Source organism: Orycteropus afer, unplaced genomic scaffold (assembly GCF_000298275.1).
Source record: "Orycteropus afer afer isolate SDZICR_OR568_19922 unplaced genomic scaffold, OryAfe1.0 scaffold00028, whole genome shotgun sequence".
In the NCBI taxonomy this organism is placed as follows: Eukaryota; Metazoa; Chordata; class Mammalia; order Tubulidentata; family Orycteropodidae; genus Orycteropus; species Orycteropus afer.
Genome location: NW_006921615.1, coordinates 6,624,343 through 6,687,667, shown reverse-complemented (window position 1 = coordinate 6,687,667; position 63,325 = coordinate 6,624,343). Strand labels below are relative to the sequence as shown.

General features: G+C 40.0%; 2 protein-coding genes across 2 annotated transcripts in view; both read right to left on the bottom strand.

Annotated features, from left to right (window-relative positions):
- Nucleotides 1-3,310: 3,310 nt before the first annotated feature.
- On the bottom strand, nucleotides 3,311-36,874 carry PHYH (phytanoyl-CoA 2-hydroxylase). The gene is made up of 9 exons (XM_007935473.1): nucleotides 36,812-36,874; nucleotides 31,272-31,330; nucleotides 26,224-26,334; nucleotides 25,238-25,406; nucleotides 20,884-20,965; nucleotides 19,077-19,258; nucleotides 11,906-12,055; nucleotides 7,761-7,895; nucleotides 3,311-3,364 (listed from the first exon to the last, which is right to left on the bottom strand). Exons 1-9 carry the CDS (start codon nucleotides 36,872-36,874, stop codon nucleotides 3,311-3,313), a joined length of 1,005 nt encoding a protein of 334 aa, XP_007933664.1.
- An 18,172-nt stretch (nucleotides 36,875-55,046) lies between these two features.
- The window catches only part of SEPHS1 (selenophosphate synthetase 1), a 20,174-nt gene continuing 11,895 nt past the window's right edge, over nucleotides 55,047-63,325 (bottom strand). The window contains exons 7-8 of the mRNA XM_007935418.2: nucleotides 56,963-57,175; nucleotides 55,047-55,261 (exon numbers count right to left, since the gene is read on the bottom strand). Coding sequence (XP_007933609.1) covers nucleotides 55,047-55,261; nucleotides 56,963-57,175 — 428 coding nt within the window. The remainder of the gene's footprint in view (nucleotides 55,262-56,962; nucleotides 57,176-63,325) is intronic.

The window sequence follows — 63,325 nt, the reverse complement described above, 5'->3', positions numbered from 1 at the left end:
TATATATTGGATTATACAGTGAATTATTAAAGGATTAACATTAAACTTATGGCCTGGTAGCAATCAGAAGGCAAAATAAATTACTAGTATTTCACTTTTTGTATTACTTTCAAAATTTCAGCACCATTTCTTATTTGAATAATTATACAAATCAACTTTCCTTCCATCTCCATCCATATGCCCTTGAAGTTTATCTTCCATATTTTCTTTAATGAGAACTTAATGTTAGAAAATCTAACAAGATAGTGTCATTTCTACATAGGCTTGCTTCCATTTGTAGCTAGAATCCTTCCAACTTCTATGGAACCATTCATCTTGCCTGCTGTTGAGTCTTACCCAACTCATAGTGACCCATCCTTGGGTTTCCGAGGCGATATCACTACGGAATAAGATTGCCCAACCTTCCTTCTGAGGAGTGGCTGGTGGGGTTACAAGTGTGAAAAGTCATGATTTCAGGCAATCAGAGTAAAGGAAAAAATAGCAGTATGCACTGTACGTGGGTATTAGAGTTTAGTTGAGGGGACACTAATTCAGGCTGGACTGGCTTGATAAGAAAAGATTTTACGTAGTACACAGATTGGAGCTGCTTTGAATTACATAGGGCAGTATTACTCAAGGTGGCTGTGGTAGTTCAGTTGGTGTGTTAACTTGGCTGGGCCTGGTTGAATGGCTGGCCAGCTGGATGTAGTATTCCCCATGATGAGACTGGTAATCAACTCCATGGTGGAATCTACTGTGAGCAGCTGAGTAGCTGCCTTAGGGAATGTGGTCCACTTCCTGTATATAAGGAGAAGCCTTGGGGAATGGTCTCTAGCTTATGGCACGCTTGGACCCTGCATGTAGCCGTTTCATTGTTCAGCAGCCTGCCATGCTCTACTGACCTTGGGACTTAAAATGGACTTGAATTAATGGTCTGCTGTGTGGTTTGGTAACATCGGGACTGTGCCATTTTATTTTTCGACCTTGGGCTTGTAAGCCTCAGCAGCCAGTAGCCGCCTGAGTGAAGAGATGCCTCTAGCTTCAGTGGGCCGGGAACAAGAGGCAGAGCTGAAGCCCAACGTCGAGGGCCTTTCACACAGCCCCTAGAGCCTGGCACTTTGAACTTGGACTTAAAGCCTCCAAACTATGAGAGAATAAGCTCCTGTTTGTTAAGGCCATCCCATTTGTGGTATATTCTTGTCAAAGCGGTACTAGGTAACGAGAACAGCAGCTTTTGGAAATGTTACCGTATTTTGTTGAGTCAGTTACAAGCTTCTCAAGCTAAGGTACTTTAATGTATGGATTAAAAAAGGGCACTCCAAGCACATATGAGCAAAAGCTACTGATTTCCCTAACCTGTCACCAAAATTCATAGAAGGGATCCTTTTTAACTTGTTTTATTGTGCATTTTTGAGTAATTTATATATTCCTCTCAGGTAAGTCTCTGGTGAAGTGAACTTAACCCAAGATAAATTCCCTTCTTCTCCCAGGAGTCCCTTGGTGGAGCAAACAGTTAAGCCCTCAACTACTAGTGGAAAGATTGGTCATTTGAGCCCACCCAGAAGCACCTAGGAAGACAGGCCTGGTGATTTGCGTCTGAAAGGTCACGGCCTTGAAAACCCTATGGAGCAGTTCTGCTGTGCACACATGGGGCCACTGTGAGTGAGAATCGACTTGATAGGACCCAACAACTGCAGTCTGACAAGTCAGGCTTTTCCTCATCCCTGCCCAGGTCATGTGATAGTCCTCGCCCATCTCTTCATCTTTTCCACTGCCATGGCCCCCACCTTCCACGGGGCAGAGTCCTCGGGGTCAAAATGAGTAGTCCCAGGTCATCCTGATACTGTTTTCCTATAACATCTAGTCCTATTACATGGGGTGAGTGTTGGGACATTTGTTGCTTTTAGTGACTACCAAGTTGATTGTCAGTCATGGCAACGCCACAGGTGTAGGTTAGAGCTGCTCCATGGGGTTTTCAAGGATGTGACCTTCCAGAAACAGGTCACCAGGACTGTCTTCCTAAGCACCTGTGGTTTGAACCACCAACTTACTGGCTAGTAGTTGAGCGCTTAACTGTTTGCACCACCCAGAGACTTACTGAATATTTGTTAGATCAATTAATGTACTACATGGACACAGAGAAGATCTGAAATGAATGTTTCCTGATTGGCTAGCATGGCTTTCACTTAAAAACTGCACATGGTATAAGAACAGCTGTGGTTTGTTATTTCTACTGGTTTATTTTTTCAAATGTATTTTAAATTTGGAACTGTTTTGAAATTTGTTCTGGAAAAAAATAATCCTCCATACATGCTGCTTCCCAGCATTCCTTATTTACATTTTATTTCCAATCACTGCATAACCCAGTTTCCTTAGGCTCTGATCATGACCCTCTTGCCCTGTTTCCAGCTAGAACTGAGCTTTAATTGCGTCATCACAAAGGAACAGAAAAAAAAAAAAAAAAGGTGAAAGCAGACTTAGGAAAACTTGGGCAGAGCAGAATGAAAGAGAGACTCTGTCATGTCTCTCTTATTAAAGCCCTAACTAGATTTTTTTTTTTTCAAATATGGAATATGTCTCCTTACTGACTTCAGCTGGCACAGAAACAGGGTGCTAAATTGGAAAAAATTCACCAAGTGCATGTTCACTCTGCTTGAGTAAAGAGCTAGTTGAATGAAAGATTTCTTTTTTTTTTTTAAATTGTAGTTTGGATGAAAGTTTACAGAGCAAATTAGTTTCCCATTCAGTAATTATTCACATTTTGTTTCATGACATTAGTTGCAGTCTCCTCAATGTAACAACAATCTTCCCACTTTCTCCCTGGGTTCCCAGAAAGAAACTGATTCCACACTGTTAAATCAATCAGTTTGTCACCTTTATTTGCTGTAACCCTAACTTAGCTTTCTTTAAAATAGTATTTCACTCTTACTGTGTTTACGTCAAGAAGCCCCAGTGGTGCAGTGGGTAACAGGTTAACTGTTGACCAAAAGGTCAGAGGTTCAAATCCACTAGTCACTCCATGGCAGAAAGATGTGGCAGTCTGCTTCTACAAAGATTACAGCTTTGGAAATCCTATGGGGCAGTTCTATCCTATAGGGTTGCTATGAATTGCAATCGACTAGACAGTAATGGTTTTGGGTTTGGTTGGTTCACATCTGTCAAAGCAATATCACTGCACCACTAAATTACCCATATGCAACTGAGTACTTGATACACACTTTTTGATGTTAACAAGTGATAGAAAAGATTATATCATCTCTTTAAGAAAGCATTTTCTTTAGATACTGTGTTACTTTGGTTCCTTTCAAAAGTGCAGCAGCAAAAGACTTTTTCAAAGAGTGACTCTCTCTCCTTTCACAAGCCGGCCTCGAAACCGCCAAACATCCTGGAAATAATATCAAACAAAACAAATTTATGGAACACTTTTATTTGCATAATCACTATAAGACAAAAGGGATAATGGGGGAAATACATACATATGTGTGTGTGTGTGTTTATAAAAAACCAAACTCACTGCCGTAGAGTTAGATCCAACTCATAGCAACCCCTCTTTGGGTTTCCGAGGCAGTATCACTACAGAAGTAGATTGCCCAACCTTCCTTCAGAGGAGTGGCTGGTGGATTTGAACCAGTCAAATGCTTTAGGTACTATGCCACCAGAGCTTATATATAGATATAGATATAGATAGATATTATGCCCATAATAGTCATAGTGAATAAAGCATATTCTGAGACTCCAATTAATTTATTTACCAACATCTAAAATAGTGTTAAATGAACTAAGTTAGTGGTTCCCCAAATTGACAGTGCTGTTTCATTTGGCACACTTGTCAATGACTGGTAATGTAACTAGGTAGGTGCTATGTTTGCTCATAATGCAAACATTTTTCTTTCCATACCTGCCTGGTCTATTTTGAGTGTCCAACTCATTGTCACCATGAGTCAGAAATGGCTCAATGGCCAACTCCTGATTAAATCATAATAATGAAAATAGTTGTCATGGATTTCTGGTTTGTTTATTCGTTTGTTTTTATTTCTTAAAAAACATACAGATTTTTCTCATTTATTTCTTGTTTCTTGTTTATTTTTGAGTAAATAGCTATGAATGGTGGGAAAATGATTTGGAAATTAGATTGGACTCTGAAATCTAGAACTGCCCCTTACATAAGTTAGCCCAACCTCTCGGATGCTATTTTCTCATTAATAAGATGGAGTTGTAATGACTGCTTCATTAGGTTTTAGTGAAGAAAATAAGAAATTAGATATGACAGCGCTTTTGTACCTTACAAAGAATTATATGGGAGAAGTTAGTATGTTACTCTAAGTAAACCTCATCAATTATAACTACAGAGTAACTAAAATAGACATGAGAGGCAATTAATTTACCATAACCTTGACAAGCCTGAAACATAATGCATAAAGTTTTTGTGCCTTAAATTTAAGGGTGTTAGATAGAAGCCTCAAGGGACAAAATATGTTAACCATGTAAAGCAGCTTATGCACTAGACAAAGACGAAGGACAAGAACGTTCTAGGAGGTGCAAATGCAAAAAATCAGAACACTTGGGTATGGGATAGAGCCTTAGATTCTAAAGGGAGAAGGGGGTCTCTGGGTGGTACAAACAGTAAAGGCTCGGCTACAGACCAAAAGGTTGCAATTTGAATCCATGCAGAGGCACCTCGGAAGAAAAGTTTGACAATCTACTTCCGAAAAATCAGCCATTCAAAACTCCATGGAGAACAATTTCACCCTAACACCATGGTGTCATTATGAGTCTTAATCGGGTTGATGGCAACTGGGTTGTTTTTTGTTTTTGTTTTTGTTTTTTGCCTAAAGAGAGAAGGAGTGAAAGGAGAAGCAAGATTGTTGAGCTGGAGAGGTGTTTCAGAAGATGACTCCCAGCAACATGGGCTTTATCATGGGTGTGCCAAGTTTGGGGAGGTACTTCACAACCCAGGGTCAGCCTCACATTCAGGAGGCTCTATCACTTGAATAGGAAATGTGTGCATTTATGATTATCTCATATGAATCAAAATAATATAGGATCAGCTTCTTGGTTCACAAGCCAAAATGTACTATTTCTACAAGTCAAGGTGTTCTTATTTATTTTTGTTGAGAATATACACAGCAAAACACACACCAGATCAACAGTTTCTACATGTATCATTTAGTGACATTGATTACGTTCCCATCTTCCTTTCCTGACTTGTTCCTCACTCATTAACATAAATTTAGAGCCCACTGAGGTTCTTGTCTAATCTTTGCAGTTGCAGTTGTCAATTTGATCCCATGTAGATAGGTCTTAAAAGAGTATAATGTTCAAAGCAGACAATTTTTACTAGTTAAGCTAAATTACTGTTTGGTTTTAAGAAGACTTCAGGGGATATTTTTGGTTTAAGGTTTAAAGGTTATCTCAGGGCAATAGTTTCAGGGGTTCATCTAACCTTCATGGCTCCAGGAAGTCTGCAGTCCATGAAAATTTTAAATTCTGTCCTACATTTCCCCCCTTTTGATCAAGGTTTTCTGTTGAATCTTTGATCAAAATGCTCAGTAATGGTAGCTGGGCACCATCCAGTTCTTCTGGTCTCATGGCAAAGGAGGTAGTCATTTATGGAGGCAGTCAGCCACACATTCCAAGTGTTCCTAGTGTTCCTTCTTCCATTCATAGTATTTCTATTATAGCAGCACTAAATAACTCAGACAACTGTTGTGATCAGAGAAAGTACTTTCTATGATTTCAGTCTTTTAATTAAATTTATCAAGACTTGCTTTGTGTGCTAGCATGTGGTCTATCCTGGAGAATGATCCATGTGCACTGGGACAGAATGTATATTGTGCTGTTTTAGGGTCAAGTGTTCTATCTATGTTTGTTAAGTCTAGTTGGTTTACAGTGCCATTCAAGTCTGTTTCCTTGTTGATCTTCTTTCAAGATGTCTGTCCAATATTGATAGTGGTGTATTGAAGTCTCCAACTACTAGTGTGATACGATCTATTTCTCCCTTTAATTCTATCAGTGTTTCATTTATATATTTAGGTGCCCTGATGATAAGTGCATATATACTTATGGTTGTTAAATCTTCTTGATTAATTGACCCTTTTATCACTACATAATGTCCATCTTTATGTCTTCCAACAGATTTTATCTTAAACTCTACTTTGTCTGTTATTAAGATTGTCACTCTGGCTCTCTTTTGGTTTTTATTTGCATGGACTATTTTTTCCATGCTTTCACTTCCAACCTGTCTGTGTCCTTGGGTTTAAGGTGTGACTCTTGTAAAAAGCACATAGCTGGATCATGTTTTTTTAATCCATTCTGCCACTCTCTGCCTTTTGACTGGAGCATTTAGTCCATTAACATTTAGTACAATTACTGATAAGTGACTTACTTCTGCCATTCTGTTACAGGCAAAACACAGGTTATGAACAACTGACTTATGCCTGTAGCTATGTAAAGCCTATTTTATTAAAAAAATTCAAGGTACACACAATGGTTCCTAATAACAGGCAATATTTTGTGATGTGTATCAAAACATTATTATTATTATTATTACTGTATTATCATGTTAAAGATGTTTTAGTGTCTCTGGAAGTGTTTCCTCACTGTTTTTTATTCATAGAAAGGTACACTACAACTAAGATAAACATTTAAACTGTACCTAACAGTTCTACATACAAATTTGACTTAAAGACAGACTTAGGAACAGAACTCATTCATAATCTGAGGACCGCTTGTATTTGTTTTTTGTGTCTTAAGACTTCTTTGTCTTTGCCCTTTACTACTACTTGGTTTTGTGTTTTGTTGGTTTATTGTAGTGAGCCTTTTTGGTTCCCTTCTTCTTTTCTTTTGTGTACTTTTTTTTAAAATATGTATTTTCATAGTTGTTAACATAAACAAGTGAATACGTTCATTTTCTTGATTAATCATCTGTCTATTGATCAGCAGCAGCATTCATAGAATATATATGAGTTACATTCAAATATTTTACTGGGTATTAATTAGGAAAGCATAAGAAATGCTGCTTCCTGCCCCCATCAGTGAGCATTAATGATCTTTAATCTCTGCTACATACAATCTATGCCTCTTTATAAAACTCCAAATACAAACTTACCAAACCAAAACTTGTTCACCAGGAAGTCTTAGTGGATTTCCTAATGCATAAATACTGGTGGTGCTGGGATTAAAGCACTAACTTCTAATCAAAAGGTTGGCAGTTTGAACCCACAAGCCACTCCATGGGAGAAAGATAAGGCAATCTGTTTCCATAAAGATTTACAGCCTTGGAAACACTAGGGGGTAGTTCTACTCTGTCTATACTGTTGCTATGAGTTGAAATCAAGTTGTTAGCAGTGGGTTTTTTTTGTTGTTATTTTGTTTTGTTTTATGTATGAACAAAAGGAGGTTACGTTTGATAACTTTTCACTTTCTTTCTTGTACTTTCAGCTAGCGTTTTGCCCTTCATTTCCTCTCATCTACATGTTTTCTATTTATTTTCTTATCTGTCCTGTTTCCAGACAGCGCTGTCTGTGTTCCTTGAGACAGCCCTCAGATACACAGAAGGAACATAAAGCCATCAAGTTCCCTGTACCAGGGAAGCAGATACAAACTGAAATCCACTCTCATGCTTAGTGAGTTTTAGCAACTTTCTGAAATGAGCTCTACACCCAAGACAATAATCACTTTCTACTTTCAAATTAAATTAGATATGAGAATAATTATCACACAGTTGCAGAAAAGATGCTCATCAACTGAGATCTCTATTTGTTCATTTTATACAAACATACCTGTATGGTTATGAAATCAATATCTCTAAATCGTTTTTTTGCTATTTCTAGAACTTCCTTCTCGATGTTTTCTTGAGTCGTGCCCTTCACATCAATGTAGTAGCAACTGGCACTGGCAAAATGGCAGGAAATTGCCTGTGAAAACTGAACCAGTTAATACTGGGGAAAAACAATCCCATTAATACCAACAATCTACCAAAGAGTCTTCATGTGAAAAGGCAATTATTTAACTCAATAAGTGACTTCTAAATTGAAAGTCTGTTCCATTGTGTCCTAAATCACTCTCTGTAATTCAGCCACCTTTTTTCCAGCTAAAGGATAACTGAGAAATTATAAGCAATTTTAACTAGGTGTGATATTGATTTTCAAAAGATATATTCAGAAGAAAAAAAAAAACTTGACGGTATATTCAGGGCAGAGAGATAACTGTTGTTGTTGTTGTTGTTATGTGCTGTTGAGTCGGACCTGACTCATAGCGACCCCTCCTTGGGTTTCCGAGGCAGTATCACTATGGAAGTAGATTGCCCCATCTTCCTTCCAAGGAGTGACTGGTGGGTTTGAACCGCCAGCCTTCTGGTTAGCAGTCACGTGCCTTAGGCACTACGCTACCAGAGCTCCCAGAGAGATAACTAAGAGGTCCTTATTTTCTTAGCATTTGATTCTTCTAATGAGCAGACAGCTCAAAGTCCTCAAAAGAAAAGTACTCCATGGTTGTCCATCATTTTCTTAGTCACAAAATAACTACCCAGTCAGATTAATGATGGGTTATTATTTCAAAGGAGATAGAATTTGAACATCTCAAAATACCTTGAGAAAGAAAATAATAGACACAACTCCTCTCAAGTCAAAAGGGACATTTAAAGCCCAATACCACTAAAATATAGTACATATTATTTCCTTCTGGGGTAAGTCATAACTTACTTGGCTCTTCCTATTCTTGAAAAAGGTATAAACACATCTATATTACAAGGCAGGAGCTCTGGTGTCGTAGTGCCTAAGGCATCTGACTGCTAACCAGAAGGCTGGCGGTTCAAACCCACCAGCCACTCCTCGGAGGGAAGGTTGGGCAATCTACTTCCATAGTGATACCACCTCAGAAACCCAAGGGGGGTTGCTATGAGTTGGATCCAACTCAATGACAGTGTGTTTGGTTTTTGGTTTTGGTATATTACAAAGCAAGGATTAAAATTTACCTTCCTAGCAATAAAAATTTTTATTGTGATTTAGGTGAAAGTTGACAGAGCAAATTCACTTTCCATATAGCAGTTCACAATACGCTTTGTCTCATGACATTGACTAAAATTTGCCATAATGCAACAGCTCCCCTCCCACTTTTTTAAATAAAAAAGTATATTAAAACTCACAAAAGCATTTTATTGCATTGTGCTCCCAACCCACCCCTCCCCATAGTCCTCTGCACCATGGTTCTGAGGTCCTAAAAGTGCAGGGTTTGATCCTGTCTTTAAAATTTTGGTATTCTGTGCCTCATGGATTTCTTGCATTAATTTTGATTTTTTAATATTGCATTAAAATACTATTTATCCTATGACTGAGTTTTCTGGCACCTCCGTAAATTTTGCACCTGACTCAAGTACCTCACAAGTCCAATTTTGCCTAACCCTTGCTTCAGTTACAAATTTAGGGCAGCACCAAAAAACTCAAGACCTCTCTTGCCTCACCCTAATCCTGGCCTGGGGAGCCTGGTATAAAGGTGAAGGAATGGAAAATAAAATATGGCACTTTACCCTGGGACTTGGGGAGATATCACGGATGGTGGCATAGTCTAAGGCATTTGACTGCTAACCAGAAGGCTGGCAGTTCAAACCCACCAGCTACTCCATGGAAGGAAGACTGGGCATTCTACTTCTGTAGAGATACCACCTCCGAAACCCAAGGAAGGATTGCTATGAGTTGAATTGATTCATGGGCAGTGAGTTTGTTTTTTGTTTTTTTTTGTTTTTTTTTTTTTGATTTGGTGTGGCAAACAGGAAAGCCTCACTAAGTCCCAAAGGAGCCCTCAATATTTAGTATTGGCAATGGTCTTGTTGTGTTGTTAGGTGCCATTGAGTTAGCTCTGACTCATACTGACCCCATGTACAACAGAACGAAACACTGCCCCGTCCTGTCCCAGCCCCATAATAGTGCTTAAGCACTTGACTGCTAACCAGAAGGCTGGCGGTTCAATACCCACCAGCCGCTCCTCGGAAGGAAGGTTGGGCAATCTACTTCTGAAGCGATAACGCCTTGGAAACCCAAGGAGGGGTCGCTATGAGTTGGGTCCAACTCGACGGCACATAACAACAACAACAATATATACCTGAGCCCATCATTGCAGCCACGTGTCAATCCATCTTGTTGACCCTCCACTTTACCAAGCATGATATACTTCTCCAGGGAATGGTCCCTTCTGACAACATGACCAAAGTAGGTAAGACGAAGTCTGGCCATTCTTGCTTCCAAAGAGCATTCTGGCTGCACTTCTTCCAGCATGGATTTGTTCATTCTTCTGGTAGTCCATGGTACTTTCAGTATTTTTTGCCAACACCACAACTCAAAAGCATCAACTCTTCTTTGGTCTTCCTTAGTCATTGTCCGGCTTTCACACGCATATGCACCAAACCAAAAACCAAACTCATTGCCATCAAGTCGATTTCAACTCATAGAGACCCCCATTTGGTTTCCAAGGTGGTAAATCTTTACAGAAGTAGACTGCCTGGTCTTCCTTCCTTGGAGTGGCTGGTGGGTATGAACTGCCAGCCTTCTGGTTAGCAGTCAAATGCCTTAGGCACTGCATCACCAGACCTCCTATAAGGCTTTTGAAAATACTATGGCTTAGGTTAGGTGAACCTTAGTCTTCAAAGAGATGTCTTTGCTCTTCAATACTTAAAAGAGGTCTTTTGCAGCAGATTTTCCCATTGTAATACATCATCTGATGTCTTGACTGCTGCTTCCATTGGTGTTGACTGTGGATCCAAGTAATATGAAATCTTCAACAACTTCAATCTTTTCTCCATTTATTGTGATACTGCTTATTGGTCCTGCTGTTGTGGGGATTTTCGTTTTATGTTGAGGTGTAATCCACACTGCAGACTGTAGTCTTTAATCATCACCAGTAAGTGCTTAAAGTCATCTTCACTTTCAGTAAGAAAAGTTGTGTCATCTGCATATCACAGGTTGTTAATAAGTCTGTCCAATCCTGATGCTGCATTCTTCTTCATATAGTCCATCTTCTGGGACGATTTGTTCAGCATACACATTGAATAAGTATGGTAAAAGAATACCAGCTAGACGCACTCCCTTCCTGATTGTAAACCATGCAGTATTCCCTTTTTCTGTTTAAACAACTGCCTCCTGGTTTATGGACAGGTTCCTCATGAGCAGAATTAGGTGTTCTGGAATTCCCATTCTTTTCAATGTTATCCATAATTTTTATGGTCCACACAGTCAAATACTTTTGAGTAGTTAATAAAGCACTAGTAAACATCTTTCTGGTATTCTTTGCTTTCAGCCAAGATCTATCTGACATCAGCAATGATATCCCTTATTGTTACCATGGGGAGATGTGAGCCCAAAGTACTGTCAGATCTTCTGAATTTAAGAGAAGTAAGACATCTGGATATTTATAACAAGTTTAATTTTAAACTGTAAGTAAGAAAAATTTTAAATTTGAAACACTCTGAGGCTAAAGGGTGAAAAAACATGACTATATGTAAAATTGGATTTCTGGGCTTCCAATCCATAAAATTTACTTGGATCAATAATGTTTCTTCACAGTAGCAAAGATAATATAAAGTTTCCTCTTACACTTACTATGACCTATATAAACTCCAACCCTTATTATTTAATATTTCAGCTGTTATTTTTGCCTTAGAAAGCACTGGCTGTCAGCTACTAAGTTTATTTATTTATTTATTTATTTGGAAGCAATTCCAGCAATGTCCACAACTCGGAATCAATAGGATTCTGAGGTCACCTGGTTCTTATCAATAAGAGCAAGGGAAAAAAAAAAAAAAAACAGGTAGGCAAATATATTTCCTGGTAAATAAAATGGACTAATAGCCAGTTTAGTTTACATTTTAATATATTTTATCTTTTTGAATCTAACCCCATTCATCTTTGAAAAGTACAGCAAAATTTTAGCATACCTTACGGTATCCTTGGGTTTTGTTCTGACCAGATCCGTGGATGAGCAGAGGATGAAAGAAAACGGTGTCTCCCTTCTCCATCACAAGGTGCATTCGGGCATTGTTTTTGTCATAGTCCTTGATCCCATGGTACATTTTATTAACTCCCCCCTAGAATACATAATAGTCTGTATTTGAGGGAGCACAAGAATTACAAACTTTATCAGTGACCCATCAGGGAAAACCAGGATTTTCTAAGTTATTCCAGAGAAATAGATACTTAAGTCAGATTCTTTTTAAAAACACACAGAAGTCTGGTTTTAAATATCCACATGTTGATAATAAAATCATTGATTTTGGGGGACCAAATGAAAAGTGTGGAATCTCTGCCCACCCTTCATTGCTGAATGATAAATGAAAATCCAGATCAGGGCTTTGCATTATCTGGGAGTGTGGGAGACTCTGTTCATGGTGTGCATCCCAAGCCTGGATATGTCATTACCCTTTCCCAGTATGATATTCCCTTCATCTAGACCTTGGTACAAATCACTCCTCTTGTATTACTCTGGAGGATGCCTGAGAAGCTAATTATTTTCCCCAACAGGGGAGAGAAAATGCTCAATTTTTCTGAGTTCAAAAGCCATTTCTGTTACAGCCAGGGTAAAGAAAGACAAATAGTCAATGATAACATTGTGTTCAATAATAGCTTAAATGCTAACCAGAAGGCTGGCGGTTCAAACCCATCAGCCACTCCACAAATGGAAGATTGGGTGATCTATTTCCATAGTGATACTGCCTTGGAAGCCCAAGGAGAGGTCGCTATGAGTCGGATCTAACTTGACGGCAGTGAGTCTGGTTTTTTTGGTTTATCTGCAAAGTTAGTTACTGTTTTAGGTAATGGCTTATGTCTTTAAAAAAAAGTTAGGGGTTGTTCTCCCCCCATTCTCCTTCCTAAGACTAACCCAAACTCCTTTGGCAAATGACTCCTTCACTATTGGCTAGTTTGTTGGGACTCTGAAGGATGCCCTCTCTCCTGGCCAGGGTGGATATGTGACCCAGGTGAGGTCAATCAGACCTGCAGCTGCTGCTACTTGGAATCCGAGCAGAATGTCAGTGACTGAATTTCACTAGGGTTTGACTGCCCAGGATTGGTGCCCCACTCCAGACTGTTCCTATCAAGCAATGACTCCTGCTCTAGTGCCCTCCAGAATTAGCCCACCTTCCTAGCAACTCTGCAAGCAACCAAAGCCCTATTCCCTTTGATTTACGTTACCCAGAGCCCACTGCTATTGCCTCCACCATATCTTACCTAAGCCCTAACTTAATTGATGGAGTTCTCAATTATGGATTTTCTATCAGGATCCAGATTCAAATATTTTGACTTAGTACTATCGCTTCCTACAGAACCACAAATCATTCTTTTTACTTCGACAACAGGTGCTCTTTCCATTCTAATCATTATCATAGGATTTCAGGACTTTATCATCTTATACCTAAAATACCAATTGCCTCCTCTCTGGTTTCTCCATTTCTGGATTCCTACACCTTCAATATATCCTGTAGTAGACTGCGGGATTATCATTCTTTAAGAACCAATTAGATCTCAAGACTTCCAGTAAAATGGCAGAATAGGCAGACAAGCCACACAGACCCTCTTCAACAAAGAAAAGAGAAACCAATTGACAGACATACAGAAGATGATCCTGGAGCCCTGAGCTTTGAAAGGAAGTATACAGAAGTGGATTAGACACCAACTAGTGGAAAAACCTGAATGAAAACAGTGAGTATGGAGATAGAGCTACGGACTGTCAGCTATTCTGATGGGACCAACAGTCTGAATATATCCAAGTGGTACTAAGACCTGAGAATTAACCTAAGATCAGCCCTGGTCACCAAGGGCTGCAGGGACAACTGCCTGGTGGCCTATAACTAGGAAGGGAGACAACAAGAAGGGAAATAACCTGAGCTCTGGACTTTCGGCTATCTGGAGGGCACAGCGATTTTGATTGTTTTCAAGCGGTGGCCATTTTGGATATTTAAAGTGACTGAAGTCACAGCCATTTTGAAAGTTTGCAAGCAGCAGCCATTTGGAATATTTAAAGTGACTAAGGGCACAGCCATTTTGAATGTTTCAAGTGGTGGACATTTTGGACATTTAAAGTGACCAAAGGCACAGCCATTTTGCATGTTTACAAGCAGTGGCCATATTGGATTTTAAAGTGACAGCATTCTCATTCAGATTCCAGGGACCTAAGAATAGGCTTCATTTGCCATGGCAGGGATACAGGAGGCTAACAATGGGAAAGGAGACAGGTGTTGAGTGTATAAATGCTGCCAACTAGTGAATAGAGGAGCACAGTACCCTGCTTACATAGACACCATCCAAACAAAACAAAGAAAATGAAAATTGTGGGCAAGTCACTCCAACATACAATCACCAATTAAATATAAACAAAAAAAGTCACAATGTCTCAGAGATAACACAGCATCACAGTCCACACAAAGAAGTAAGATAAAGCAAGAGAAGCAACAGACCAAGATACAGACCCAAAACACATCCCTGAGGAAGAAGCAGCATTGGAATTCCCAGATTAGGAATTCAAAAGAATTATATTTAGGTACCTTCAACGGATTGAGAGAGAGAGAAGGAAAACACTGACAAAATTGAAGAAAACACAGAGAAAACTCTAGAAAATTTTTAAAAGACAATACAAGAACAAAATGACAAAATAAATGGAAAATTAGAAATGATATAAAATCTACACAAAGTAATCCAAAAGATTAATACTAAATTTTCAGAAATAGATAACACATTGAACAGGCAAAGGAGTAGAATTGAATCAGTGGAAGACAGAATTAGTGAGATTGAAGACAAATACCTGAATACTTCTCTGGAAAGGGATCAATCAGAAAAAAGATAAAAACAAAATGAAGAAAGCCTAAGTTTCATGTAGGATACCATCAAAAGGAATAACCTACATGTCATCAGAATTCCAGAACAAGAAGAGACAAATAAAACCACAGAGAAAATTGTCGAAGATTTGTTGGAAGAGAATTTACCTGGTATGATGAAAGTTGAGAATATATCCATTCAAGAAGTCCAACAAACCCCAAACAGGATAGACCCCAAAAGAAAATTACCAAGACATTATCATCATCAACTCACCAAAACCAAAGACAAAGAAAGAATCCTGAAAGCAGCACAGGAAAAACAAAAAGTTACCTACAAGGGCCAACTAATAAGACTAAGCTCAGATTTCTCAGCAGAAACCATGCAGGCAACAAGACAACAGGATGATATATATATAACTCTGAAAGAGAAAAATTTCCAAACAAGAATTATATCCCCAACAAAACTGTCCCTCAAATATGATGGTAAAAGTAGGACATTTCCAGATAAGCAGAGATTAAAGTAATTTGTTAAAACCAGATCAATCTTACAAGAGATGCTAAAGGGAGTCCTTTGGACAGAGAACCAACAACAGCAAACAACAACTGACCAGTAACACACATGATGACATAACCCAGAAACAAACCAGTTATAGAAGCATCCAAAGTAAATAAGCCTACAAGATTGTACACAGGGAACCAGAGACATCAATTAACAAATGAAAACAACTAAAAACCAAAAAGAGGGGAAAACTGTATACTTACAGAACTTCTAAATAGTAGGAAAGTCAAGACAAGACAGCACAATAGAATGGACTGTTCTAAACAGAAATTTATAAATCACAGGGTAACCTCAAAGAAAAATGATAAACCTTCACATTAAAATAAAAAAGAGAACCAGCACAAATATTTAGCAAATACTAAAACAATACAATGAAGGAAATGATAACATGATTCATAAACAAAACGAGCTTATCACAGAAAATTACATGCAACAAAGAAATCAGACATACCATGAAAAAGCACATAACAAAATGACAGCAACAAATTCGTACTTGTTGATAATTACTTATCTGACAAGGGACTTATCTCTAAAATTTATAGAAAACTCTCAACACCTCAACAACAAAAAGATTAATGATCCAGTTAAATGGGCGGAAGACATGAATAGACACTTCACCAAAGAGGATATTCAGGCAGCCAACAAACACGTGAATAAATACTCACAATCATTAGCCATAAGAGAGACATGCAAATCAAAACAACAATGAGATACCATCTCACCCCAGCACTAATGGCAGAGTTCAGCAAGACAGAAAATAACAAATGCTGTCGAGGATGTGGAGAAAGTGGGATTGGGAAATGATAAAACCACTGTGGAAAACAACAGTATGGTGATTCCTTAAAAAGCTGGAATTAGAAATACCATTAGACCCAGCAATCCCATTATTAGGTATATATCCTAAAGAAGTGAGAGCCAGGACAAGAACAGATATATGCACACCCATGTTCATATTCAGCACTATTTACAATAGCAAAAAGATGGAAACAACCTATTTGCCCATCAACAGAAGAATGGATAAACAACCTATGGTACATACACACAATGGAATACAATGCAACACTAAAGAATAATGTAGAATCTGCAAAACACTGCATAACGTGGATGAACTTGGAGGACATTATCCTGAGTGAAATAAGTGAATCACAGAAGGAGAACTATAGCTTCTTCTCTGCCTCTGCTCCGCAAAAGGAGCTCCTAGTCCAGCCCACGTGGACTGAGAGCTTCTGGATCTAACCTGCTTCTTACACTGGCTCATGCTCACCCTTGACTCCAAGGTCTCCTTCCCATAGCTTTTACTCTGCCCTTCGAGACTTGCTTTAAACTCTAGCCTCCACAGAGCCTTTGCTGATCTCTCCAGCTAGGAGGGGATCTAGTCTTCTTCTTCACTTCAAGAGCTACCAGCATGTAAAACACATCTGATATTGAAACATTTATGTCCTAACTTTGCAGTGAGGCTTTACAATCTCATATCCTATGCAACACCCACTAAAATTCCCCACAAAGGTTGGCTCCCAAACACTTGCTGGAAGACCAAATATAATTATTTTATCTGACATCTTTTTTTTTTAATTTTTATTGTGATTTGGGTGAAAGTTTACAGAGCCAATTCATCTTCCGTACAGCAGTTCACATATAGTGTTTCATGACATTAACTGCACAATGCAACAGCTCTCTTCCCACTTCCTCCCCACAGTCACCTCCTCCCTGTGTCCTTCCCTGCCATGCACTCCTGGCCCCCAAGCTATCTCCCTATGCATACACAGCCTTTCTGTTCTCCCATGAGTGATCTCTCCAAGGAGTGTATCTACCTAATGTAAATATTCAGCTCATGTACCTATCCTTTGGCTGGAAGTCACAGGAATAAGCTCAGTTCCAGACCTGAAGGGCAGCTGGGGGCCATAGTCTCAGGGGCTCCACAAGGCTCTATTAGACCAGCAAACCTGGTACCTTTTTTTATTTTTATGATTTTGAGTTTTGTTCTACATTGTTCTCCCACTCTATCCAGGATCTCCTACACAGATCCCCCTCCGAGTGGTTGACAGTGATAGCCAGGCACCATCTAGTTCTCCTGGTCTCATAGTCATATGGGCTGAGGATCACATGGTGTACCAGTCCCTTGGACTAATTGTTTCCATGCAGCTTTGGTTTTTTTCATTCTTCTTTGCTCTGGACAAGGAGAGACCCATCGTTGCATGCAGATGGCCACTTGCAAGCTTTTAAAATCCCAGTCACTACTCACCACAGTAGGATGTGTAACAACTTTTTGTGTAGTATGTTATGCCAACTGAGTTTGATGTCCCCTGCAACTATGGTTCCGAACCCACAGGTCCAACTACTCGCTTCCCAGGTAGCTGGCTGTGGCTAAGAAGTGACTACAACCTTGTCCCTTGTCAGCTCTATTATATATACTTGGAAATTCTTACAGAACATATAAATACACTTGTAGAAACATTGTCTGCCAACCCTTTATATGGTCATGGGCACACTCCCCCCTGCACAGACATACTTAATGGTTCAGCCTGTCCATCCATCTATCCACCTGTAGATCAAGGTTTGCCATCACTGACAACATAGTACCTACCGTACATGGAAAAGGGTTCATCTTTGTTGTCTATACCTCCCATGCATCTCTCTGTGTCTTCTTCCTCAATGCCACCATGTTGATCACTCACATTTAGTACATTGTCCTTCCCTTCATCCAAATCAATACTTGTCTCTACCTCTCTAACAGTGTTCCCTGCCCTCCCTTCCCACCTCTGGTACCCAACAAAGAAGGTTTCCTTCCATATAGAAACCTTTCCTTGACTTTTTACAGTAACGGACTAATATAATATTTGTCCTTCTGTGACTGACTTATTTCACTCAGCATTATATCCTGCAAGTTCATCCATGTTATGCGGTATTCTGAAGATTCTATGTTATTATTTAGGATTGCATAATATTTCATTGCATGTATGTACCATAGTTTGGTTATCCATTCTTCTGTTGATAGGCACCTAGGTTGTTTCCATCTTTGGCTATTGTAAATAGTGCTGTGATGAACATGGGTGTGCATATATCTGTTCTTATCCTGGCTCTCACTTCTTTTGGACATATACCTAGTAGTGGAATGGCTGGGTCAAATGGTACTTCCAATTCCAACTTTTTAAGGAATCACCATACTGTTTTCCACAGTGGTTGTATCATTTGACAGTCCCACGAGTACAGTATGAGAGTCCCAATCTCTCCACATCCTTCCCAGCATTTGTTATTTTCTGCCTTGTTGAACTTTGCTACTAGTGCTGGGGCAAGGTGGTATCCCATTGTTGTTTTGATTTGCATCTCTCTAATGGCTAATGAGGAGCTCTGCTAGCATAGTGGCTAAAGCACTTGACTGCTAACCAGAAGGCTGGCGGTTCAAACCCACCAGCCACTCCTCGGAAGGAAGGTTGGGCGATCCTACTTCCATAGTGATACTGCCTCGGAAACCCAAGGAGGGGTCGCTATGAGTCAGGGCTGACTCGACGGCACATAACGACAACAACAACAATGGCTAATGATCATGAACATTTCTTCATGTTTGTTGGCTGCCTGAATATCCTGTTTGGTGTATCTGACATCTTTTAACTTTCTCTGATCCTAATTCCAAATCACAGAACATTGTTTTACTAATAGAAATGCCATCTTAAGTGAAAAGCTCTTTATGTATACGGATGTGGAATGAAAATAATAAAAGGACTCAGTGCTGGGCAGACCTACCTCCCACTGGGGGTAGTCGTGTTGCATCAGGGGTCCCTTGTGTGTGCCTGGAAGCACAACAAGACAGCCATTGCTCCGGTCAATATGCTCCATAGCTGTCCAAGCACACACAATGGTATTGCTGGGCCGGAAGGGGAAATAGTGCAGGTCCTGGTGCAAGGGATGGCGGGATGTCTTCTTGCCTGAAATGGAGCCTGCTGTTAAAAGATGCTGAAGGAATGACATATGGTGTATTTCCAAAATCCCAAACCAAACCCTTTGGCTCTTGAGTCAGTTCTGATTCATGGCGATCCCATGTATTACACAGCACACAACAACAACAGTAGCCTCTTGGGATCCCTTGGTGGTGCAAACTGTTACCTGCTTGGCTGCTGACTGAAAGACTGGAGGTTCAAGGCCACCCAGAGGAGATATGCTTCTGAAAAATCAGCCATTGAAAACCCTGTGGAGCACAGTTCTACTCTGACACACACAGGGTCACCATTGATCACATTCTACTCTACAACAATTGGTACTAGTCAGCAGAGCAGCTTTCTAAGTGGCTGAGGTAAAAAAGAAAAAAAAAAAAAAAGGTGGTTAAGAGGTTTTTTCCATAGAACTATAGGCATCCTGTGTAGAATCACAGGATTGATTTGGATATGTACTTTTAAGTAAGTCTTAAAAATAGCTTATGTGGTATTAATGTGGAAGAGTAACAGTGATTTCAGACATTATCTGTGTGGCTGTTGCTAAATGTTCAGGCAACTGGCTTCTCAAACACGCAGTTGAAACCATGACCATGATTACACTTCCCCTTGGTTTTCCTCTCTGAACTTGGTTCCTGGGGGCCAGCTGCTCTCTCCAGGGAAGCCACCCAGGGAGGGGAAGATTCGGTCATGCCAAGCCACAGGCCAATCACATAAACTTCTCCCACCCATCAAGAGGAAGAAAAAGTAGAAAAAGGTAAGGGGCTCTCTAATGGCTGATTTATTGCTGCTAGTATAGCAGGACTTATCAAGAGCCACAGGCAGTAGAATCTCTCAGGATGTTTATGAAAATGCAATTTCCTGAGCTTTCCTTTCTGAATCAGTCTCTCTGATTGATTAAAAATCTGCATTTTCCCAACTACATGAAACTTTAAGAACCACTATAGTATGTGGTTTTAATAATAGGTTTAATTTTGTAAATAATAATAATTACTTTAAATCATGAATTTAAAAAACCACACTATCATGGGTACAAATAATTATATAAAACTTCCAAAAAAAAAAAACCAAACTCACTGCGGTGGAGTCGGATCCGACCCACTGCGACCCCTCCTTGGGTTTCCGAAGCAGTATCACTATGGAAGTAGACTGCTCAACCTTCCTTCTGAGGAATGGCCGGTGGGTATATATACAGCTTAGAGATGTTGAGTAACAGGAGCTTATGATATATGAGGCGTCCCCAGGTGGTACAAACGGTTAATGCACTTGGCTATTAATCAAAATGTTGGAGGTTGCACAGTTCTCTGACGCACATGGGGTCACCATGAATTAGAATCAACTTGATGGCTACTGGTTACTGGTTATGAATAGCAATGTTTACACTGCATTTTTTGAGAAGCCAGTTGCCTGAACATTTAGCAATAACCCTACAGATCACATCTGCAATCACCATTACTCTTCCACATTGTCAACACATAAGCTGTTGTAAGACTCAGATGAAAGTTCACACCCAAAGTTTGACAGATAGACACACAGCTGGGGTGAGAACATCAGCCTTATATGCTTTATAAGGTTGTTAAACAGGTTTTTCTTTCTCTGTTTAATAAGTAAGAGCCCTTTACCAGAATCTGGAGGCTTGTTTATCAGCATTGTGTGCATGGCCATAATATTGGGTCCAGTGAAGCACTCCACATATTTCAGAATCTGAGGGGAAAAAAAAAAAAGTAAAAACCTCAAAGTAAATCAGAGGCATAGGTAAGTAGCACAGTCTTAAAGTTCAACTATCCATACAAGAACCAAAATGGCGATAGTTTCTAAACAATTGGCAATTCACAATATTGCAAGCAACAACTAGAAACCATTAGAAAGCAAATAGTGTCATTTGTTGTTGTTTGTTGTTGTTTTGCCGTCGAGTCGGCCCCGACTCATAGCGACCCCTCCTTGGGTTTCCGAGGCAGTATCTGGTGAGCATTAGAGCAGTCTTAGTTAAACAGGCTTCTTTGAGCCAGCTGGACACCTAACCATATTTTCTACAAGGAAGATGTGCTTTTCTATGTGATGTGAACTGGGAAAGACCAGAACAGCTCTTCAAACAAAGAGACAGAGATCTGACCACTGAGAAGGCTGTTTCCTCCTCCTTCATGGAGACCTCTTGTAGGAGAAGACCATGGAAGGGCCCAACACTATTTGCAGCTATCAGCAGCAGCCCAGAAGACAGCAGAACAGCAGCTTAGAGGACACTTCACCATCAGTGTAGCCATTCACTCAGCAGCTGTTTACTGAGGTCTGATTCCTGAGTGGTGCAGACAGTTAATGCTGGTAACCAACAGGTTGGAGGTTCAAGTCCACCCAGAGGTGCCTGGGAAGGGCCTGGCCATCTACTTGTGAAAAATTAGCCACTGAAAACCCTATGAAGCACAATTCTTCTCTGACACACATGGGTTGCCATAAGTCTGAATCAACCCGATGGTTTTTATGAATCAAGCAGAGTGATAGAAAGTGGGGATGAAACAGTAAAGGAGATAGGCAAGTCCCTGCCCTCATGAACTTTATAGTCTTCTAGGAAGAAAAATGTTAAACTTATCCATAACATGGATAATTGTGGTTTAGACACATGCTCTGAGGAAGAATGAGTTGCAATGAGTGCATGTGACAGAAGAGGGCTGACTTAGTCATGGGGTTTGGGAGTTGGGGTGACCCCTCACACTTCTAACCCAGCTCCAGAAAGAGTAGAAAGCAGGAAAGTTTCAAAATGGAATACTTACCATATGCCAGGGGCTTTATACAACAGCCCACTGAAACTTCACAATAACCGTATTTTCACTCAAATAATATACGTGTTAAATGTTGGGTTGTTTTTTTTTTTTTTTTGTCAACTGCATCCTCTTCCTACCAGGTATTTTCATAAGCATGCTATGCTTATTATTGCCATTATATGCACAATTAATTGCCCCATTAAATATGCAAATAAACCTGAGGCTAATAACTTACTCAAGTTGCCAGAGTCAGTTAAATGAAAAAGTATTCAAACTCAGATTCTGCCCAACTGGAAAAAACAAGGCACATTCTACTTCCTATTTGGTACTTTGTACATAAGGAATATTGGCTGTTTGCATTTGAGGCATTTGAAATGTTACAAAAATCCTACAAATAGTTAGGCCTCATCTTTTTTTTTTTTTAAATAAAGTCTGTCATTTCTTTGGCATTCACCTAGACTAGTACATCCTAAGCCTGTCATTGAAGAACATCTTCACAATTTCGGCCTTACTTTGTATCACTATTTAGTCAATAATTCATTTAATTTAACTTATTTTACTTAGTCTGACCCTAATTATTAACATTCTTGGAATCAAGGGTTTTATGTGCTGGTTATTTTTTCCTAATACACATTAAAATAAATACCTATTAAAATCATGTGCACCTCCCGAAAGTATTGCATGAACCACCAGATACATGGTCAACACGTTAGAAATGTAGAAAATCTGAAAGTCATGATAGTGCTTTGTCTGCTCCAAGTCCTGGAGACCAATCTGTAGCCTCTGACTTCCAGATTTTCATCCACCATCCAGCCGTACAACTCCCATTTCAATCATAGGACTTGAGGCTGGAAAGCATGGATGGTCCAAAAGGCCACTTGCCCTCTGATACCCTCCCTAGGAACTGGTCATCATAAGTGGCTTAACTGCACATTCTTTCTACACTGAGTTAAATTTTGTAACAGCATCTGCTTATAATTTCTACTGTACTATACATAAAGTTTTCTTTAAAACCATTCTAAACAAATGATTAATAAATTACAGTACATTCATACAATGGAATACTATGCAGGTGTTTAAAAGGCAAACAAAAGAGCCACAGCCACGGCTATGGGGAGATGTCCACTGTAAGTGACATCTGTATGTTCCTGTGGTAGATACCCAAAGGGGTATACAAATATTCTTGCCTAGACACCTAAGGCATTTGACTGCTAACCAGAGGCTAGTGGTTCAAACCCATCAGCCATTCCTTGGAAGGAAGGTTGGGCAACCTACTTCCGTAGCGATACCTCTGAAACCCAAGGAGGGGTTGCCATGAGTCGAAATTGACTCGACGGCAGTGAGTGGTTTGGTTTTAGACTCATGTCTAACTCTACATAAATACACAAGAAGTTTAACATAAGTAGGGTTGGGGTGGAGATAGACTTTACTTTTCAATTTATGCTCTTTTGTACTGCTTGGGTTTTTTCATAAATATGAGTTACTTTGAAAGAATAAAACTTTTAAAAAACTGTTTAAATTTACACTGTTAGATAGATAGAGATAAATATTGATTTGGGTGAAGAGAAGAGCAATGTACCAAATGTGAGTGATCATTACAGTGGCACTGAGGAAGAGAAAGACATAGAGAGGTACGTGGGAGGTACAGACAACAGATGAACCCTTTTGCACATATAGTATGGCGTTGTCAGTGAAGGCAAACATGGGTATATTGGTAGCTAAATGGGTAGACAGGCTAAACTAGTAGGTATCTCTATGAAGCAGGGAGTGTACCCAAGAACATGTACAGGGTTGGCAGACAATGGTCCTATAAGTTTATGTGTATGATCTGAATTCCCAGGTGTATAGTAGAGCTGACAAGGGGCAAGGTTGTAGTCAGTGCTTGGTTACAGCCAGCTACCCAGAGGGACCTAGTAGTTGAACCTGTGGGCTCAGGACCATAGTCGCAGGGGACATCAAGCTCAATTGGCATAACAGAGTACACAAAACATTGTTCCACCTCCTACTTTGGCAAGTAGCAACTGGGGTCTTAAAAGCTTGCAAGCTGCCATCTAGATGCAACGATGGATCTCTCCTCGTCCAGAGCAAAGAAGAATGAAGAAAAACAAAAGTTCATGGAAACAATTAGTCCTAGAGACTGGTACACCATCCGATATTCAGCCTATATGACTATGAGACCAGAAGAACTAGATGGTGCCTGGCTACCAATGTCAACCACTTGGAAGGGGATCTGTGAAGGAGATCCTGGATAGACAGGGAGAACAATGTGGAACAAAACTCAAAATCATTTGGAGAAAAATAAAAGGGGGGGGGACCAGGTTTGCTGGTCCAATAGAGCCTGGTGGAACCACTGAGACTATGGCCCCTAGCTGCCCTTCAGGTCTGCAGTTGAACCCACGGCTGTGGCTTCCAGCCAACAATAGACAGGTATATGAGTTGAACATTTCCCTGAGGTAGATATACTCCTTGGAGAGAACAATCATGGGAGAAAAAGGGCTGCTTATGCACAGGGAGACAGCTCAGGGGGCAGGAGTGCATGGAGGGATGGACACAGGGAAGAGGTAACTATAGGGGGGACATGGGAGGGGAGCTGTTGCATTGTAGTAAACTGTGGTCACTGTCATGAGACAAAGTGTATGTGAACTGCTGTACGGAAAGTGAATTTGCTCTTTAAATTTTCACCCAAATCACAATTAAAAAAAAAAAAAAAACTGTTTAAAAAGAAGATCACTCCTCTTCTGACCAGATTCACAAAGTGAAAAAAATAAATAAATGGGTTTACAAAGATACAGCCTCAGCAATTCCACTTCTCTGGATACATCCATATCAGGTACTAGGAGGACGCTCACTAACACAGAATCCCTCCTTTTTCTCAATGAAGGATAATTAACAAACCTAGAGCTGGGTTCCTCAATCTTGACACTATTGACATTTTGAGCTGGCTGATTCTTTGTTGTTTGGGGTGAGAGGGTTGTTCTGCACACTGTAGCATGTTTAGCAGCATTCCTGGCCTCGACCCACAACATGTCACTAGCAGTCTGGACACAGGGAATCTCCAGACATTGTCTACCATCCCCTGGGGGACAAAATCAATGTGACTGAGAACCACTGCTCTAGAGCTTTATGCAGAAAGGAGTAAAGAAAAGCAGCAGATTCTAGAGGCAGGCGAGGCTGGCAGACTGGCTGTTAAGCAGAAACAAAACACAGGAAGGTCTTTAACCTGGGGGAGAGTGCAGTATCGGAAGAGTTCCTCATCTTCTTGGAAATCTTGGACCTTTGAAACCACTTTTTCATTTGGAACATATTCTGATTTTTCAATGGCCACATCTCTCATTACCGTTATTCCTATTGGTTGCACCTCCTTTTTGCAGATTCTTTGGAACTCATCCCTAGAAAATTAATTTGCAAATGATGTCAGTACTGCTGACTACAAGCGTTTGCCTGGCCCTGCTCTGTGGAAGGATTCGCTGACTTCAGGGTTGTTTCTCTGCACAGTCTGCCTCCAGTCTTCGGCAGAAATTGTTTTGATGGGAAGGAAGAGAAAATGGCCAACTCTGAAGTCCTGGCCTCCTAACCGTCAGGCTGGAGTTCACTACCAGAATTAAAATAATCCTTAGCATAAGACACAAGTGAGGAGATATTTGTCATCTGGTTACATCATCATGATAATAGTAACAGTAAACACTTCCGTAGCATTTACCATGTACATAGTGTTCTACATACATTATTTAGTCATAATAACAAGGAACTCTGGTGGTACAGTGCCTAAGGCATTTTCACTGCTAACCACAAGGTTGGCAGTTCAAATCCACCAGCCGCTTTGCAAAAGGAAAGTGAGGCAATCTACTTCTGTGGAGATTCACTGCCTTGGAAACCCAATGGGGGTCACCATGAGTTGGGATTGACTCGATGGCAGTGGGTTTGACTTTGTTTTTTTAACAACAATGCTAGCATTTAAGTACTGTACTATTATTACCCCGATTTTACAGATGAGAACACAGAGGCATGGTAATGTAAGTAACTCATCCCAGGGCACACAATATTAAATGGTGGAGCTATATAATACAGTAGTGTGCCTCAAGAGCCCATGTTCTTACCAATTCCTAGCAATTAAATCTTTACAGGCAAATTTCAATATACACAAGCTAACATAATTTGTTTTCCCATTACATACATATTTTGTAAAATAATAAATTGGTATTATACCTAAAGCGTTGAATATCAGCATCAGACACCAGATTTTTAATGACAAGAAACCCATTTTCTTCATAAAATTGTCTCTGTTCCAGGCTTAGGACATTATTATCCAGAGTATACCTAAAGGAGAAAAAAAGAAATCTCCACATAATTCCAATTTTTAAATCCCAGCCTTACATTATATATCTAAAACTTGAAAAATGTTTATACTATTCAACCCAGCATTTGTATTTCTTTTTTGGGGGGGCAGTAGGGAAGGAAGAAGTAAAACTGTATTTCTAGATGATGTAATTATATACCAGAAAATCTTAATGAATCTACACAACTGCTAGAACTAGTAAGTTCAGAGACATCAGCGGATACTAGATCAGTATGTAAAAATCAATTGTATTTATATATACTACCTACAAACAATTGAAAAATGCAATTTAAAAAACACTGTTTTAACAGAACATCAAAAACACAGGGATATGTTTAGTAAAATATGTGAAAGACCTGTATACTTAGAGAAACGACAAAACATTTTTTTCCCAGTGTTTCAGCAGTCATTTATTCCTTTTATAAAAATATTGTTGTAGTTAGTTATTAACAACAACAAACTGTTTTAGCCAAAAGGTTAAATTTCTGCTCATTTATTTTTTTGAACCTTGAAACACCTCAGGCCAGAGCTATCATTATTACCCAATTACAATGATTCTTTGAATTACATGGTTTCATTTGCACACGCTGTTGTTTTCATTGCTACTGGTGTGTTTTTTTGTTTTTTGGGGGGGCACTGTTCCCTCTCCTCTCCTACTACCCCTGGTAACCAACAAAGAACACTTCCTTCCATATATGAATCTTTATTTGACCTTTTACAATAATGAACTAATACAGTATTTGTCCTCCTGTGATTGACTTATTTCACTCAGCATAATGTCCTCCAAGTTCATCTACGTGATGCAGTGTTTTTGCAGATTCTACATTATTCTTTAGGGTTGCATAGTTTTCCATTGTGTGTATGTACCACAGTTTGCTTATCCATTCTTCTGCTGATAGGCACCTAGGTTGTTTCCGTCTTTTTGCTGTTGTAAATAGTGTTGCAGTGAACATGAGTGTGCATATATCTGTCCTTGTCCTGGCTCTTATTTCTTTAGGATATATTCCTAGTAATAGGACTGCTGGATCAAATGATATTTCTAATTCCAACTTTTTAAGGAATTGTCATAATGCTTTTCATTGTGGGTTGTATTATTTTACAGCCCCACCAGCAGTGTTTGAGAGTCCCATTCTCTCTGCATCCTCACAAATAACAATAGCACTTGTTATTTTCTGTCTTGTTGAACTTTGCTACTAGTGCTAGGGCAAGATGGTATCTCATTTTTTGATTTGCATCTCTCTAATGGCTAATGATTGTGAGCATTTCTTCACATGTTTGTTGGCCGCCTGAATATCCTCCTTGGTGAAGTGTCTATTCACGTCTGCTGCCCATCTTTTAATTGGATTACTTGTCTTTCTGTTATTGAGGTGTTAGAGTATTCTATAAATTCTAGAGATAAGTCCCTTGTCAGATATGTCATTGCCAAATATTTTTGCCCAATCTGTAGGTTCTCTTTTGACTCTACTGGAAAAGTCTTTTGAAGCACATAAAAATTTAGTTTTTAGAAGGTCCCACACATCTAGTTTATGCATTTGTATTTCTATGATTTAATTCTAAAGAAAAAACACCTTAAGCCCAAAGCATTAACTTGGTCACCCAAAAATGTGCATTAGTGGAAGGATAATTAAGGATATAGCCTAGGAAACTCTATAGGGCAGTTCTACCCTGTTCTATAGGGTTGCTATAAATCAAAATCAACTTGATGGCACAAAACAACAACAAAAACAACTCATTATATCCACTCAACAGAATATGACCAGGGCATTAAAAATGGACAACATAAAATAGCATGCTCAATTATAGTAACATATGATTACAATTGTCTAAAACACAGACATTATTTGTAGAAAAAGAGTTGCAAAAAATACATCAGAATATCTTAATAGCAATTGCCATTCGTTAATGAAATTACAGATAATTTTTAAAATTACTTCTATTTCTCTGATTTTTAAATTTTTCTATACATAACTATGTATGATTTTTCAAATGGTACATATTCAACAGATTTTTAAAAGTTGTTTAGCTGATGCATTCTCAGAAGTAATCAAAGTGACAAAAATCAAATAAGTACAGTGTATAAGAGTCTAAATTCTGAGGTGCTCGGTGTGTGGAAGGCTGCAGTCTACAGCTAGAGCCCTAACTCCATTTTTCGTCTTGACATCATTTCAGACTCCATTTTAAGTTCTTTAAGTCACTTCCCTAATGCTTACTGACCTTTAAACAAACTTAATCCTTTCGTAACTGTGGGGCATATGCACGCACCTACATTTTCCATGTCTGAGGTTTAGTGGGGAGCTGCTATCCCACTTATAGTGCATGCTGATCTTTGATAGGAGCCTGTATAACTGCATGAATCTGAAGAAACCTCATCCCACCAACCCAAGCACCAGAGACCCCTCAGGACATATGTGTCCCACTAATTACATAACAACAACAATTGTATCAAAATCCGTATTATCGCAAAAGAAATTTATTTTCATTTCATCAGAATGGCTTGAATTACTGAAAACACATGGTTTCAACAAAAAAATTCAAAGCAGAAAGTAATTAGGTTTTGAAAGGCTTAATTATGCCGCTAAAGAAACATTTCTTTGTGCTCAGGCACAACAGGTTGTGGCAAGATCATACTCTTGAGAAGATGGTTGATTAGATTAAGACCCTTATCAGAAATTTCTTGTGCAAGCATGTCAGAAATATGTGTGCCTAAGGGCTATCTTAACAACTGTGACTTGGGAAAACCCATCTTATGTCTTGACCATACCTCTGAAACCTTCCCCTTACAAAAGCACTACTTTTGCGGTCCTTGCACCTATAAACCAATCCTAGCAAAAGTCCTGCTTGAGATGCCCCGCCTCTCCAATCAAAATAATTGTAAAGTTCCTGATTTAATATCGCAGCTGTGCTACCTCTGACTCTTGGTTTTACTTCTTGTGTTCCTGGGTTTAAATCTTATCAAGTCTTAATAAACCTCTTATCTCCTGTGATCCTGGAAAACTGGTGGACCAGAAGTGCCAGAGTCCCCAAGAGCCTTTTATGTCCAGTCCATCTTCCCCAGCTTTTAAGCCTTCTTGGATCAACCCTTGCTCTCCTTTCATTAACAACAGCACACTAAAAAAAAAAATTTCAAATTACCCAATCCACTCTGTAAGATCTGAATTGTGGCTCTCTGAGAATATTCCACAGAGATGAAGGTCTTCCTCTTTAAAGGAAATGTAAGATAAACCAAAGATGCTAGCTAATATGTCAGTATAACCAAGATATATCATGCCTGAATAGCTGAGTATTTTTAAATATTTTGGTATTTTCCCTTCTTTCTGAATTTCAAAATGCAAATAGAAAATAAAAGTCTGGGTCTTCAAATTTTTACAGTTGTACTGATTAGAACAAGTCCTAGAAACTGAGGATCGTATAATGAATTCTAATGAGTCAACAGGATATTTTTGTATTTTATATCCTACTTGTCCCTAGAAAAACTCCAATACATAGAGTTGTGGTTAGAGTTGTGGTGGTTAAGTTTGTGTGTAAACTTGACTAGGCCTGGCTGAGTGGCTGGGCAGCTGGATGTAGTATTCCCCATGATGAGACTGGTAATCAACTCCATGGTGAAATCTACTGTGAGCAGCTGAGTAGCTGCCTTTGGGTATGTGGTCTGCTTCCCGTATATAAGAAACAGCTTTGAGAATGGTCTCTAGCTTATGGTACGCTTGAACCCTGCATGTAGCTGAGTTGTTCAGCAGCCTGCCATGCTCTGCCAACCTTGGGACTTACAGTGGACTTGAATTAATGGCCTGCCGTGTGGTTTGGTAACATCAGGACTGTGCTATTTTATTTGTCAGCCTTGGGCTTGTCAGCCTCAGCAGCTAGTAGCTGCCTGAGTGAAGAGATGCCTCTAGCTTCACTGGGCCAGGAGCAAGAGGCAGAGCTGAAGCCCAAGGTTGAGGGGCTTTCACCCAACCCATAGAGCCTGGCACTTTGACTTCTAGCCTCCCGAAATGTAAGAGAATAAACTCCTGTTTGTTAAGGGCATCCCATTTGTGGTATATTTTTGTCCGAGTGGCACTAGGTAACCAGAACAGAATATGGTCCCAAGAGAGTGGAATGCTGCTCTGGACAGATACCTAAAATGTGGAAACAAGAATGGAGTGCATCCTTAACCCAAGACCCCAGCAGAGAGACCCTGGCATGCAGCACAAGAGATAACAAGAGCAGAGACGAGAGACCAGCATGAGAGATGGCAGGAGCAGAACCCAGAGACCGGCATGAGACAGTGACAGCCTTACCAGCCCACAGAGGAGAAAGCTTGATGCCTTTGGTTAGGTGGCTTCCCGGTGGAGTAGGTTGCCTTCAGGTGTTAACTGGTAAAAGACTGGCATGAAATGGAGTAGCAGGTTGGCTGGCCCATGGAGCAAGAAAGCTGAATGCTTTGGGGGGTTGGAAAATTTCCGGCGGAGTGGGTTGTTTTCAGCATTAATCGCCAGAAGCGGAGAGACCAAGGAAACAGGAAGTACAGCTGCCTCAGCCTCAAAGGTAGGACCATGGCCTTTGGGGGTCGCCCCTAGGTTTCAAAGAGCCAGACCTTCACCAACTTGGTTCTGGAGTATGGGGCTGCTCGTTCATGTGAGCCAGTGGGATGGAGTCATAGCTGCTGCCCAAGAGTGAGGGGGCGGGGCTGCCATGCCCAAGGAGGAGAGGAACGGGCCCACCAGGCCAAGGGGCTGAGGTTACTACTCAGGAACTAGGGGACTGGAGTCACCCAGTGAAGAGATCTGTACAGATACCACCCACTGAAGATCTGTACAGGTACCAAGTTGACAAGGGGGTGGAACTGTGGTTAAGTTTGTGTGTCAGCTTGGCTAGGCCTGGTTGGCACTAGGTGACCAGAACAGAGCAGTTAAAAATGAAAATTAGATATACTTACTGGAATTGCTGATGAGGAAAAGCGGCAGGAGATACAGCTCCTGAAGTGGGCTGAGCTACCTAGTGTAAGAATTAAGGCAAATAAAGTCAAATTTAGGAGCCTACCTTTCCTAGAAACAGAAGTCTGTCATTGACTGGTCCTTATAAGGAAGGGTTGTTCCTGAACACATCTCAGGCAGTTTCACATAAAACCACTGTCATCTATGCAGTGCTGCTTAAAGCCTTTTTACACACTTCACTTTGTCTCATAATACGGTAGCATGGGGAGATGGCAGGAAGAGCAGAGAGCTTTATTATCATTCCTACAGTACAGAGAAGGGAACCTAAGCTTGATGGCTAGGTAACTGCGCCAAGGTCACTCAGCAAGAAATTGGCTGAGTCGGGCCTTGAGCCACACTCTACTAAGTCTTTTTTTTTTTTTATTCCCACTGATTATTCCTTCTATTAAACTGTATTACACTGCTGAATGGATAAAAATGCAAATGTTACTCTAGAAGTAAAAACATGTGCTATTCAAAAGAGGTATTTAACTTAGCAAGAGTCCAATCCAAAATATAAGAAATAGATTGGCTGGTCATTTAAAAAAAAAAAAGTCTATAAAATAAATAATGGGTCCAGAAAATATGATTCACACCTTCTAGCATGATTTTAAATTTCTTGAAGGACTAGAAATTCTTTTTGCAAAATCTCTTTTTTATCCGTTAACCACACATTATTGATTATTGACATAACCTAGGGAATTACTTTCAGAGTGTCACTGCTCATAAACATGTAATCATTTCTTAAATGACATCTTTATATAATCTGGTGATACTGCAACAGTCAAGGACAGAGGCAGGCCAGCAATTACTAGTTCCTGTTTTCTCCAAGGCAGAGAGGTTAAGGCCCTTGGTCAACTCTTCTGGCTGCCAGACAGTCCAGACTTCTGCCTTCCAAACCAATGTTCTTTTCCCCTCTTAACTACTGCAGTACTTTTTATGCTTCAAAAGATATGATTCCTTATTCAGTAATTGACATTTCTTTAGAAAATTTAAGGCTGAGGAGAAAGTATGCTACAGAATTTCCAATAGTCTATGTAAAATTGAAAGCTCTATTGCCTTAGTGCCTAAGGCATTTGACTGCTAACCAGAAACCCACCAGCTACTCCTCAGAAGGAAGACTGAGCAATCTACTTCTGTAGAGATAGCGCCTTGGAAACCCAAGGAGGGGTCACTATGAGTCGGACTCAATGGCAGTGAGTTTGGTTTGGGTTTTTTTTTGGTTCTGTGTGAAACTAAGCCACAAATTCACTGACGATCAAGTCCTGAGCTGTCCAATACTATAACCACTAGCTACATTTCTGTGATGCAATGAATTAGTTAATATGGCCCAACTAACCATATACCTATCATTGCTGCTGTTAGACGAATCTTGGCTGAAAGCAAAGAATACCAGATTGATGTTCACCTGTGTTTTATTGACTGTGTAGAGACATCTGACTATGTGGATCATAATAAATTATGGATAATATTGCAAAGAATTGGAATTCCAGAACACTTAATTGTGCTTGTGAGGAACCCAGACCAAAGACTGTCTTTTGGACAGAACAAGGGGATAACTGCATGGTTTAAATCAGAAAGAGTGTGCTTAAAGGTTTTATCCTTTCATTATACTTCTTCAGTCTGTATACTGAACAAATAATCCAAGAAGTTGGACTGTCACAAGGGACGTCAAGCCCAATTGACATAACATACTACACAAAAACATTGTTCCACATCCTACTTTGGTGAGTAGTGACTGAGATCTTAAAAGTCTGCAAGTGGACAATGGGCCTTCGAAGAGTATGAAGGGATGGACACTGGGAGGAGGTAACTATGGGGAGGAAGTAGGAGGGGAGCTGCTGCATTGTAAATTTTGGTCAATGACATGAGACAAAGTATATGTGAACTGCTGTATGAAAAGTGAATTTACTCTGTAAATCTTCACCCAAATCCTAAAAAAAAAAAAAAAAAAAAAAAGTTTGCAAGTGGCCATCTAGATGGAATGATGGGTCTCTCCTCGTCCAAAGCAAAGAATAATGAAGAAAACCAAAGATGCGTGGAAACAATTAGTCCAAGGGACTGGTACACCATGTGATCTTCAGCCTATAAGACTGTGAGACCAAAAAACTAGATGGTGCCTGGCTACCACTGTCAACCACTCTGAGGAGGATCTATGTAGGAAATGCTGGATAGAGTGGAGGAACAATGTGGAACAAAACTCAAAATCATAAAAAAAGGGACTAGGTTTGCTGGTCTGATAGAGCCTGGTGGAACCCCTGAGACTGTGCCCCCTAGCTGCCCTTCAGGTCTGGAATTGAACTCACTCCTGTGGCTACAGCCAAACAAAGATAGGCATATCAGCTGAACATTAACTCCTTGGAGAAATCAATCATGGGTAGAAGGGCAGTGTATGCATAGGGAGACAGCTTGAGGGGCAGGAGTGCATTGGAGGGAAGGACACAAGGAAGAGGTAACCATGGGAAGGAGATGGGAAGGGAGCTGTTGCATTGTGGGAAATTGCAGTTAATGTCATGAGACAAAATGTATGTGAGTGGCTGTATGGAAATTGAATTTGCTCTGTAACCTTTCACCCAAATCACAATAAAATTTTTTTTAAAAAATGGACTGTATGAAGAACACAGCATCAGGATTGGAGGAAGACTTATTAACAACATGCAATATGCAGATGACACAACCTTGCTTGCTGAAAGTGAAGAGGACTTGAAGTACTTGCTAATGAAGATCAAACAGTCCAGTCTTCAGTATGAATTACACCTCAATATAAAACAAAAGTCCTCACAACTAAACCAATAAGCAACATCATGATAAACAAAGAAAAGATTGAAGTTGTCAGGGATTTCTACTTGGATCCTGCAGTGTAGTAAATTACTTAGTGTGGCTTTTCTACCCATAAGTCTTTGTAAACTCCAAGGTGGGATTTTCTGTGACCAACTGAGGAGTTCCTGATTGCTGAAGGTGTCCACCTGGAGTATTTCTGTTGGGAGTGGCACAAAACAATGTTCTGGGAGGTGCCCACTCTCAGGTGCTTAGAGTTCTGATGCTATAATTGGCTAGTTTGACCACCCTGCAGGCTCTAAAGGAGACCTCCTGGAGGCAGAACTCTCTCTGACTGCTGGTTGAAGAAGATGTGCTGCTGAAAGAGACACGGGCTCCTGAGACACACGTTGCTGGCAAAGAGACACAAGAGACAAGCATTGCTGAGTGAGACACCGAGGGACCAGCACTGCTGAGAAAGAGACTGTGAGAGACTCTTGGCTGAGGGACGGTGGGCTGGGAGAGAGACTGAGCATTTTTGTAGCCTGTGGTGCATCCCTAATAAACCCCATAATCTGTGAGCTCTGTGTGGCCACTGCAGCGAATTATCGAACCCAGGAGAGAGGTGGTGGGTGCTTTGGGAGGAACGGTTGGAGAAAGGGCTGGAGGGAGGCAGCATGTCTGGCCTGGCAGGAATGGGCCTTGGGCTATTGATGGTGATTCTGTCTTCCTCTTGTGGGATTACAGGAGGTCAGAACATGTGGCCTCCTTGCCGTTTTTGCAGATCCTCAATCAACACTCATGTAAGCAGCAGTCAAGAAATCAAGATGTTATATCTCACTGGGCAATTGTTCTGCAAAAGACCTTGCTTAAGTATTAAGGAACAAAGAGGTCACTTTAAAGACTAAGGTGTGCTGAACCCAAACAATGGGATTTTTAGTCTCCTCAGATCCACGTGAAAGCTGGACAATGAATAGGGAAGACCGTAGGAAAACTGGTGAAGAATACTGAAAACACCATGGACTGCCAGAAGAATGAACAAATCAGTCCCAGAAGAAGTATACCAGAATGCCCCTAGGAAGCGAGAATAGCCACACTTCGTCTCACATACTTTGGGAATGTTCTCAGAAAGGAATAATCCTTGGAAAAGGATATGCTTGGTAAAGTGGAAGGTCAATGGAAAAGGGGAAGGCCCTCAATGAGATGGACTGACACAGTGGCTGCAACAGTGGGCTCCGATATAGCACAGATTGTGTGGCTGGACCAGGCAGTGTTTCGTTCTGTTGTACATAGGGTCATTATGAGTCAGAGACGACTCACCAGCACCTAACAACAACAACTGGAGATTCTGATTCAGTCAGTCTGAAGTAGGATCTGCATTTCTACCAAGTTCTTACGTGATGCTGATGACGCTGGTTCTGGAACCACACTTGAACAAGACAGCTTAAATGACTTTGGTTTTAGTTTATCAATCATCTCTCCATTTTCTCATCTGTAAAATGAGAGTACATTATCACCTGGGTTCCCTCTATTATTCCATGGGCAGAATTTTAAATGGTTACGATGCATTCCTGCTTTGAAACTCAACCATGAGAGCAATAATGGAAGTAAAAGAAACAGCAATCACTAATCTCAGGAGCAATTTCAGGATCCTGAACAAGCCAATTTGGCAGCTTAAGGAAAAATCCCAGGCAGAGTGTTCCGCGGAGCTTCCAAAACTATGCCCTGAATGCGAACACTTAATCTGAGCAGGCAAAAACAATGGTGTAAAACCACTTGATTTGTGGTGTGTAGTGCCATCTTTCTAGAGCCACCTGGACTGTCACACCAGTAGCACACATGTTCTCTCTGGGATTAATTTCTGAACACCAAATCAGGAGGCAGACATACAGCACTAAATCCTTTTTCAGGAAACAATGTAGATCTCATGGGGTCCACTGGGCACCCAGAGGCCTCCAAGATACAGAGTTCCCTCAGAAAAAGGAAGCGTCAGAAGAGAGCTGGCCAAGAGCAGCTCCACTTGGAGAAGCTAGGTGACCACCCCCTCCACAGAGGGCATGACCCAAGTGTGGCCGGGACCCCAGGTCCTACACTTGTGCTGGTGTCCACTCCCGAGTGGGCTCCCGGTGCCTGCCTGCCTTCATTTCTTCATTTCGCATTACAATGCAACTGTACTTTGACTTATCTAGGAGACATTGGGAGGCGCTGGACTGCTGGCGAACCCACCTACAGGCGCCTTGGGAGACAGCCCTGGTGATCTGCTTCCACAAGGTAGAGAGAGGCCACACCAGCCCCAGAGGTCAGAGCAGTCACGCGCCTGCTGATCAGCGAATCCCCACTGGGGACTTGGAGGCCATCAGGGGCTAAGATGATACTGCCATCCCACCCCTCCGGGTTGTCAGGATGAGATGTGATCATCAGTGGAAGAGAAGTGGAGGAAAGGGAAGAGCCGGCCCAGGGGGGGTGGGTGTGCGATCCGCCCTTAAACCACTATCCTGACCAGGGTCACCAGGAGGCCCTCCCTGGCACGAAGGACAAGGTGGCGGCGCCCTCCCAACCCGAGCCCCGCGAAGTCCGCGCCCCAAAGGATACGACGGCCCTGGCCGCTGAGTGGCCGAAGTGTCCCAGCATGATCCGCAGGCGGTTGGCAGCGCGGGCGGCAGCGCCGGCCTGGTTCATGGTACCAGCGAGGAGAGAAGACTCGGCAGGACTCTGGTGACTTAACTCGCTACGGGATTCCGCCTACCAGGGCGGCAGGAGGGGCCACCGGCGGAACCCGGAGTGGTGGGAGGGGCCACTGGAAGGACATGACGCGCTAAGGGCAGGGTGCAGCGGCAGGGCCTGGGGACTGCGGGCTAGGCTGGTCTGACCCTACACGTACCGTGATGCGCCCAGTCGCCCCCTCATGGCCCTCAGTCAGCAAACAAGTCCACAGCCGGCTAACTTCCCTCCTCATGCACACCATTTCTAAGCAATCACTAACATCATTCCTAACACAGAGAAGAAAGCCTAGGCTTCAGGGTTAATTTGGCAAGGCAACTGTCATGAATTTAGTTGTCTCCCCCCAAAATGTGTCAACTTGTCTAGGCCATGATTCGCAGTGGTTTGGCAATTATGCAATGATGTGATGTGATGTGATCAGCCAATCAATTGTAGCAGGATTAGGGTAAGATGCAACATAGACTAGCCTTATTTTAAATTTCCTAAAAAACTAGCAATTCTTTTTTAAGAGTCATTGTACCAAAAAGAATTGGTGGATGCGCAGCCATTTCAGGAGATAGCATATAATCAAAAATCCATGGTGTTGAAGGAAGAAGTCTGCATTGCACTAAAAACATTGGAAAAACAAGGCTTCAGGAATTGATAGAATATTAACTGACATGTTTTAACAAAGGGATGCAATGCTGGAAGTGCTCACATAGTTGTGCCCATTCCAAAGAAAGATGATCCAAAAGAAGGTGGCAATTCTTGAGCAATATCATTCAGATCACACACAAGTAAAATTTTGCTGAAGATAGTTAAAAACTGGTTGTAGCAGAACATGGATAGGGAACTGCCAGCAATTCAAGCCAGATTCAGAAGAGGACATGAAACAAGGGATATAATTGCAGATGTCAAAAGGATCTTGGCTAAAAGCAGAGAATAGCAGAAAGATGTTTACTTGTGCATATTGCAGGTTGTTAATGAGTCTTCCTCCGATTCTGATGCCGTGTTCTTTTTCTTATAGAACATTTAATTGTGCTCATGTGGAACCTGTACATAGACCGAGAGGGTACTGCGTGGTTTAAAATCAGGAAAGTTGTGCATCAGCGTTGTCTCTTTTCACTATACTCATTTAATCTATATGTTGAGCAAAAAGCATGAGAAGCTAGGCTGTGAAGAATGCAATACAGGGTGGTAGGAAGACTCATTAACAACATACAATATGCAGATGAAACAACCTTGCTTGCTGAAAGTGAACAGGGCTTGAAGCCCTTACTGATGAAGACCAAAGACTATAGCCTTCAGTATGGATTACACCTTAACATAAAGAAAACAAAAATCCTCACAACTAGCCCAATAAGCCACATCATGATAAACAAAGAAAATATTGAAGTTGTCATTGATTTGTTTTACATGGACCCACATTCACCTATGGAAGCAGCAGTTGACAAAGCAAGAGACATACTGCAAATCTGCTGCAAAAGACCTTTTTGAAGGTTGAAAAGCAAAGATGTCTTTGAAAACTAAAGTGCACCTGACCCAACCCATATGTTGAATAAGGAAGGCCAAAGAAGAATTAGTACTTTTGAATTATGATGTTGGCAAAGAATATTAAATATGCCAGGAACTGTGAGTTGGGTTTGACTCGACAGCACATAACAACAACAACAACAACAACCAGAAGAACAAGCAACTCTGTCTTGTAAGAACTACATCTAGAATCCTCCTTAGAAGAATGGTGAGACTTCATCTCTCATACTTTGGACAGGTTATCAGGAGGGACCAGTCCCAGAAGGACATTGTGACATTGTGCTTGGTAAAGTAGAGGTTCAGTGAAAAAGAAGAAGACCTTCAATGAGATGGACTGACACAGTGGTTGCAGCAGTGGGCTCAAATACAGAACCGATTGTGAGGATAGCACAGGACTAGGCAGTCTTTTGTTCTGTGGTACATAAGGTCACTGAGTGGGAACTGACCCGACAGCACCTAACAGCAACTCAGGAACTGACTTGAACCTTTTGGTTCTTTACTCTTTTTCCATTTTCCCACCTTATCCAAAGTTCCAGACTCTTTTAGGTTAGCACAAGGAACCTGGTCCTGCCACATCCACTCTTAGCCTTTAATTCCTTCCACCAGATCTGCTCATTCCACAGCAGGAACCTGATTTCGAACTGCTCAGCTGGGGTTGCTGAGGCATTTCAGAAGAGGCATCTGTGTTTATACAGTTAAAAAGTTAAGTCTCTGGCCTTTGGTGGGTACTGCAGAAAGAGAATTTTCATCTTGCAGCTGCTGAGAAAAGCCGGTACTGGACCGAGAATAGGTGAAGCGTGTCTCTTTGCTGCCCTCACATGGTAAAAAGTGGGTACTGCTGGAAAGAGAAAAATTAAAATAACTGAAAACAGAAAATGTGAATTCAGTTTGTTGTTGTTGTTAACCTTCTAGTAAGGAGCTCTGGTGGTGTAGTCCCTAAGGCACTTGACTGCTAACCAGAAGACTGGCGGTTCAAACCCACCAGCCACTCCTCGGAAGGAAGGTTGGGCAATCTACTTCCGTAGTGATACCACCTCAGAAACCTAAGGAGGGGTCACTATCAGTCGGGTCTGACTCGAGGGCACATAACAACAACAACCACCTTCTAGTTGATTCCAACTCATAGGAACCCTGTATGACAGAGTAGACCTGCTGAATAGTATGTCATAGAGTGGAATCTTTGCAGGAGCTGATCATCAGGTCTTTTCTTCCGTGAAGCCGCCAGGTGGGTTCCAATCACTGACCTTTTGGTTACTTCACTATTAAGGCTTCACTATTGAAGGTTGGGCAATTCTACTTCCGTAGTGATACTGCCTCGGAAACCCAAGGAGGGGTCGCTATGAGTCGGGGCCGACTCGACGGCACATAACAACAACAACATTGGTAACTTGGTTATCTGGTGGCTTCACTATTGTACCACCAGGGCTCTTTGAATTCAGTTCGCCCCCACCCAAATTGTTGAAACATCAGAGCCTTCTCATTTCCAGACCCTGAAAATTATTAGCTTCCCTGACCAATGAGACACAAATGAGATGAAGTTTCTTCTACCTGTACTTTCAAAGTTCCCTTAAAGTGGTTTCATTTCCCCACTATAAGTATGCAAAAGTACCCTTGACCTCTCTACCATAAGGTATTTATTTGTACAAAGGACATGTAGTTTCTGTTACCTGAGAGATGAAGGAAATCCTTAACACTTCCAATTATTATCTGACTTTTTAGGATTAGAGGAATGCTGGGTTTTAAATGTTTTCCTTTACAATCACATGAGGAATTGAAACAATTTTTGCTTAGGTAAAGAGATAATTGGATGAATGTTACCAGTTTCTTGTTTCTTTTTTTCAACTTTTTATTGTGATTTGGGTGAAGTTTTACAGAGAAGATTCATCTTCCATTCAACAATTCATAGACTTTTTTTTCTGTGTGTGTGACACTGGTTACAATCTCTACACTGTAACAGCTTTCTTCCCACTTCCTGTTAATTGTTGTTGTTAGGTGCTGTCGAGTTATCTCAGACTCATAGGGACCTTATGTACAACAGAACGAAAACTGTGCCTGGTCCTGTGCCAACCTCACAATCTTGCTATACCTGAGCCCTTCGTAGCAGCCTCTGTGTCAATCCATCTTGTTGAGGGCCTTCCCCTTTGTCATTGACCCTCCACTTTGCCAAGCTTGATGTTGTTGTTGTTGTCATATGCCGTCGAGTCAGCCCTGACTCATAGCGACCCCTCCTTGGGTTTCTGAGGCAGTATCACTACGGAAGTAGGATTGCCCAACCATCCTTCGGAGGAGTGGCTGGTGGGTTTGAACCGCCAGCCTTCTGGTTAGCAGTCAAGTGCCTTAGCCACTATGCTACCAGAGCTCCCATATCCTTCTACAAAGAATTGTCCCTTCTGACAACATGACCAAAGTAGATGAGACAAAATCTGGCCTTTCTCGTTCCAAGGAGCATTCCAGCTGCACTTCTTCCAGGACAGATTTGTTAGTTCTTTTAGCAGTCCATGGTGCTTACAAAATTCTTCGCCAGCACCACAACTCAAAAGCATCAACTCTTCTTCTGTCTTCCTTATTCATTGTGCAGCTCTCACATGCACATGAGGTGATTGAAAATATCATGGCTTGGGTTAGACACACCTCAGTCTTCAAGGAGACATCTTTGCTCTTCAGTGCTTGAGAGAGGTCTTTTGCAGCAGGGTTGCTCAATGCAATACATTGTCTGATGTCTTGACTGTTGGTTTATTGGTGTTGACTATAGAATCAAGTAATATGACATCTTTAACAACTTCAATCTTTGTCTATTAATCATGATGCTGCATTTTGGGAGCTCTGTTGGCATAGTGTCTAAGACATTTGACTGCTAACCAGAAGGCTGGTGGTTCAAACCTACCAGCTGTTCCTTGGAAAGAAGATTGGGCAATCTAATTCTGTAGAGATATGGCCTCAGAAACCCAAAGAGGGGTCATTATGATTTGGGGATCAGCTCGATGGCAGTGAGTTTGGTTTTTGAGTTTGCTTATTGGTCCAGTAGTGAGGACTTTTGTTTTCTTTGTATTGAAGTGTAATCCATACTACAGACTGTAGTCTTCAATCTTCATCTGTAAATGCTTCAAGTAATCCTCACTTTCAGCAAGCAAAACAACCTGTGTCTGCTTATCACAGGTTGTTAATGACTCTTCCTCCAATCCTGATGTTCTTCCTCATATACTCCAGCTCTCAGATTTTTCACTCAGCATACAGACTAAGTAAGTATGGTGAAAAGAATACAATTCTGACACACTCCCTTCCTGATTTTAAACCATGCAATATCCCCTTCTTCTGTTCGAACAACAGCCTCCTGATCTGTGTACATTTTCCTCATGATACAGCTAAGTGTTCTGGAATTCCCATTCTTCTCAATGTTATCCATAATTTGTTATGATTCACACAGTTGAATGCTTTTGCATAGTCAGTGAAACACAAGTAAACATCTTTCTGGGATTCTTTGCTTTCAGTCAAGATCCATCTGACATCAGCAATGACATCCCTCATTCCACATCCTCTTCTGAATCCAGCTTGCAATTCTGGAAGTTCTTTGCCAATATTCTGCTGCAACTGTTTTTGAATTATCTTCAGTGAGATTTTAGTTACATGTGTTATTCATGATATTGTTCAACAATTTCCACATTATGGGATCACCTTTCTTCAGGATGGATACAAATATGGATCTCTTCAAGTCAGTTGGCCAGATAGCTGTCATCCAAATCTCTTTGGCACAGAGTGAGTGCCTCCTGTGCGACATCTGTTTGTTGAAACATCTCAATGGGTATTCCGTCAATTCCTGGAGCCTTGTTTTTCACTAATTCCTTCAGTGCAGCTTTGACTTCCTCCTTCAGTACTATTGGTTCTTGATTATATGCCACCTCCTGAAATGGATGAACATCGGCCCATTCATTTTGGTACAGTGACTTTGTGTATTCCTTCCATCTTCTTTTGATGTTTCCTGCATCATTCAATATATTGCCCGTGGAGTCTTTCAATATTGCAACTCAAGGCTTAAATTTTTTCTTCAGTTCTTTCAGCTTGAGAAATGACAAGCGTGTTCTCCCCTTTTGGTTCTCTAACTCCAGGTCTTTGCCCATGTCGTTATAATAATTAAGCTGCTCTTTGAAATCTTCTGTTCAGCTCTTTTATTTTGTCATTTCTTCCATTTGCTCTAGCTACTCTTTCGTTCAAGGGCAAGTTTCAAAGTTTCTTCTGACATCCATTTTGGTCTTTTCCTCCTTTCCTGTCTTTTTAATGACCTTTTGCTTTCTTCATGGATGGTGTTCTTGATGTCACCCAACAATTCCTCTGGCTTTCAGTCATTGGTATTCAATGCATCAAATCTATTTTTTAGATGGTCTCTAAATTCAGGAGAGCTGTAATAGGTCATATTTTGGCTCATGTGAACTTCTTCTCATTGTCTTCAGCTTCAACTTGAACTTGAGTGAGCAGTTGATGGTCTGTTCCACAGTCAGCTCCTGGCCTTGTTTTGGCTGAAGATACTGAGCTTCTGTGTCGCCTCTTTCCATAGTTGTAGTTGATCTGATTCCTGTGTACGCCATCTGGTGAAGTCCACGTGTATAGTCACCATTTCTGTTGTTGAAAAAAGGTATTTGCAATGAATAAGTTGCTGGTCTTGCAAAATCTATCATGTGATCTCCAGCGTTATTTCTATCACCAAGTCCATATGTTCCAACTACCAGTGATTCTTCTTTGTTTCCAACTTTTGCATTCCAATCACCAGTGATAATCAACACATCTTGATTGCATGTTTGGTCAATTTCTGACTGTAGAAGTTGGTAAAAATCTTCAATTTCCTCATCTTTGGCTTTGGTGGTGAGTGCATAAATTTGAATAATAATAGTAATATTAAGTGGTCTTCCTTGTAGGCGTATGGATATTATCCTATGACTGATAGCATTGTACTTCAGGATAGATCTCAATAGATCTTTGTGATAATGAATGCCACACCATTCCTTTTCAATTTGTCATTCCCGGCATAGTAGATCATATGGTTATCTGATTCAAAATGGCCAAAACCAGACCCACCAGCCACTCCTCGGAAGGAAGGTTGGGCAATCCTACTTCCATAGTGATACTGCCTCGGAAACCCAAGGAGGGGTCGCTATGAGTCAGGGCTGACTCGACGGCACATAACAACAACAACAACAACACCTAGGATATCAATCCTTATACATTTCATTTCATTTTTGACAACTTCTAATTTTCCTAGATTCATACTTTGTACATTCCATGCTCCGATTATTAATGAATGTTTGCAGCTTCTCATCTTGTGTTGTGCCACATCAGCAAGTGGAGGTCCCGAAAGCTTTACTCTATCCATATCATTAAGATTGGCTCTACTCTGAGGAGGCAGCTCTTTCCCAGTAGTATTTTGAGTGCCTTCTGACTGGAGGGGCTCATCTTCCAGCATTATATTGTACAGTGTTGCAGGGCTGTTCATAAAGTTTTCCAGTAATATATCAGATAGTATTTCACTGCTATTCATAAGGTTTTCAATGGCCAATTCTTTGAGAAGCAGATGGCCTCTTCCTTCTTCCAAGTCTGTCTTAGTCTGGACTCTGCTGAAAACTGTCCATCATGGGTTACCCTGTTGGCATTTGAAATACCAGTGGCACAGCCTCCAGCCTCACATCAACACACAAGCAACCAGAGGACAACAAACTGACAGACAAGTTCATCTCTCTTAGTTGTTCCAAACTGCTCTGCTCACTTATTGGTCTCCCTCAGCCACTCCAAATCCGCTGCCCCGGTTCGTTTCCTTCCTGGTCTCTTTCAGCTGCTCCAAACCCATTGTGCTGGCTCATTTCCTGTTACTAGTCTTTGAAAATAGCTACTTGGGTTATTTGAAATTTCCTAATGAAGGAACTTCAGTAAATCTGTTGTTTAAATTAATATATTTTGGAACTATTGAAATGAAACATTAATGGAATACAAACATTATAAAAAAAAGAATAACTATTTCTCCTTCAGCTTTTGATGTGTATTCATTTCTTCTCAAGTTGAATTTTTGAAGATTAAGTCAAAATTAGCTTTTCTTTCTTTTCAAAGAATGTGCTTGGTTTACCCAAATACTGAAAGTAAGCTTAAATGAAGACAAATTTTTGAAACATAATTTTCAAAATCATTACTATGTTCCCCAAATACATAAGAAGTTTAAGTATTTGTTTATAATACCCATATATGAACAGCTAAGAAAAAAATGAACAAGGAAGATTCCACCCTAGGAAATCTTATGGGGCAGGTCTACTCTGTCATATAGGATCCCTAATGAGTCAGAATCAACAAGGGGGCACAGAACAATGAATAAAGAAGACTGCTGAAGGGTTGATGTCCTTGAATAGTGGTGTTGAAGAACACTGAAAATACTGTGGACTGCCAGAAGAACGAACAAATCTGTCCTGGAAGAAGTCCAGCCGGAATGCTCCTTGGAAGCGAGAATGGCCAGACTTTGTCTCATATACTTCGGTCATTTTGTCAGAAGGGACTACTCCCTGGAGAAGGTTATCATGCTTGGTAAAGTGGAGGGTCAGCAAAAAAGGGGATGACCCCCAAGGAGATGGATTGACACAGTGACTGCAATGACGGGCTCAAGCATAGCAAGGATTGTGAGGATGGTGCAGGACCAGGCAGGGTTTCGTTCTGTTGTCCATAGGGTTGCTGTTAGTCAGAACTGACTCGACAGCACCTAACAACAACAACAAAAATTTTAAAAATAGGATGAAACTTACTAAGTAAGAAAACCCTGGAATAAGTTGTTCAAGTATTATAAACACTTAAGAAAATTTCATTATATGAATTAGAAATTGCTTGTAATAACACCAGATTCAAAAATGTCCATTCCCTTCTGAGAAGAATAGATACAACTATTGTTGTTGTTGTTGTCATTGGCTGCTGTCAAGTTGGCCCCATGATGGGTAGGGTTTTCATTGGCTGATTTCTGGAAGTAGATCACCAGGCCTTTCTTCCTAGTTTTTTAGTCTGGAAGCTCTGCTGAAACCTGTCCAGCATCGTGGTAACATACAAGCCTTCACTGATAGCTGGGGGGTACTACATAGGTGGTGCATTTACTGGCAGTCGAACCTAGGACTCCTATATGGACAGAGAGGATGCTAACACTAAGTCATCCCTGCCCTCAAATATGACTGTAGACCAGATAATTTGATCACAAGTTTTAAAGTTCATTTAATTCATTCAGGCACCAAACAAGCAATCTCCACCAGCACATTTGCCATTTGTCTGCAACCCTGCCCATACTTACCCTTCTCTTCTACTATAAGACAATGCTTCTACCAAAAACCAATCCCTCCCCTTCTACACTAGCTCTCATCCCATGTGTTGTCTATTTTAAAACCTTATTCCAGCAGTTCTGCTCTCCTTCTACATCTTAGATCTTTTTTTCCCCACCAGCAAACAAGCATGTCGTTAAGTCTCCTTAATTATAAAAGCTTCCTTTTGATCCCACTTTTCCTTCCAGTTATCACTCAGTTTTCTGCTTTCTTTGACAGAAACTTGCAAGAATTGTATGCATTCACTGTGTCCCCTTTCTTTCCTCCTGTTTTCTTTGGAACCCAACCAATCTTTCACCCTCATTACTTCACTGAAACTACTCTTGTCAAAATCACCAGTGACAACTGTCAAATACCCAGTGGTTGACTCCCATTCGTCAACTTACTTGATCCACCAGCGGCCTCAGGTGCAGTGACACACTGACGTGATGTCACTCTTTGCTCCTTCTCAGCCTCCTTTGCTAGCTCTTCCTCATTCCCATTACCTCTTAATTCAATTCTTCGACATCTTCTCTTTTCTGTAAATACCAGTTTCCTCAGTAATCTTATCCAGTCTCATGACTTCAACTTCCATCTATAAACTGATGGTTCCCAAATGTGTATCTTTAGCCTGGACTCTCCGCTAAATTCCAGATTCTGTCTACTCAACATTGTTACTAGGATTTCTAACAAACCCTTTGAAACAGAATTACTGATCTTCCCCTCCACAAAATCTCTGCTTCACCCATGACATTCCCTATTTAGTTAACGACAACTCTATTTTTCCAGTTGCTTAATCCAAAAACCATGGTGTCACCCTCAACATCTCTCTCCCTCACACTCTGCATGCAATCCATCAGGAACTCCCATTTGCCCTTTCTTTATTTATGTAAAATTTTTTATTGTGATTTGAATGAAAGTTTACAGAGCAAATTCATTTTCCATACAGCAGTTCATACACATTTTGTCTCATGACATTGACTGCAATTCCCTACTTTGTAACAGCTCTCTTCCCACTTCTTCCCTATAGTTACCTCTTCTCTGTGTCCATGACTTCCATGCACTCCCACCCCGCCCAACCAGCTGTCTTCCTATGCAGAAACTGCCCTTCTGTTCTCCAAGGAATATATCTACCTGATATAAATGTTCACCCCATATGCCTATTGTTTGGCTAGAAGCCACAGGAGTGAGTTCAATTCCAGATCTGAAGGGTAACTAGGGGCCATAGTCTCAGGGATCTCACCAGGCTCTGTCAGACCAGCAAGCCTGATGGGTTTTTTTTTTTTTATGATTTTGAATTTTGTTCCACATTATTCTGCCACTCTCTCCAGGATCTCCTGCACTGATCCCCCTTTGAATGGTTGGCAGTCCACTTGCCTTCTCTTTAAATACACCCAGAAACTGGCCACTTCTTACCACCACTGATCACTTCTCTGGTTCAATCACTGTCTTCTCTTTCCTAGTTAAGGGAAATAGCCTCTTCCCTGGTCTGACTTGTGTCTTCGTCCCCTTTATGTCTACTCTCAACCCAGCAGCCAACTAATTCTGTTAAAATGTAACTCAGATCATATCTCTTCTTTGGGCAAAGCCCTCCAGTGGTGCCCATCTCACTCAGATAAAAAGCCAAAATCATCACAATGACCTAAAGGCCATAGGATGTACACCCTCCACATACCCAACTGAGCCAATTTTCTAAGTCATTGCAGATATAACAGAGTACAGTAGGTGGGGCCAGTGCTTTCCTTTTTCTATAGACCATGTTTCTGTTTATTCAGCCTGTGGCAGTAGATGTTGTGCGTCAGCTTGGTTGGGCTGTGGGTGTGAGTGGCTTGGCAGCTGGATGTAGTTATTCTCCATGATGAGACTGTAATCACTCCATGGTGGGATCTGCTGTGAGCAGCTAAATAGCTGAAATGGAGTTACCTTTGGGGTGTGGCATGCTTCTAGTATGTATGGAGAAACTTTAAGAAAGGTCTCTAGCTTTCTGGCACATTTTGGATCCTGTATTTGGCTGAGTTTTCATTTCCAGTCCCTGGACTTGTACCAGTGTCCTGCCATGTTGCCTGCTGATCTTGGGACTGTGCCATTTTACCTGCCAATCTCGGGTTCCTTAGCCTCAGCAGCCAGCAGCTGTCTGAGTTAGGAACAGCTTCCAGCTCCAGTGGGCCTGGAACAAGAGGCAGAGCTGAAGCCCAAGGTTGAGGGACCTTCACCCAGTCCCTAGAGCTGACACTCTGAATTCAGACTTCTAGCCTTCTATTGTAAAAGAATATATTCCTGTTTGTTAAACCCATCAACTTATGGTATTTCTACTATAGCAGCACGAGAACTAAGACACAGCCTAAGCGGCTTTGAGGAGTTTTTTAGTTGTCATGTTGTAAATTTAATAATTGAGTCTCCTGATGTAAGGTGGTAAATTTTTTAAAAAAACGTAGATCTAAAATGGTAAGAAAACCATTGTGCTTGCTGTCATTTCTTCATTTTTGGTCTTGTTATGTACTGTCAAGTTGGGCCTGACTCATAGCTAGGAATTTCTAATTCCCAATAGTTATAATTTATTTGTTGGAGGAAGAACTGCTTTCACAGTCATCTAGAGTGCATTTTTAAACCTAGGGATTCTGGCAGTTTCCACTCCCACCCCAACCTCAGCCCAGAAGGTGTCAGAATCTTGTGGGACAGGAGAAGGGGTTGTGTAGTTTATTAAAAACAAACAACAACAACAACAAAAAAAAACTGTCCAGGTGACTTTGACATACCACTTCCAGCCTGAAGGTGGAATAGCGAGAAAGAAGATAAGAAAAAGACCACACAGAGACATAAACTTTCTACTTTTTTCCATTCCCTTAAATTTGAATTCCAATTTCAAAATCTGTCCCATAAAGATCACGGTCTTTCTTATACAAATAATTTAAGAAAAGCAGGATAAAGATATTTCTTAGGGCACAAATACAATTAAGCTGTATGTTGTAGTTATGAGACAAACTTTATGTAATTCATTTCCAGACAAAGAGATGCAAGCTTATTTTCTCTAAGCTGATGTCAGCCATAATTAAAACAAGTCTGAAGAATTGCGATGATGTATGGTACAAAGAGATTTTTAATCTTTTAGCATAAACCGAAAACTAAAAAACATATTATATACAAATCAGGAGAAAAAATGAAAGAACACAACTATCACTTACAGAATTGTTTGTACTGAAAAATATCAAGAGGAATAGGTTAAATTAACTAGCACATGGTTAAGTTAAATCAACCAGCAGATCTTGCACACTACTGAGTACCTAATTTGCGTAGGACTGTCTACAAAGTAGGGAGCTCTGGTGGTACAGTGGTTAAGCGCTTGGCTGCTATATGAAAGGTTGGCAGTTCAAAACCACCAGCCGCTGCATGGGAGATAGATGTGGCAGTCTGCTTCCATAAAGATTACAGCCTTGGAAACCCAATGGGGCTGGCAGTTCTATTTTGCCCTATAGGGTCACTATAAGTCAGAATCAACCTACCTGTAATGAGTTTAATTTGGTTTGGGTCTACAAAGTACAGGGGAAAACAGGGATATATGAAATGACCCATGTTAAGCAAAGTGCTCACAATCTAGTTGGACAGAAAGGCAGAAAATGGCAAAGGTCTAACAACACACGCTAGCATAATTTCTGAACATGGGAGAGTGTGCAGGATGATGGGGGTGGGGAGGTGGAAACTGGAATCTGAGATATTGGGGGATTGAGGACAGGAGTTTCTCTTGTGATTCTGAATTTCCAAGAATAAAGAGGCAAAGGGGACCTGCAATCTCAGCTGAAAAATTCTGTGCTTCCATGGCCCCTTGTGTCTATAGCACAAGCTTACAGTCTACCCAAGTGGACCTACCTGGCCAGGAGGAGACTGTCAGAAGGGTCACATTTAAACCCCTTACCCATAGCACAAAGTGCGGTATGAAAGGAAGAGTCATCATCTCTTCCCAGATAGCTTTTGAGGGGGCTGATCATTATGGAAATAGTCCAGTTGCATGCTGATTCTTGTAAATAATAAGAGCTACTTCCCACGTGTGAACAATGTGTTCAGGAGCCTAGTGGCACAATGGTTAAAGTGCTCAGATGCTAACAGAAAGGTAGACAGTTTGAACTCACAGCCACTCCACAGGAACAAGATTCTTCTGTAGAGTACAGCCTTGGAAATCCAATGGGGGCAGTTCTACTGTATGCTGTAGGGTCGCTGTGAGTCAGAATCACCTCGATGGCAATGGTTTTTATCATCATCATTATGGGGAAGTAAATGTGGCAAAAACCAAAAATTTAACATTTCTAGGAGAACCCATTCTATTTATTCAGATTTTCTGTATGTTTAAAATTTTTCAAAATGAAATTAGGGAAAATAAATGTCACCTGCATTTTAAGCACCCCAACACTTCTTAATGCCAGTGGATTTATTAGACTGATTTGAGTGGCATAAGGTTTGTGATGACTATGTTCATGTTAGCTGATTTATTGTAACATTTGAGAAGTTATCTAAGTATGTATCTTTCTATAAGGAGCTCTGGTAGCACTGTGGTTAAAACATTGGACTGCTAACCAAAAAGGTCAGTGGTTCAAACCCACTAGCCACTCCATGGGAGAAAGATGAGGCAGTCTTCTTCTGTGATTATAGCCTTGGAAACCTTATTGGGCAGTTCTACTGTCCTATAGGGTCTCTATGAGTCAGAATCAACTCAGTGGCATTGGGTTGTTTTTTTTTTTTTTTTGTTCAATATATGTATCTTTCTGTTTTGTATTTTTTTAAACATTTCTTACATTTTTCATTGTGGTGAAAATATACACAATAAAATATTTGGCAACTCAACAATTTTTATATGTATAATTCAGTGATATTAATTACATTCTTCATGTTGTTTAACCATTATTGCTATTTTTTCCAAATCATTCCACCACCATTAGCATAAACTCTGTATTGCTTAATTAAGAAATAAAATCTAGCTTTTTATTCAAAAAATGAAAAAAGGAGATTCAATTTGTTAAAATTTTCTTTATTTTCCAAAATAGACCAAAGCAGGGCTATGATCTAGATACCAAAGCTTAAAGACTAGGGAAAAATATACTATCAGATAGGTGATAATATCAATACAACATTTTATAGGTTCCCATAAATTTCTATGTGCATATGCTTGTTTTTAAAATATGTAGAGTAAAAAATACATTGACTTTTCTGCAATAAAGTCACTAATATAGTGAATTTTTTATTTCTTTCCACGAAGCTTTGCTGACCTTCATTACATGCAGTCCCCCTAAGCATAACACTCCCTCTATAGGCAACAGGACATAGGGAGCACACTCAGACCACTGAAGAGAACAACTGTGTGGCTGCAGAGTTGGGTATCATTATTAAAAACCAAAACCAAACTCACTGCTGTCGAGTCAGTTCTGACTCATAGCAACTCCCACTGGGTTTCCGCGGCTGTACATCTTTACGGAAGTAGATTGTCCCCATCTCCCTTCCGCAGAGCCAGTGAGTTTGAACTGCTGACCTTCTGGTTAGCAGCCAAATGCCTTATCCACCAGAGCTCCTTGACTATCATACTAAGCACTGTGAAATATAGGAATATAGACATAGCAAGTCACTAGGAATCAGAGTCAACTCGATGGCAACCAGCAACAGAGTACAGCTCCAAACCCTATCTACCAGGTTCACCAACTAAACCAAAACATTCGGCATCTACAGAAATCGCAAGCATGACTAGACAACTATGAGCATCTTGTTTTATCAACTGTTTTCTTGATGAAAGTCTCTCCAGTCCACTCACCTCATTCTCATTCAAGAGAGAAATTTAAGTTTAGGCAAAATTATATTCTTCCACCCATGCTTCACTGTAAGGGCTTTGAATCTGCTCATTCTCACTGTGGACCTTAGCATGTTTAGTGACTTTGAGGTTCATTTGTGCATTCCAAATGAGGTGGTAGTTACTGTTGAAAGTACATTATGTTGTCTATGCAATCCTTGTCTAATCTACAGAAAAATGGTGGGCTTGATGTGCAAACTCAAGGACCACACATACAGATGGGATGGTTAAATATCTGATGCATCAGTATCTATGTTCTAGTCTACGAATAAAGAATAGTATAGTGAGTGGCAATATTCTGGTCTCTTTTTACAGAAAACTGTAAAATTTAGAACTCAGCTGTAACTTTTAAATTCACACTGAAAACAGCTGGCTCATCCATCTATAATCTGAAAAATGTTAAACATTTACATTTATTCATAAGATATGTAGAACTTTGAGAATACAATATACTAAATTATTTAAGAATTCCAAGCCACAAAGTACATATTGCTTAATGCAACTTTTACTGGACTGAGACAATTATGTGAAACAGCATGTACAAACAATCAGAGACTTTGACTTTCCTTGGAAATAATCTGTTGTCTGAAAAGAAATCTCCACTCCACCAGGGTCTAGCCTCTTCAGGCTGTATTCATTAATTAATTCTAACTACATCACATCATAGAATTCAAAGAAAAGAAAATAAATCCCTCTACCAAGATGAACATACCTCAAAGGTGAAGTTTTACAGTCCTACTAAAAAGCCACACAATTATCAATTATTCACTGAATTTTAAAATGTTCTATATAGAATTGGTCAAGAACTTAAATAACATTTTCCACATAAAATGTGCCCATGTAAAATGCACACATATCACACATGTGATGCTCATAGGAAACTAACATGCAAGATGTTATGCATTTTGCAAAAATGGCACAATATGTTATCAGCATAAAAACAGTATTTGGGTACAAACCTCAAATAATTTTCAGGTATCTGCCATTTTTCCCCCCTTGTTGGGCAATCAGTTGCCTAGAGGTGTAAGTCAATAAACAGAATGGCACAACTTAAAAGCACCTGTGAACACGTATCACCAATCAAGTCCACTTTCTTTTTCCCTCCTTTTCTGCTCTTAGCTCTACGCAATATTCTCAGATTAGTGGTTCTCAAATTGAAGTGGTCATGACCACAGAATAATTTGAAACAAGATTCCCTGGTTCCACACTCCAGAAATTCACATTTTGTAATCTAGGGGGGAGGGCCAGCAATTTGTCTTTTGTATTTCTAATGTGCGTGGATATGGACAACTCTTGAGAAATATTGGTTTTGAAGACAAGTTTTTCTTGCTAGGATCATGAATTGTGGTTCAAACCCACCAGCTTGCTCCACAGGCAGTCTGCTTCCATAACCATCTACTGCCTTGGAAAACCTTACGCAGCAGCTCTACCTGTCTTACAGGGTCACTGATTCAATGGCAGTACCCCCAAGCCCCTACCCAGGGACCCTGGTGGTATAAATGGTTAAGCACTAGACCACTACACTAGCAAAAGACTGGTGGTTCAAACTCACCCCAAGGCACTGTAGCAGACAGACCTAGTGATCTGCTCTGAAAAATCACAGCTGAAAATCTTATGGAGCAATACTACCCTGCACACATGAAGTCACTATGAATTAGAATCAACTTGATGGCAACCAACAACTACCAAATACCCAACACTTCCTCGTTACAAGTATTAATCTTCACATAGATGAATTCCTCAAGTGCAAACCCCTTCCTCTCAGTAGGCCTGCCAAGAAAAACCACCAGCATTCAGCACATGACCTACATTGAGAGGAATTCAGATTTAGTGATCACTAGAATATCTACTGGATATATTTAAAAAATAAAGGTCAACAGTATGTTTATCTTACTCAGAGGTTCCAACACTTTTTATTTTGCAGACCACTGGTTGTAGCGTTTGAAGACCAACATCTATATAAATTCCTATAAAATGTCCAATTAATTTCAGTTCTGTAGCAGCCTTATATATGTACTTATGGCTTGAGTTGCAGTTATACATGCATAAAGGCTGCCTGATCATTCCTGAAGGGGAGTGCGTCCGAGTTAAAGCCTCTTCCAGGGAGATTCATCTTCTGAGTGATGGTTTCCTTTGGCAAAAAGTTGATGAGTTTACACGGCCTGGGTGCCTGTAAGCAGGAAGCATTCAGAAACCTGGAAACACGGTGCCTTTTCCCTCATGAAAACAGACACCTGAGGAGTCAGTGCACTTGTGCTTAGTGACAGGATTCCCCCTTAATCGTTTAGTAGGTGAAAAATATAAGGAAGCCTCTGCTTTTAAGTAACACAGATAAAACACCTTCTTCAATCGCCTATTTGTTCTAGAACTACAAAATTTAATTCAAGAAAATATAGGTCCCATGAAAGACTTAAAAGTTTTATAAAACTAAAATCTAGTTTTCCCCAATAAATCGTACTTTATAGGCAAAACCCTCCCAATGCTTCTAAAATAATACTAAAAGGGGCATCTGATTATACAAGAGCAATAAAAAAAATTAAATATTTATTTGAATAACAAGTTTAAAAGTCTGAGCTGCAATGTTGGCAATGCAGATTTTTAACACAGATCACAAAAAGCGTGCACAAAAAAGTACTGGCGCAAAGGACAAAAAAATGCTAAGAATTAGGCTAAACAGCTGCTGATTTTAAGATAAAATGCCTGAAATCACTATACAAAATATAAAATGTATTAAACACTACCATCCACAGAACAGTCTTTATTACTGATTATATTTAAAAATTATTTGCGTAGTTAATTATATATTGAATTGTAAATGAGTATTATACATGAACCCCCTCTGGGGAGGCAATTCCTTGTTGCACTATAGAACATCTAATTACATTGCAAAAAGTATCCTTTTTTGATATCAATAAAGAAAACAGTTATTGGTATTACTGAAAGTATCAGGAAGGCTACAAAAAAAAGAAATAAAATTTCTTTTTTGTCTTCAAAGTGCTTTCCATGCAGAGTTAAGCACTTGCCTTGTTTTACTGAATGCACTACTGGGTAAAGTCATGGGTCAAAGAGATGCTCTTGAATGATTAAGTCTAGGCTTTACAAATTAAAGACTCAAAGAAATCATGCAACCCTCTCACCACTGGGATACCATTGTGTCACTTACCAATTTTGTCTTTCCAGAATACCACTCAAGACATTTAAAAAAACAAAAAAAGGTCAGACTTCTTTTAATGATAAATATACACAAAATGAAAAGACACAAACTGCTAGTTGACTCTACTATTGGTAATGTCTGTGCTATGTGAAAGCACCTTTAAAAGAGCCTATGCGGCAAGAGATAAGTGTCTAAAGATTCAAAATGAATCAACAGTATTGGATAACAATATAATTCTCAACTCAGAAGCTGCCTCAAGACTAGGTGCATCTTCAGTTAATGTAACAGGAAAAAAAGGCAATGGATTTTATTTTATTAATTGCATCCACTCACAAACCGACCTAAGGTCACCAAATGTGTAGACACAATGAGATTTTTGTTGTTTACAGTCTTTAATTGAAGTGATGATAAAGGAATAGATCTATTTAAACACAAAACCAAATAGCGATTTCTGTCTGCATTAAGAGGTGGCACCAGGCGTGGGGTTCACGTTTTGAGTGGCCACTTGTGGCGCGACTTCAATGATCCGGGGCTTGTCTATGATTCTGGCAGTACGGTTGCCCTTCTCTACAATCCCAATAATCCATGCTTGGTGGCCTTCACCATATTTGGGGGACTTTATCTCTGCACAGAACCGAGCGGCTTGCTCACGTGGTAAACAGATTAGAAGGCCTCCTGACAAAGGAAAAGAATTATCATTAGTGATGACACTTTGTGAGCAGTTTTTCTACCCTCTATCCCAACAACTTTGCATGTGCAAGTTGCTCTTTCTGTTCAGATAAGAAGCCTGTTCCATTCTGTCTTTGCCTATTCCACAGATTAAACTGCAGAGTAATTAAGCAATTTCTTGGTAAACTACCATCAAAACAAACAAACAAAGCAAGCTTTAAACTGAAAGGAATGATTTATGAAATCATTTAAAGCTCTGAGAGCTAAATTAAGGTATTTGGGGTCTCAATAATGTAAGTATGGGTATTTTTTTCCATGTTACATTGAAAGAAATATTTATAAACAAAAGATTCAACTTGATTCTCTACACTGGTCCCTCATCTTATAAAGAATGCATGTTTGCATTTTGTGTGTCTGTGTGTAAAAAATGTTACAAGAGGATTGAGGAAAAGAACATATGCTTCAGGGTTTTCTAGTCCTAGTCCTAGCTGTCATTATCTCCGAAATTGGAAAAAGTATAAAATACATTAAAATAAACCTTTGCTATTTCTAGTAATTAGGACAGAAACTTTTATATATTTACAAATGGAAATAACACAACCAGAAAAAAAAAGATATACTATGCTTTCACACAAAAAAAAGTGTAAAAAAAAAAAAAAGGAAAAACATTTAGCTTGCTGGTAATAGTCATTAATTACTTCATTAAGTATTTTATTCAGCCCACTAGGTGTCAGGCACTGTTCTTCTAGCCAAACACTGAAGAAATGAATAGAAGTCCCTGCCCTCTTAGAACTTATTTGGGGAGGAAGGGACAGAAAATTGAAGGGTTGAAGTATTCTCTATAGAGACTCTGAGAAGCACAACTTCTCCGTACCAGAGTCCTAAGAACTCAAAGCCATTCTATAGAGGCTGACATGTGGGCAGGCTGTGTGGTCCCCACCCTTGCTGATACCAGAATCCTGTAGGGAACTTTTATAATTACTGATGTCTAGGACTCCACAGCAACTATCCACAATAGCAGGCTCACCCCAGCCCAATTAATTATACCAGGTTTTCTGGCAGTCAGGCCTAGCTAGGCATGGGTATTTTTTAAATCCCCAGGTGATTCCACACTTTTGCCAGAGTAGAAAATTACTGAGATATAAAGGAAAGAAAATAGTTATCAGAGAAACAGGAAAAAAAGATGACTTGAAAGATGAAACCGAAGAGTAAAGGGAAAAAGAAGAAAAATGGGGCAAAAAAAGAAAAATAGCACCTAGAAGACAATATATACTATTTCATTCTTAAAACAGCAATTTTAGACATTTCTTACCAAGGAAAATTACAGCCTGCTTAGTGTAACCATCTATAGATAGGTACTAAAGTTTATTTCAAATGCTAAGTTTCCAATGAAAACTGAGTAATGATTTATTTTTTCTCATATCTCTTCCCCACTCACCACATCACCATATCCTAACACCAAAAAGGAAAACAGGAATACTACACATAAAACCATGATGCTCGATCAAACATAAGATGGCAAGAGACTGTTAACCTACAGCACAGGAGGGAACTAAAAACATTAGTTGCTAAAGGAGGCCAAGGTTGTCAGCACTGACCTCACACAAAGTGGGGTCATACTCATGTACTTGGCTTCTTCTTTCTCATGGAACTTTCCGTTAGCCTCACTAGTTTAAATCCTCAGATTTGGACCCAGGATCCTTGTACCTGATGTCTCCGGGCAGGTCCCATGCATGAGGCCAAACATGTTTCCACAGGCCTTGCTCACAGCTGCCATCTTGGCCAGCACAGGGAGGTTGTGAATTACAAACGACACTTCGTTCCTTTGTTGCTTGGCCAGGTTCTGTGCATGGCCCAAAATTCCAAAGCCTGTGATGTCCGTGGCCGCATGGGCGTTGAACGTGTGCATAAGTCCTGCAGCTAAGAGGGGGCAAAAGTAGCATTTACTAGTTGGTGTAATAAACAGTGACTCCGAGGAAACTATCTTTCCCCAATTCAAATCTTGTATCAGCTATTGATCTTGTCCCTCCATTTGTCAGGGAGGTGGCACACAGGCACAATAAAAATGTCATTTTTAAAAATCAACAAAAACTAGAGTGAAATTCTGATATTTATTTCAATTTGAATCACTCAGAACAGCAGCTTTAATCAACAGTAATTCCCAAGTAAACTAATCAAAGATGTCCTAGAATCATAGAAGAGGACTTTTTTAAAGATTACCTAACCCAAAATCACGAACTCTAGCTAGAGGTGAACTCCGTGAAGGGCTAATTTTTCAAAATTTGAAAGCTCTTCTCATTAAAGACATACTCTAGAGTAAATGCATACTTCAGTAAGTTTCCTCTTTTTAGACCAATTATCTTTTATTTAGGTGCATTCTGAACAGAGGCAGAGAACTGAATTAAGATTTCTAGTCCATTAAGGGACCAGACATAGTAACCATTCTATTAACACATCTATACCCAGGCCAGTGGGGTAGCCAGGGCAGACGTCCAACCAGAAGGCTGCAGTTCAAACCCACTAGCCACTAGATGGAAGGAAACTGGGCCATCTACTTCTGTAGAGATTCACCACCTCGGAAACCCAAAGGGGGCCGCTATGAGTCAGAATCAACTCCATGGCATTGAGTTTGGTTTTGGTTCTTTTTTCTTTTTTCAGTACTCCACTATATGTATATAAATAATTCAGTCATTCCCCTATTGATAGACACTTGGTGTTTCCTATGTTTAGCAATCACACAGTGCTGCAATGACTAGCCTTGTACATATGTCATTTCATATTTTGGCCCTTGTAGCTTTGGGAGATTCCGGTAAGTGGGCCTGCTAGATCCAAAGGTAAATGCCGATATAATTTTGCTAGATATGGCAAAATGCCCCTCCATAAGGGTCCTGTTACATATTGCATTCCTACCAACAATATAAAATAGTGTGGGGAATCTGAATTGCTCAAATATAAGGAAATAAACAATCAAAATGGACAAAATCCATTACAAATCATTTTTTCTTACCATTAAACTACTTAATTTGAAGACCCAAAGCAGCAAACAAATTCCTTAAACAGCTTGAGTGACAGATGTCCAGGAGCACTAATGAGAAAACTAGACTGTAAGGAATGAGAATAGCTGAGGACACAGATTACGACTCAATTTCAGAATACTTCATGAGAAATATTAATAGAGAAAGAATTATGTTATGGATTGAATTGTGTCCTCCTCAAAATATGTACTGGAATCCTGACCTCTATACCTTTGGATGTAATCCTGTTTGGAAATAGGGGTTTGTTACTTTAATTATATCATAACTGAGTGGGGTGGGTTCTAAATGTAATCTCTTGAGTTTTAAAAAGACCAGATTAGATACACAGACAGACACACACACACACACTTGTGTGTGTGTGTACATGAGAAAGACAAACACTTGTGATGCTCATCTACAAGCCAATGAACCAAGAAGAACTCCTGAGACTACCTACAAGGAAGTCATCAACACAGCCGTGAACCTGATTTGCACTTTTACCTTCCAAAACTAAAAAGAAAAAAAAATTCTGTTCTTTAAAGTCACACAATTATGCTGTTTGTGTTATAGCAACACTAGGAAATGAAGATAATTACGGGAAAATGACATTTCCAAATGAACTGTCCAAATGTAATTTCTAGCCATCAAAAATTATATCTATTAGGATTATGTAATTCAGCAAAAATAATCCAATAAAATCAAACAAACAAAAGCAGACTCCAAATACATGCAAAATCTGTGACAACCAGTAGTTTAAAACAATAGTATAATATGACTCCACCACCACTTAAGCACAAAAAAGCCTAGAAGAATACTCCAAAGACTGGGTGGTAGGATGATAGACAATTATGTTTAATTTCTACATTTCTCCATTTTCTAAAAAACTCTCTATAATGAGCATGTATTTCTTTTACAGTAATATTATATACACACACATATATATATTACTGTAAAAGAAATACATGCTCATTATAGTTTTATTTATATATATATATAAAATATATAAATAAATAGACAGACACATTTAAGAAATCCCTGAAATGCAGTATGCCATTGTAAACTGTGGCACTACCTGAAAAGCTAAGGGCGTACCAACCTCTTACATATGTGTATCAGAAGCCCCAGATAAGGAAGTGCAGGGAAGCAACTCCAATGTCCACAGACATAAAAGGCTAATCATTCGGTGGAAAATTACACAGAGGTAAAAATGAATGACCTACGGCTACATAGCAGGAATGAATCTCAGGAACATTAAATGCTGGATGAAAACAAAAAAAACACATGCAGGTAGGATTCTGCTTTTAGAGCTGAAAATGCAAAACCAACTTGTTTAGGGATGCAATTCTATGTGATAAAACTATTTTAAAAGGCAAGAGAATAATAAACACAAAATTCAGAACAATGGTTCCCGTAAGTGGGGAATGAAGATAATGGGATCTGGGGGGGGCACCTCCGGGGCATCAAAGCCCATGTTCCATTTCTTACATTTTTCTATTTGTTACATGGGTGTTACATTACTATCCTTTAAGTCCTGCACATATTTTATAAACTTTGGATTTAGTCAGTAACTTAAAAAATTTTAATTAAAAAAAAAAAGGTAAGAGAATGGCACAAAGGTAAAGTTATTTAAACTGTAAAGAGAGACTTTTTTCCCATATTAAGAACAGAGGATCAGATGAGATATTTTAAGGCACTCTGGGTCAACATTTCATTTTTTGAAAATAATTGAAGAATTCATGGCTTAAGTACTACAAACACTTGGTTCAGTCATTTGCAGTAAGGTGAAGAATAAGAGAGAAGAGACGAAAAAAATACCTTCAAATCCATTTATGACTTCTGGTTCACGGAATCTCAAGACAATAACCAAAGAGTAATTTTTTAGGACAAGATTCTTAAACTTCATCAAGTATCTCTGAAGTTCTAATATAGAACGCCACACAATCCAAGTCCTTAAATAATATGTGAATAACGATGAGAAATAAAATTGGTACTTCCACAATAAAAACTGTATATAAATTTTCATTACTAGCTTAAGCAGATGGAATCTGTGATGTCATATAAAGAGCAGTTTCTGAAGTTGTACTTTGAATACCAGATCTGTCATGTCTCTCTTACATGTATATTTCCTTTTGATAACAAGACCCAACTCACAGGAGCACCGAAAAAACAATGAAGCACCTAGAGGAATAACTAGCACATGGTATATAAAACTCACTCACTCAATCCATATTTAATGAGTATGTATTACGTATCCTTTACTTTTTTTCTGTGCTTTGAGTTAAAGTTTACAGAGCAAATTCCTTTTCCATGTAACAATTTATACATATTTTATCTCATGACATTGACTGCAATTCCCCACAATATAACAGCTCTTTCCCACTTCCTTCCTGAAGTTACCTCTTCCTTGTGTCCTTTTTTCCTATGCATTCCTGCTCCGAGCTATCTCCCTGTACAAATACTGCCCTTCTGTTCTCCCATGACTGATAGCTAAGGAGTGTATCTACTCGATGTAAATGTTCACCCTATATACCTATCAATCATTTGGCTGGAATCCAAGGGAGTGAGTTCAATTCCAGACCTATTACACCAGTAAACTTGGTCTTTTGTATGATTTTGAGTTTTGTTCCACAATTGTTCTCCCAGACTACCCACAATCTCTTGCACTTATCTCTTTCTGAGTGGTTGACAGTGGTGGCTGGGCATCATCTAGTTCTGGTCTCACTGTCATATAGGCTGCAGTTCACATGGTCCACTAGTCCCTTCGACTAATTCTTTCATGAGTCTTTTTTTTTTTTCCCCATTTTTCTTTGCTCTGGACTGTGTTGTTGTTGTTATGTGCCACTGTGTTGGACCCAATTCATAGTGACCCCTCCTTGGGTTTCCAAGGCAGTATCACTACAGAAGTAGATTGCCCCCATCTTCCTTCTGAGGAGTGGCTGGTGGGTTTGAACCACCAGCCTTCTGGTTAGCAGTCAAGTGCCTTAGGCACTATGCTCTGGACTAGGAGATAACAATTGTTGCATCTAGAGGGCCACTTGCAAGCTTTTAAGACGCCAGTCACTACTCGCCAAAGTAGGATGTAGAACAATGTTTTTGTGTACATAGTGTTATCCTAATAGGGCTTGATGTCCCTTCCAACAATGGTCCCAAGCCCCCAGGTCCAACAAGTCACTCTATCATGGTGGTTGACTGTGCCTAGAAGTTATCTAAACTCTGCCCATTAGTCCTAGTTATATGGACACTCTTACAGCACATACAAATACTTACGCATAAGTATCATCTGCCAACCTTATGTATAGTCATGGGTATATTACCTTTTGCCTAGACATACCTAATCATTCAGCCTGTCTACCCATGTATTTGCAGTAGATTCATGTTTGTTATTGCTGGTAATGCAGTATTGTATATGTAAAAGGGCCTGCCTCACTTTGTCATCTGTGTCCTTTACTCTTCTCTAAGTGTTGGGGGCACTACAGTGAATGAAACAGACAAAAATCCCTGACCTCAAGCTAACATTCTCAATGCTAGTTTGCTTTCAAAACATTTGCACAGAGCAATCCACACAAATGCTTCTCTAGAAATGTTCCTCTGGCATGTCGGAGTTTAGGACTTCAAGACCTGTGAAAACTGCTTCCTTATTTATAAAATATGGCTGGTACTTTCTATACATGCATGAAAGCCAGTATAAGCAGTGGGTATGAATGTTTAAGCTATATCAAGTGACTCCCTTGGAAGCCTTGGTGCTTTCTAGAAGATGACTTCTGGCTCTTAAACTTTCCCGTTTTATTTTAAACTTTTAAGCTTTCAGCACTGTGCAAAAGCATTGTTTAATTACTATGTACAAAGACAGTGAAATGCCCTCAAGTGCTTCTTGATCATTAAGAGAGAAGTAGAGTATAATACTTAAAAGCATTATAAACAGAGACAGATCTGATTTCAAATCCTGAGCCCATTACTTTTTACCTATCTGACCTTGGGCAAGTTACTAGTAGGTTCTTGTTAGAAGAATTAAATGAGAAAGTATGTCCTGACACATATAACTATAAAGAAATGGCTGTCATTAACACTACTTTTTATCAATACTACAAAGCCAGGCCTAGAAAGAAAATGTAAAGAAAAAATTAGGCCATGAATGTAACTACTCATTTATATACCAAACCCAGAAAATAAAAGTATGTTTACATCTGAATAAGTCAAATACTTCTGCAAACATGTGGCACGTTATTTCCATTTTCCTTGGGAAATTCAGAGAGAACAGATAAATTCAACCTTGTCTATAAATCAAAGAAATTCAAAGTTGGAAGGAATCAAGGGAAAAAAAAAACAAAAAAAACCAACCCTAAACTCTTCATTTCATAGATTCAGAAAGTGAATTCATTAATTCATCCATAACTACTCTGCTTCTGCTTGGGGCCTGGCACTGTTCTCATTGTGAGTTGATTCTAGGCCAGAAGGGTAATAAAGATGCCGATGAAGCCTCAGTGCCCTGGAAAACTCCAGGTGCACAGATGAAGAGAAGCCTAGTAAAAAAACATTTATGCCCCATTCTAACCTACTATTTAGACTAGTCATTAGCCATTTATTTTCACTAACACAAGTCAGAATTAATGCTCATTTCTGTCAAGAATATAAAATGTATTTGGATTCCCACTAATGATCATGGAACCCAACCCAACTCACTGCCATCGAGTCAATTCTGACTCATAGCAACCCCTACTGGGTTTCCAAGGTGGTAAATCTTTATGGAATTAGGTTGCTCTATATTCCTTCTGCAGAGTGGCTGGTGGGTTTGAACCGACAACCTTCCAGTTAGCAGTCAAATGCTTTAGGCATTATGCCACCAGAGCTCCTTAACCCAGGCACTAATAGAAGGTTGGCAAATCCAGCCCATGGCCCCTTTTGGCAAGCCCCTGAGTAAGAAAAATTTTTTACATTTTGAAAAGATTTAAAAAATATATATATATCAACTTGGAATTGAGAATGCATGTGCCTACAAAGCCAAAAGTTACTATCTTGATCCTTTCCAGAAAGTTTGCCAATCCCTGCAACAGAAGAT

What these genes read in the sequence shown, in the direction of transcription:
- PHYH (XM_007935473.1), bottom strand. Translation starts at nt 36,874, where the DNA reads ATGTCCTTCCAGTGGCCCCTCCCACCACTCCGGGTTCCGCCGGTGGCC. An exon ending in TGGCCCCTCCTGCCGCCCTG is followed by an intron (nt 31,331 to 36,811) that starts GTAGGCGGAATC and finishes TTCTTACACTAG; the next exon opens with GTAGCTCAGCCCACTTCAGG. An exon ending in GATACTGCACTCTCCCCCAG is followed by an intron (nt 20,966 to 25,237) that starts GTTAAAGACCTT and finishes TTTTCCCCTCAG; the next exon opens with ATTCTGAAATATGTGGAGTG.